The sequence below is a fragment of the Leptonotus elevatus genome, chromosome 2 (assembly GCF_054856555.1).
Source record: "Leptonotus elevatus isolate MCC_2025b chromosome 2, RoL_Lele_1.0, whole genome shotgun sequence".
NCBI lineage: Eukaryota > Metazoa > Chordata > Actinopteri > Syngnathiformes > Syngnathidae > Leptonotus > Leptonotus elevatus.
This window is the reverse complement of record NC_141240.1, coordinates 4,969,648-5,041,736: the sequence shown is the minus strand read 5'-3', so window position 1 is coordinate 5,041,736 and position 72,089 is coordinate 4,969,648. Positions and strand designations below refer to the sequence as shown.

The window sequence follows — 72,089 nt, the reverse complement described above, 5'->3', positions numbered from 1 at the left end:
AAGGTGTGTATAACAGGTGTTTACCAGGGAATGTATGGGCCACTACCTGCGTGTTTTTAACTTCTTGTGGAGGGCCAAAAGAATGGAGTACATACTAACTGACATCTGGAAAGGACAGATGTGTAACGCCAAGCTGCTCAAAACAATGCCAGGTTTGTAAACACAGCAAAACATTTAGAAAAGGGCCCGACCGATTAATCGGCCACCGATTATAAACGGCCAATTATTGGCCTTCAAACATCGGCCAAAACAATCGGACGATTATTTACCCATTAAAACATTAGCGAAGCAACTAGCAAGTGTGTAGCGTATGTTATTGTGGTTATTCTGCTGTCGCTAAGCGTCCTTTAAGATGTTTAATGACATCCCAGTTGGAGTTAACTGTAAAACTAAACACACGACAATAAGAATAACATTCACTGAATATCTAAATACAAAACATGCTTCGTTTTTAAAACATTGCTAGCCTAGCGCTAATGCTAAAAGCGTAAAGGTTCCTATTCAAATGCTAACAGGTAGTTAGCATCGACTTTGGTAGTGTTTTTCCTTCAAATAATGAATATTCACACACATTTTGTGGAAACACATACCCACAGGTAAGATAACACTACGCAAAGGCACAAATTCTTCCCAATGTGTGAAAAACGAGTTATTTTAATAGAATTCAGTTCTAACTTTCTTCTGTACTCACTGTAAGTGTGTACAGCATGGATGCACGGCACCACACTGCTCCCAAGAGGCCTAAACACAGGAACAGTCAGTATTTGTTCTTACTGTTTTTTAAGTTGCTATTATTTTTAGTTTATTCTATTCTTGTTTCACTTTCTTATTGTTTTATTCTGTCCTTTCAAGTTATATTTAAATAATAATTTTATGCATTAAATATATTTTTTTAAATAATCGGCAGGTAATCTGTATTTTTTTTTTTTTCTGCCAAAAATTGGTATCAGTATCGGCCTCAAAAAATGCATATTGGTCGGGCCCTAGTTTTAAAAGCATCTTACTATAACATCCTTTACAAAGTGCTCGCTTCGCTTACAGAGCTGTCCGGCGTGCTGCATCAGTGCCACATCCTGGCGTCCGAGATGGTCCACTTCATCCATCAAATGCAGTACTACATCACCTTTGAGGTCAGGCCATTAGCGAAGCTATTGCAGTCATGTTGTTAATAGGGCCTTTTAAGTCAAGATTAGTCCATCGACTACGGACCCCTGTGGACTGTACTGAGGTGTGAGCGTTATTAATAGGGCAGAGATTTTCCATTTCAATCTTCTTTCATGTCTTTGGTAGGTGTTGGAGTGTTCCTGGGATGAGCTATGGAATAAAGTACAGCAAGCACAGGACCTCGATCACATCATTGCTGCCCATGAAGTATTCCTCGACACCATCATCTCCAGATGCTTGCTGGACAATAACAGCAGGGTAACAAAATAGTACTGTATGTGGAAAGTATGACGTTGCTAAAAGAATTACTGACTGTAATCCCCCCACCTTTTTGAAGTCTCTTTTGAACCAACTGAGGGCCATCTTTGACCAAATTATCGAGTTCCAGAATGCTCAGGACGCCTTATACCGCTCTGCGCTGGAGGAACTGGCCCTCCAGTTGCAGTTTGAGGAGAAGAAGCAGCAGAACGAGGAGGAGGTGAGACGGCCAAGGGAGAGAAAGCAACAAAAAGAACTGAAACCAAGTGTGTGTGTTTGTGTTTCAGGGTCAGTGGGGGGTGACGGCTGAACAGGAAGCCGAGGAGAAGAGGAGGATTCGGGAGTTTCAGGAAACCATACCAAAGATGTGCTCCCAACTCCGCATCCTCACACACTTCTACCAGGTAACCCACATATTGCCCCCACCCGCTTGTCCGTCCCCTCCGTCACGTTCTCGCTGCTCTTCTCAGAGTATCGTCCAGCAGTTCCTGGTGCTGCTGACCACCAGCTCGGATGAGAGTCTTCGTTTCCTCAGCTTCAGACTTGACTTCAATGAACATTACAGGTGAGACGAGTGAGACGGAACAATTGGTCCCACCGAGGAATCAACACGCTGCTCCTCATTTTTTACTCAGGGCCAGAGAACCAAGGCTGCGAGCATCACTAGGAGCCACACGGGGGCGACGGATGTCCAATATCTGACCTCGACTCACTGGAACATTTTGTCGGACGTCACAGACCAGACCACCAGCACGTCATTCCAAGATAATGTCGTGCCTTGGTGGAGTTCTTTTGCGCTCAACAATCTGACATTAGTGGGAGCCAAATGATGACAATTCAGCTGAATCAGCTCCCGGAAACGATCAAACGGCCTTACTGTTGACAGAACGTCATATGCCCCAACACACGTGTATAGCTATATGCATGTATATGACATTTATGCCTTACTGTTGTTATCAAGACAAATTCAGTCCATTTCATTACAGTTGTCATGTTCTACAAAGCGGTTGTCGCTGTGGTGACAAGTAGCAGCGTGAGGGTCATCTTATTCGGCAACACTTGAGTAATCAGGACAGACTGTTATATTTGTCACAATCAGACTGGAGTCACACTAAGACACATATGAAGCATTTTCATTCCGTTTGGCCGTTCGGATTCATTCTAATCGGATGACATTGCTCCATGAAAACATGGCGCTCATCGTGAGTAGCTTGTAACTTGTAAGGACAAAAGGATTGGGTGTATGTTAACTCCATTGTGACCCAAACACATCAGGGACTGAGGTTGTCACATAAGTGGAGTACATGTTTATATCTGCAAAACAAGATTAAAGAATATTGAGATTCTAAAATACATGAAAGTGGCAGAGAGAAAAATATCTCATCATGCAACAAAATACAAAAGACATTCAGGATATGCACAAGACTGAGAAGGAGACAAGTTGCTGAAGGTTCCAAACAAAAAACAAATGTCTTAGTATTTAAATAGATCACGTAATGATCTGAATGACCTGGGAGCATCCAGTTCAAGCACTGATTGATCACAACAGACTCCAAACATCAATGCAATCAATCTGAAACTGTAAATGTGCTCAGATTGAAGGTGAAGACGTGATCTTCTAGTTACATTTTGTATGTACAAAGTATATTGACAAGCTCATGTTTGCCCTTGTGTGAATATTTTAAAAATTAACTTGATTCCACAATGACTGAAAAGACTACCGTGTGTTCTTAATATTAAGTGAAAGTCAGCTAATAATTAACTTGACCTCAGATTTTTAAAAAAAATATCAGCCATAAAGTTTTGCTGGATTAATTATCTTATTTTTTATTTTAATGAGTGAAATAGTTTTTTTCCTGGCATTTGTCATATGAAAACTGATTTGTGCTGCGCGTGTAAATAGGTGATGTGGCACTGAAACTGGTTGTGCTTTGTTCCTGTCCTTTACATTGCACATCCTATAATGTGGCAACTTAAAAGAACTAAAGCAACGCAATGCGCGTTCAATAAAGTCATGTGTTTGTTTTTTGAAGGATTCTTCAGACTATTCATATGTACTGCCACCTTGGTACAAAATTTAACATCAATGTGCTAATGTAATGCTCATTGAGCAACAGTTAGCTGCCCATCATTGCCGCTCTCATAAAACGCCACCAGGGGAAGCTGTTTCTCTGAATCGACTCGACCCCTCACGCGCACGCGAGAACACAAAAACAATAATGACCTGTTAGCCTAATTCTGCCATTCTGCGAGGGACCTGGAAGAACACGCACCTTGTGTGGCAATAATTTATGAAGTGCAATTTTAAAAATAATTCTAGCAGCCTTTTTCTGATATTTCCTTGGTTGGGTGTTTAAGTTGGGTGTTTTTGGCAGGCCGAGAAGCCTTCAGATATTCACTATGAGCTTTGACTAACATATTAAGATGCACCTTAAAATAACTGCCGTCATGTCAAAAGCTGACATTTAATGGCATTTCCTGTAGCAGACTTGTGTCTGAGAATTTGATCAAACGGGAGTATTGCTCTTTGGTTGAGCTGACTCACAGTCGCACAGCAGACTTAAGCAACTGTTTCGTAGAGTGGATTACAAAATGTATACACCCCTGTCTGTGTGATATGGGCTAGGTTTTCATAAAAAAATAAAGTGGCACACACACGCACGTGTTTTTTTGCCCGCAGGTTTGGCTTTATAGAGGACCTCAGGGACAGATGCGCGCACTTTTAATTGGACATTTGCATTTGTGGGCTTTTCAATGAGGGTAATTAGATGTGTAGACTGAACCCAAGGATTCATGAGGCAGAAGTGATAACTGCATCAGCTCCCTACTTGTGAAAAGTGTGATGTCATCATGGCAGTATGGAGTAACGTGGTCATGGATTCAATTCATTTTTGCCTTCATTCCATTCCATTTTGAATGAACAAACAACCGTATGTGTCTGGCTTCATCCTTTCGGCAATGTACTTGCCTATCCTCAAAAAGCTGTATTAGACCTTTTTGGGCAGTTGTGGCTATTAGGCTAGCTGGTAAAGTGTCACTGCTAAACAAGCAATGCACCTCCTACCCACGTATAGAAAAAACGAACAGACCCACAGTTGTCACATAAATAGCTTGAATCGGACCAAAGTAAAAAAAATAAATAAGAAAATTGCACATTGCTTTTGAATTGTGACTCACCAGAATTATTTAAAATTGAAACAAATTCATAAAACAGGCGTGGACAAAAATCCTGTTGATGATTTATTTTCAGGGTTTGGTCGTCTCACATGAAGTCCACTTGGGCTCAAACAACTACGGCTGATATGGTGTGACACTAATGTGACCTTGACCGAGGAGTTCGCCTTTAATTTCTTTGGAAGTTGTGTGACCTGGGCTTGTGTTACCATTCGTGTTATCCGTCTCATCAATTTGCAGCCTCATTCAAGGAAATTGTCTACAATTATGTAATTTTCATTTAAATATGTGCAATTGTATTCACACAAGAACATCAAGCTGCTTATAACTTTTACCTTTAATGGGCTTGTCTATAATTTCCTTTCTAATCTCCCAAGACAACTCTCTCCTTCGCTTCCTCAGGTCCATTTTTAGTATGGTACACACCATGTCATTAAACAGCACAGTAACTGCTTGTCACCCTGGAAATAGAGCGACTGACTGATTACAGGTTTTAACACATGTGATGCTAAATAAAGGACACGTTGGTTTAACATAAGGACTGGGTATCGATTCTAATTTCCTCAATCAATTCAATTTCGATTCACAAGAGTTCCGTTCGATTCCATTTTTTTTCTGCTTTGATTCACTCCGATTCAATCCAATATCGATTACTTTGGGCACATCATTTCTTCTTAAATATCAAGGACATGATAGAAACTCCACAAGCATTCAATTCCAAATAAAATTTTGCGGGAGGAGTAACTGGTTGAATTTCCGTTCCGTTCCGTTCCGTCTTCAATTCCGCTTATCCGGGGTCGGGTCGCGGGGGCAGCAGCTTTAGCAGGGAAGCCCAGACTTCCCTCTCCCTAGCCACTTCAGCCAGCTCCTCCGATGGGATCCCAAGGCGTTCCCAAGCCAGCCGTGAGACGTAGTCTCTCCAGCGTGTCCTGGGTCACGACCCACAGCTCGTGACCATAGGTGAGGGCAGGAACGTAGATCGACCGGTAAATCGAGAGCTTTGCCTTTCGGCTCAGCTCCTTCTTCACCACAACGGACCGATACAGCGTCCGCATCACTGCAGACGCTGCACCGATCCGTCTGTCGATCTCCCACTCTAACCTACCCTCATTCGTGAACAAGACCCCAAGATACTTGAACTCCTCCACTTGGGGCAGGACCTCATCCCCGACCCGCAGAGGGCACTCCACCCTTTTCCCACTGAGGACCATGGTCTCGGATTTGGAGGTGCTGATCCTCATCCCAACCGCTTCACACTCGGCTGCAAACCACATCATCTGCAAAAAGCAGAGATGCAATGTTGAGGCCACCAAACCGGACCCCCTCGACACTCCGGCTGCGCCTAGAAATTCTGTCCATAAAAATTACGAACAGAATCGGTGACAAAGGGCAACCTTGGCGGAGTCCGACCCTCACAGGAAAGAAATTCGACTTACTGCCGGCAATGCGGACCAAACTCTGACATCGGTCGTACAGGGACCGAATAGCCCGTATCAGGGGGCCCGGTACCCCATACTCCCGAAGCACCCCCCACAGGACTCCCCGAGGGACACGGTCAAATGCCTTCTCCAAGTCCACAAAGCACATGTGGACTGGTTGGGCGAACTCCCACGCACCCTCAAGGATCCTGCTGAGGGTGTAGAGCTGGTCCACTGTTCCACGGCCGGGACGAAAACCACACTGCTCCTCCTGAATCCGAGATTCAACTTCCCGACGGATCTTCCTCTGCAGCACCCCCGAATAGACCTTACCTGGGAGGCTGAGGAGTGTGATCCCTCTAAAATTGGAACACACCCTCCGGTCCCCCTTCTTAAAAAGAGGAACCACCACCCCGGTCTGCCAATCCAGAGGCACTGTCCCTGATGTCCACGCGATGTTGTAGAGACGTGTCAACCACGACAGCCCCACTACATCCAGAGCCTTTAGGAACTCCGGGCGAACCTCATCGACCCCCGAGGCCCTGCCACCGAGAAGCTTTCCAACCACTTCAGTGACTTCGACCCCAGAGATAGGGGGGCCCACCTCAGAGTCCCCAGACCCTGCTTCCTCAAAGGAAGGCGTGTTGGTGGAATTGAGGAGGTCTTCGAAGTATTCTCCCCACCGATTCACGACGTCCCAAGTCGAGGTCAATAGCACCCCATCTCCACTATACACAGTGTTAACGGCGCACTGCTTTCCTCTCCTGAGACGCCGGATGGGGGACCAGAATTTCCTCGAAGCCGTCCGGAAGTCGTTCTCCATGGCCTCACCGAACTCCTCCCATGTCCGAGTTTTTGCCTCAGCGACCACCGAAGCCGCATTCCGCTTGGCCAGCCGGTACCTGTCAGCAGCCTCCGGAGTCCCACAGGCCAAAAAGGCCCAATAGGACTCCTTCTTCAGCTTGACGGCATCCCTTACCGCTGATGTCCACCAGCGGGTTCGAGGATTGCCGCCCCGACAGGCACCAACCACCTTACGGCCACAGCTCCGATCGGCCGCCTCAACAATGGAAGCACGGAACATGGTCCATTCGGACTCAACGTCCCCCGCCTCCCCCGGGACAACGGAGAAGCTCTGCCGGAGGTGGGCGTTGAAACTCTTTCTGACAGGGGATTCTGCCAGACGTTCCCAGCAGACCCTCACAATACGTTTGGGCCTGCCTGGTCGGACCAGCATCTTACCCCGCCATCGGAGCCAACACACCACCAGGTGGTGATCAGTTGACAGCTCCGCCCCTCTCTTAACCCGAGTGTCCAACACATACGGCCGCAAATCCGATGACACGACTACAAAGTCGATCATCGAACTGCGGCCTAGGGTGTCCTGGTGCCAAGTGCACATATGGACACCCTTGTGCTTGAACATGGTGTTCGTTATGATCAGTCCGTGACGAACACAGAAGTCCAACAACAAAACACCGCTCGGGTTTCGATTGGGGGGGCCGTTCCTCCCAATCACGCCCCTCCAGGTCTCACTGTCATTACCCACGTGAGCGTTGAAGTCTCGCAGCAGAACGAGGGAGTCCCCGGGGGGAGCGCTCTCCAGCACACCCTCCAAAGACTCCAGAAAGGGTGGGTACTCTGAGCTGTTGTTCGGTGCATAAGCACAAACAACAGTCAGGACCCGTCCCCCCACCCGTAGGCGGAGGGAGGCTACCCTCTCGTTCACCGGGGTAAACCCCAACGCACAGGCGCCCAGCCGGGGGGCAATGCGTATGCCCACACCTGCTCTGCGCCTCTCACCGTGGGCAACTCCAGAGTGGAAGAGGGTCCAGCCCCTCTCGAGAGGATTGGTACCAGAACCCAAGCCGTGTGTGGAGGTGAGTCCGACTATATCTAGTCGGAACTTCTCAGCCTCGCACATCAGCTCGGGCTCCTTCCCTGTCAGAGAGGTGACATTCCATGTCCCCAGAACTAGCTTCAGTAGCCGAGGGTCGGACCGCCAAGGCCCCCGCCTTTGGCTGCCACCCAACTCACTGCGCACCCGACCCCTTTGGCCCCTTCCACCGGTGGTGAGCCCATGGGAAGGGGGACCCACGTTGCCTTTTCGGGCTGTGCCCGGCCGGGCCCCATTAACTGGTTGAATGATTTAGTTTATTAATGAATGTGTTATAATCACGTGTTACACAAACGTCCCCATCAAGTTTCCCTCGTCTGAGTCTTTTCTCCCTCGTCTCCGTCACGCCATCCCTGTCACCGTCCTGTTGTCAAGTCATCTTCAAGTGTTCCCCTCGTCCTGAAAAGTTCTCCACGTCCAGTAATGCTTCCCACATTCTGCTACAGTCAAGCAAACCTTTTCTTGTCTTGTCCCGTCAGGGCTACCAGCCTCCTCTCGCCGAGTCCCCGTCTTCCCCACCAGCCTCCTTATGATATTTCTATGGAAAAAATCTGCATGTGCGAGTACTCAAGACGTCCAGCATTCACCCACAATCTCCAAGTGTCTTGCCAGAACCTGAAGCTGGGATTCAAACCTCCAACCTTGAGGCGGATGAGCAAATCACCCATCCCCTACATCTCTGGGGATAAATTTATTGGTTCCAAATTCCTTCAGCCTCTTGCGTGTGACACGAACATCAATCAAATGTTTGCCTCTACTGCCAGTTACTAAGGTCACCAAGCGCCCCCCCCCCCCCCAAAAAACTTCTTTTTTTGTTAATTTATTTTAGGTCTTGGAACTGCAGTCGACATTGATCTCTTCGTCTCGCTGATTTCCTTTTGTCTATTTCCGCCTACCTTGACTGGGCACGCAGAAATACATCAACCGGTTTTCGAGGGGGGTGTACTCGAAAGAAGTGTCTCTCCTGTTTCTTCATAGCACAGTGGCTTCAAAGACACTTCAAACAGAGTGGGAGGAAACCGCTCGATATGGCATTTTTATGAACCAAACGACATGCTGGGCTGTTCTGTCCTCAGAAATAGAGTATCAGCTCGATGTGCATGTTTACGTCCTTACAATTCATTAACCCGCGAGATGTCCTAAGATGCTTTCACAGCAATAGGCCGAAATATATCACATCATAAACGCTACATCATCCCAACACATTTGAACATTACAGAAGATACTATTTCAAAAGCTCAGCTCAACAAGTGGAACTCATATTAAATGGATTCATTCAACACAAAGGAAATTATTTTCAGAAGGCTAATTTCTATGCAGTTTGTATATCAAAAATTATTTTGATAATTTGTGGGAATGCAGCATTCCCACATAGATATTTTTCTATATTATGCACGGCCCAGGTTTTTTTTCTCATTTGTTGAGTGGTGGATTGTGTGCATGTGTTGGTGCTCCTCCCTGAGCACTAAATACCGCATTGGCTTCAGGTGTGCCAGCTCAATAAAAGCCTTTTGTTGCCTCCAGTCGGGGAGCTGGGTGGCTGTTTGCTTGTTTTTTTTTTGTTGTTCCAGCACCCAGTCCCACGTAGTCCCTATTTGTGTAGTCAGTATTCACTCGGGTGTCAGCTTGACAGTTGTGACTTTGGAAGCAGTGGCTCCATTCCATTTCGTTTGTCGTGAAGTGTAGTGTCTGTGTGTACGTGTTGTCGCGTGTCCTCCCCATGTCCACCCGTACGTGCCCACTTTTCCACCCCTTCCCTCCTCTATGTGTGCTACCCGCGCCACAACATCAATGGACTATATGCCACGGAGGAGGTGGGACTTCCGGGTTTTCACCCATCAACTTTGTTTCAGTTTCCGGTTTGCGACGTGAGGGCCGTGTCCCAGTACTTGCGCTTCCACCTTTGTGCCCCTCGGTTGCGCGTTATCGTCGACGGGTGCGAGGCTGCGAGTGTGTAGTGTCTGTGTCAGTGTCCGAAGCATTTCAGATAGCCGAGACGCCCTCCCGCCGATGAGCGGGGGCGCAGGGGTGGGGGTGCGAGTGTTGGAACGCGGCCAGCAGTGGCCGGAAACGGCGTTGATGTGTAAAACCTGGAAGTCGAAAGTCTGTGGCATCTACCCCATTACGTGCCACCCGGCGAGTAACAATTTCTTTCTTTCTTTTTTTTCACTCAACAAAAAAGAAACAAACAAACAAACTGCCACGAAACATTATTTCGGCTTCATACCCAATAGTCACGACAAATACATACAATGTCACAGCTGCTTGATGACAGCAATAGCCCAGTGGCTAGTGCGGCGGTGCCTTGACCTATAAACACGAGGCGATGGTTTGAATCCCACCTTAGACTGGATGATTTTCAACTTTTCTTATTTATTAATTTATCATCTACAATTGATAAGTTGTCATTTCACACAATTTGTCTTTCTAACCTTTCTGATTTAATATGCAATGACACATTTACTGGCACAGCAAGACATCCTTTCACTACCATTTCACAACACTTCAATGATGACAGCAAGTCCTCTGTGGGTCGTGCTGCCGAGCATTGACCAGTAAACACAAGGCGACAGTTCGAATCCCACCTTAGACAAATTGCAGCTCAAGTTTTCTATTTATTAATTTATCATTCAATTACATTTAGTAATTGGTCATTTTCACATCATTTATCTTTCAATTTACTTCATAAACATTCCGCATGCATTCAAATCTTAGCATTCAGCATTCCCATGCAATTTCTCCAGAAATTGCACTTAGTCTAGTTTCTCTACAGGTTTTGTTTAGTTATAAGCAGTAATCAACATATGATAAATAAAACATCTTTCTCTTTGTGTAATGACTGCAGTATGAGCTCCATATTTTTCAGTTTAACATTTCTGTAATACATTTTGCAGCGTTCTACTTTATTGAGATGTGTATAATATGATGTATGAGTGCCAATGCAAAACATTTTCTCATAAGCTTTGCAATGCAATGGGCATATTCACTTGTTGTGTGTAACATTGTATTTTAATTATCTGTGCCCCCCCCCAAAGGCAATTCCAGAGATCATAATTTTCAGCTTGTTGTAGGTTGATCATTCCAGATCAGAGCTATTTCTCCGTCTAAGTAAGAGGAACATGCGCCAATCCATCCTCAGCAAGACTTGGCTGATGCTTTTACGGTTGCCATGGTACCAAACAAGCATCTACGGTGCTGGGCAGAAGCAGGCCCTGATTGGTTAATCAGTATTCAAACTGTGTGTTTGCTGGGTGGCACACAGCTTAACCAGTATGTGTGTGTGTGTGTGCGTGTGTGTGTGTGTGTGTGTGGGGGGGGGGTGCGTGGGGGTATGTGTGTGTGTGTGTGCGCACATGCACCAAATGTCACTTATCACCTGAGAGATAAATGATTGCTTTCTCACCTCGCATCTCCACATTTCTCTTTCTTCATCAGTCTTCCAGTGTGAAGGGGAGGAGAGGTGATAGATGGAGGCGAGGGAGGGTGACTGGTGGAGGAAGATAGAAAGAGGCAATGGACAGGTAAAAGGGGGAACATGGGCCGTCACGGAAAGAGCGCCTTAGTCAGTACAAAGCAGGACTTTTGTATGGAGACATTTTTTGCCAATCTGTTCCCTAAATGGATTAATTTAAATTAATTAAATTCTGACAATTGTTAGTGGTGAGTCTGTTTAGCTTCCACAAGCTCTTCGTCTGCCAGGACAATCCTACACAGGCTATCTGGAGAGATCCAAAGTGCTTCATGGGTCGCGTACACTACACGTTAGCATGAGCAGCTAGCTTCATTGTGTGAGCAATCAACGCTAAGAACTGTCAACAGTTTCACAGTTTTGTGCAATAGGAGCTGCCGGTGAATGGCGTTGCAATGTCACAGCTATAACGGCCAGTCAAAAATTTCCTTTTGTACCATATTTGAGCTTTCACAACCAAAATATACATTTCCAATAAGTGAGACTTCTAGCCGGTCTGCCACCTTTGCCAAGTCATACCAATAAAGTTCATATTGTTGCTGTCCTGTGAAAAACATTTATGTCAATTTATTTATATATTTATTCATACGTTTTTGTGATGTCTGCATTGCCCTCTTGTTTCCGTTTTACGATCAGGAACTAGAAATTAAAATGAGAAAAATGCCACAAATGTATGCTATTTTAAGGCAAAAAACCCCAACAACTGCTATATTATGATGTATCGGTCTTTCTTTAAAATCTGTCAATAGTTTTTTTTTTGTGGAATTTTTTTGTACTAAAAGTACTAATGGTATCAGTGCTTGGTATTGGTGTCAGTAACTACTTGAGTTGAGTACTGGTATTGGTCTGGGAAAAAAAAGGTGATATCAAATTTCCCTAATATATGGTATATTGTAATTTCCAATCCTACTAACCTATATTTCTAATTGTATATGCACCTTTGGATTAAATCGAGAAGATAGGATAGTCTGTGTTGTCTAAATGCACCAGAACTTTCACAACAAAAAATATAAAATGGCACCCAGGGCTGCCGCTTAAGTTAACTGTATCAATACACTAATACTTAACTAGAATTTTTATATGTACCTGTGGATGACAATTCAAAGCATGGAGTCTCATTTGTGGAATTGCAGAGTACAGTGAATAAATAGAACCATCAGCCTCTAAAATATTCACACTCGTTTTATTTTTCACCCATTTTCCTGTCTTTGTATTATAATATAGCTTCAGCCGACAGATCAATTGTTTTTCCTTTACAATCACGGCATCTTTGTAGTTCAATGATTAATAATAATAATAATAATAATACAAAAAAAATACAGCAATATTTGTCAAACCACAAAACATTGTTTTCCAATAAGACCAGTGAGTGTTGCAATGTGGAGATTTACATGTGTGAGGGCTTTAAACAATCCTCTTGCTGCGCGGAAACCTTATTTTCCACAATCAGGCTTGTATGTATAGATCTGACGAGTTCCTGAGGTGACAAACGTCCCCCCAATATTGGTCAAAGTCACCACTAGAAGACACAGTTGGATATCTTCCGTATATGTTACCACATGGCAACAGCCCAAAGGGACGTAACAGACAGGATAGTGAAAGGGCATGCCAGTGTGTGTGTGTGTATACGAGCACATGGAAGTGTGTGTGTTTTCTTTGATGATAATGAAGCAGACAGACGCCCCAAGCTCGCAACGCCACCTGAAACTCTGAAAATGTGCGTGGTGGATGAAGAACAACCTGATTGAATAAAATAAACCACAAAAATGGCAAAGTGAAATATGTTGCCCTATATGTGCTCATTGTGACAAGTGTTTAGGAACAAAATGTAAATGATGTAATATCTCATCTGTGACAATTCCAGTGAGAAGCAGGAGTGTAGCAACGCAGTCCAGATAAAGAGTCTCTCTAGTTTTAGGAAGTGTAATGGAAAAAAACCCTAAAAACTTACAATTAAAATTAAAAACTGTACTTTGATTATGGAAAATTACCGTTTTTTAACAGATTTTTTTTTTACAGTGTATCTCTCATTAGATGTCTTTTCAAAATAAATGTTAATATAATAAATGCTACCATCTATAGTAAATTACAGAAATTGTAGTTATTTTCACTTTAAAAAATGCGTCAATTCACAAAGAAATTATGGTAACATTTTTACTGTTAATTTCTCGGTAAATATATATTTTCTCCCATTTTTTTTAGGGTTTTAAAGTTGAAGTGTACATTTTATTCCATTAAATAACAAATATTTGCGAAATTACAATACATTTGTGAACGTATTTTAACAATCAATATATGTATTTCTAAAGGACTTTTTGGGGTAAAAGAACAGAAAAAAGCTGTAAAAGAAAAAGAAAAATTCTGTTACATTACAGTTTTTACACTACATCTTTCTTCGTTGTGCTTTGCTAAAACTAATTACTCGATGACGTAATTGACAGGTGAGCATGATTCAGTAGCCATGTGTGTTTAAAGTCATGCATCATGATTGGCTGCTCGTTAGCCTATCTGAACGTGTGCAAATGTGTAATGTATTTTTTGTGTGTGTGATTTGTTAAATGGACACATTAGTGTATTGACAGGAAACACAAAAATAACTTCAAGCAAGTCACGCTTTCTTTCTTTCTATAAATCTTTTATTTCATATTGTTCTGATCTGAGTGTATACAATAAGTTGGACACAAACTGTACAATATTTGCATATTATGGATGTTAGAGAAACTGAAAGACAGTCAGCACTCATCACATTTTGCTACCAACTTACTGTAACAGTACAAGATTAACACTGGTGAGATGCTGGACATCAGCTTGCTTTAATTACTGCTCGTTCAATTTTACCTAACCCTAAAACAAAAACACATTAAAGACAACAAATAGATACAAAAAAAAGAGACTCCATCCAACAGACTGTAAAGCATCTCGACCGGTGCAAATCAGTAGCAGAAACGGACTTTGTCAGGGGTGGGCAAATTGATGTGCTCAGGGGTCACATTTAATGTTTTTTTTTTTTTAATGGATGACATTTTTACAAGTTAAAGTGTATGTAAAATAATTCATTAGAATAATAAAATAATAATCATGTTTTCAATTGTTTATTTATCCAACCATTTCCTACACAACTCATCCTCATGAGGGTCACCGGTGACCTGGAGCCATGAAAACCAATTAAAAAATAAATAAATTACGAGATGTGAATTGAAAAGTAAAACAAATATGAATAAATACTATTTTAATGCGGGGGAAATCATCTGATTTAATGCAACAAATGTGACAAGGCTTTTGATGATGTAAATGCTTAGTAGGCTGGATTAAAAAAAAATTGACTTTACCCACCCCTTGGCTATATGCTGCTTTATATTCATGACATATTTCTTACATGAACACATGCATTAGCCCCCCCGCCCACCTTTTGTACAACACGTGCAACAAGTGGAAAGAGTCCAAGCAGTAAGCAACGGAGTGAACCAAAGGATGCTTGTATGTATGTAGTAAGGCGTTCTTCTGTTCCAAGAACAGAGTGAACCTGAAGGAGACAGGCTACATCACGAGCACAGTTCGAACCGTCACATGCCCCTGTGTCACTAAAACGTGCCCACACTGCTGACTAGCTACGGCTGCACGTCCACGCTACAACAACGGCATAAGTGAATGAAAATGAAAAGATATCCAGGTTTGTCATGATTGCCCCCTGCCCAATCAAGCTTAGGGCTCATAATTGTAGCTTTGGTGCTATAGGCAGGTTGACTATGGAGATGCTCACCTTAATTGGGATGTGTGATTAGCAACCTGGAAGACCCTGTTATGTCTGCTTCTTTGGTCGGCGGCCCGGGGAATTATTCTTCAACATGTGTGAGAGATCTTCAAAAGCAGCATTCCCCCAGGTGGTAACCCAACAAGCTGATGATTGATTATTCAGTGCTGAAGTGCACAGTGAAGAACGTTCCTTCCCAATATAAAGCAAGTACTGCATGATGACCACAATGCATCACACCAGGCTTACTCCAATACGTATATGTGTACCATGAATCAGGGTTTGGGTTCCAATGATAGTCAGCTCGAACTTTGTAAAAAAAAATAAAGAGAAAAAAAGTCACAACTGGAAGAAAGGGACACTTTTTTTTTTTAAGAGCTCATCTATCATAAACTGTGTGTGATCTCTGTGGTGGTTCTTCCCCAAACTCTCCCAGTGGGATCAAATGACGACAGACATGATTGTCAGGGCTTGTTTTCTGATCGTTTCCTAGCAACCTTTATAGCGCGACACGAGTGCTACAATACACGCAAAAGATCCACATTTCATCTACAAAAGACAAGCACAACACTGGCCAAAAGACTCATCAGGGACAGCCCTCACAGTGGAAAATTACAGGACCCAAGAAGCATGTGAACATTTGGTCGACAGTGGAACCTCTAACATTTAGCAATAATTGTGAAGGCTAGTCTACACACACAGCTCATTTGTTTACCATGAACTTTGATGGCAGATGATCTTTATAAACTAACCGATTTATAAAATGCGAGACAGGGTTTAGAGGCCTGGCGGTCTTTTCCTCCCCACAAACAGATGTCTGACATAGTACAAATACTGACTCGTGAGAGGCAGCATGGTGTCACAGGGTGATGAAAAATAAAATGAAGAAAAGCTCAGCAGACATTAGGACTCGCAATTCTAAATATTGAACAGAGGTGGCAAATCCAGGTCTAGAAAGTAAAAACCCTGCCACAGTTTGGCTTTAGCCCCTGGTGCGACACTCAACACTTCCGATAACACAGGCTAACCATCACAAATAATCTTTTATAGACATCCAATTTATTTTTTATTTAGTCCATAATTTCTAGTGGACCTTTTCTTCACTTCTTGTGTTCTCCTGGAAACCTCATGTTGACGCTGCTGCTGCTTATGTTTGCGTAAGCCGCCCCCCCAACAAAAACAATTATTCCTTTGATGCTCTCTTGATTGCGGTTTAATGTGCAAACGCAAATAGTACAACCGTAAGGGTGTTCGACTATAGAGGTTCCATTGTACAAACCAAATGGTATCGGATTAGCAAATCTACAACTTCCCATTGAGACGACAGCAGAAATACACTTGACACGTTGCAAGTTGACACTTTTGTGATAATAATACTAAGCTCGCAGTAATTTAGCCATTGTAGGTGCAGAGCAGACGCATCATTGGAGAGCAAACCATTCAAGCACCGCATTGTCCGCTCAGTTGTTTCTGCCACTGTGAAGTAAATAAAGGCGTACGACGCCCTGTTGCTGAAGCGATACAGCTCACCTGAAGACACAGCCTGGTTTCTGTCTCTGTGGCTACCTTCACTGGGTGCTCATCAGAGGTGGCAAATCCAGGTCCAGAGAGTAAAAACCCTCCCACAGTTTGGCTTTGGCTCCCTAGCAGGTAAATGAGCACCATAGCTAGCTAGCACCTGGGGCTAAAGCCAAACTGTGGCAGCGTTTTTACTTTCTGGACCTGGATTTGCCACCTCTGGTACTCGTTCCAGTCTGGAGAGAAGAACCTCCTGGAATGTGAGCCTGTATCACACAGGTGGGCCAACTTTGGTACTCAAGGGTCACATTTGATGTTTAAAATGGACAGAATGGCCAGGTAATTTTTTGATGATCTTAAAATGGCCACCTATGCGCTCTGTCTTGCTGCAACTGACCTTTAGTCCTTGTCTCTCTAGTCTAGTGCATCCCTCGAGCAGAAGTGCGAAATCCAGGTCCAGAAAGTAATACCCCCTGCCACAGTTTGGCTTTAGCCTCAAGTGCTAGTTAACTAGCTCCCTAGCTAGCTCCCATGGTGCTCGTTTAGCTGCTAGGGAGCTAGCTAGCACTAGGGGCTAAAGCCAAACTTACTTTCTGGACCTGGATTTGCCACCTCTGCCCTCCAGCTCTCTTGGTGCTTTTACACTCGCTCCCTACTCTCACCACAAATCACGATGTCATCTGCAAACATCATAGTCGACGGAGTCTGGCCTCATCAGTCAATCTATCATCACCATAACAAACAAGAAGAGAAACAGAGCTGATCTTAATGAAGTTTCACTTCCACCTTCACGTCTTCTGTCACTCCAGCAGCACATCACCACTGTCTCGCTGTTCTCACACATGTCCTGGACTGTTTTGGAATTCACCATGTAAGGCTGCTTCGAACCACAATGACTAAGACGGAGACATTTTTATGCGTGCTGATATGATCGACATGCCCATTCTACTCCATGATTGGTGAGACTGGTGTGCCACTGCCCACCCCTTCTTTCCTAACTCTTTCACTTGATCAAACAAGACAAGTGAGATCACAGTATTCTGACCTTCGAAGGGATTGTTTATAAGCAACTGTCTACCAGTTTTGTTTACTGGCGTCTGAAGAAAAAGCCAAGGCTTCATGTGCTGAACAGATTGGAGCCATGTTGATGGTCACAGTGAGGAATCTATTTGGTTTGCTTTCATTGAGCGGAGGGTTACCCACGCAAGCTGATCATGCAATATGCTGATTGAGGCTAAAATCTCAGCGCTATATTTACGGTCAAATCTTTGCCGGCTATTATCTAAAACCACGTGTTCAAAAGCGTTATCACTACAATACCTTTATGTCACATATCAATGACGTATTGTGTCTTTAACACGATTTACCCTGTTCACTTTTACCCTCCTACCTTTCAATTCAAGTTAATGGGAAGGCAGCAAGTTATGATACACTGTCAAAAATGGGAGTTCATTTCTGTCCGTCAAGGTACAATCACTGTGTGCCGTGTACAAGACTTTTATGGATGCCATGTTTTTACCATTTTTGAGGTCCAAGCAGTCAAAGTACAGCATCAAGGGTGCAAGCCATTGTACACCATTATTGTACTACTATGTCCCTTTTTCTCTGATAGTGTCGCTTTGCGCTTTTCCCTTCAGCTACATTCTAGGTGTCCTCTGCTATTCCATGTAAACAAACAATCATTTCACCCGCAGCTCCGCCTTCATTTGCTTAACATGTGAAATCTCTTCGGTTCTTGCTCCATGCCAATGTGAGCAAAGTCCTTGCCAAAATTCTTGAATGGCTACATAAGGAAGAGGTGGTAGCATTCTTTAGGTGCTTGGCAGGGAAGTAGCAACTAAAATATGTTCTGTATCTGCACAACCATGCAGCTTTGTGTTCATCAGTGTCGTTAAACCAGAACCAACAAGGAAACAAGAAAAAGAAAAAGAAACATGCTCGACTGTCAACTATAACCGAACTAGTGAGGCGAGATACAGAACATTGTGTGCCAGATTGGATATATCTTCAGCACACCGTCATATTTCTTTCTCTGGATACTTTCAAATCCATCGCAAGGAGCGTGTGTGTCTAAGACAAGCATACCAGGCAACCCAACACGATCAGAGGACGACAAGCAGGCCTCTTCGTAACAGGAGATGCCGGTGGAGATGACACATTTGTATCATTGTTTGTTTCATTTGAAGAATACCCGTTCATTTTCTTCCTGTTTGGCCCTTGCCCGCCTCCAACATCAGTTCTATCCTATTGTGAGCAGTGGGGTGCCAGGTGCAAACTCGCGGTTGACCAGTCTCAACTTGACTTTTCTGTCGCATTTGTTGCAGAATCGCTGACTTGCTGGCCTCTGGTTGCTTGTGAATGGAAAGGGGAGGTGGGGATGAGGAGGGGGTAGGCTATGTCTCCTCCTTGTCGGGTTTGCTGACAGGCTTTCCACCGTTCATGACCACTGGTTCGCTGGTTGTGCTTTTGGAAGGCGGGCCCCCGGCGATCTTAGGCGCCGCCTCCCCTACGTCGTGCAGTGAAGGCTCTCGGTACATTGCAACTTGAGGGGTGGGTGCGGAGTTGGAGAGGATGGATGACATTTACAAGGTAAATGACAAGGGAAAATGTAAGAATAAGGAGGAATGATGAAGAAAAGAAAAAAGGAAACATTTAAGCATTATAGTTCTTAGGGGTTCTTAGGGGTGTCAAAATTAATGCATTATTTTTTAGTTAATTTAAAGATCCTTTAACACCACAATTTTTTTCAATGCGCAATTAATGACCGCCCCCTACTTGGAAAGTCACATCCACGTCAAAATTTTGCAGTGGAGACTGCTCAAGTTGTATTTTACAATTTAAAAAATGTGTAGAATTTCACAAGTTACTTCATGTTAAAGATTAGATAGCTCTTAATATGAAAAGAAAAATGCACTGAGCTGTCACCAACGTCTTACAAATGCAATTATGCCATCTGGTGGCACAAAAATCCATATCATACTCGTTTTTGTTAAAGGACAGTACATCTGTTTAATTTTAATTCAATTTGATCAATTATTATGAAATTATTGTATCAATGACTAAACGATGCAGCCATATTTCTATTAGTTAAATATTGTTTTCCACTATTATGTTAACCAGAGTATGAAACGTAGAAACAAAATATTTTATTGTACATTTAAAACAGATATAAAATTTGCGATTAATCGTGAGTTAACTATTGAAATCATGCGATTAATTACAATTACAAATTTTAATCACCTGACACCCTAATTAAAATTGACTACTACTAAAATCAGGGATTCTACTTCCTTAGACATTTTTTTAAAGATAGTCAAAACATCTGACTTCTGTTAACACTCGTTAATAAAAGATACGTTTTTTTACTTTGTCACTCACTGTTGCCATGGCGATGTTCCATTTACAGAGAAAAATTATGCTGTTTTTAAGGGTCTAAACCCAGGCAAAAACTCAGGAATCTTTGGACTTTATATTTTATAGGGTTATTGCCCAACATGTAAGTACCCCAACGTGGCCAGGGTTGCGAGGGCCCTATAGCTGTATTATTATTTAGGGACGGACGAGTAACAATACCAGGTATCTTTATCGGTGCCGATACCAGCCTTATTTTAAAAGGATAGTTCGGGTTTTTGGTCATGAATCTGTATGGCATCCTCACCTAAAGTGGTGTGCAATCATCACTGACTTATCGCTGACAGCTTCCTGTGACCCGAGACCCGGTCCGGTTTTGGTCGAGACGTAAGTAGTCCGGCAAGTTGGCTGGGAACACGGAAATAAAGCGTTTTTCTTCTAAACACAATTTGCGTTCAAAAGAGTAATACATTTGCATTACAAAACTGCGCATAAAAAAAAAACTGACTCCATTACCGCCGGGCACTATTTTTCTGTTCGTATCACTGCGCTGCGCGCTGCATATCCAGCTGACAGACGCGCGCTTTCCACCGTAATTATAACTTTGAAAACTCACGATAACATGTCTGACTACAATGACTGAGCCAAGGGGGTATCTTTATGAACCTGAATATACTGCTGCCGATATTCGTCAGATGAAATTAGAACGGGCAGAAGGAGAAAGCGAGAGCAAGGAGGGATAGAGAAGTGGTACAACTTGATCAGCTGTAGCTCCGAGAGAGCGGGTGACTGTCACTGACAAACTTATTTGAAGTGCTCGGAAAGCGGTGAAAAGTGTGCGGAGATTCAGGGAAATTTGTATTGGTAATTACGCGTTCGCACCATTTTTACATATAGAACAATATAATATAGTGTGACGTGTCACAAGAACGCTGCCAGCAGACGTGGTTGGTAATATCACCTTTTTATTTGTCTTCACACAACCGGCTACTTTTGGCCGCAGCCAACGGCGAACACAAGAAACTTTACTCGCAAGCCGAATTAGCACACGTTACCGACAATGTATGGATGAGTCCCTTTCCACCGCGAGACACGCGATGCGTTCACAAACACTCGGACACGAGAACACAAAACAGAATGTGCAACACAGAAACACACAACACGCCTTAGTTACACAAGTTTCTAAAGTTTATACAATCGCAACGTTATATATGTTTGTGCACGTCTGTCAGCTGGATGCAGTGCACCGCGCAGTGATACGAACAGAAAAATAGAGTACGGCGGTAATGGAGTCTGACTTTTTTCTATTATGTAGTTTTGTGATGCAAATTTATCACTCTTTTGAACACAAATTGTTTTTAGAAGAAAAACACTTTATTCTGTGAACCCAGCCAATTTGCCGGACTACTTTCGTCTCGCCCAAAACCGGACCGGATCTCGTGTCACAGGACGCTGTCAGCGGTCAGTGCTGATTGCACATTACTTTATGTGAGGATGCCATATAGATTCATGTCCAAAAACCCGAACTATCCCTTTAAGGTATTGGTACTAGGCACGGGGCCGCCCTATAGTGGCTGTTTTACAATCAGGAACTTGACATGAGAAATTAAAGGAATAGAAAATTGCCATTAATTTCGTGCAGTTTTAAGGAAAAATACAGAATTGGGATTTATAGGTCTTTTTTTTTTAATTATCTGTCTTTTTTGGGGGGGGTATCAGTATCTGGTATCGGTGACTACTCAAGAGTTGAGAATTGGCATTGTATCGTTCTGAAAAAGTATCGAACACCCCTATGATTATGATTATTCCACACCCATTTGTTTTTGTTTTTTTAATTTCAAAGCATTAAGGCGATTGGGCGTTACCTTCTATAGGTTTAGGCAGGAAATGTGCAGCTGGTTTGGTCTTCTTGACTCTGTTGCCCTTCATGGCCTGCCCTTCCTTGTTGAGGCCCAGGAACCAGGCCCGGCCAGACTCCTTTTGCCTGTACAGCATGGAGCTGTAGATCACGTAGTAGTTCTCGAACACAGACTCCTTAAATTTGCACTCCGGGGTGAACATTTCCTGAGGATACAGGCATGAAAAGACTTTTAACATCATATTAATGAAGCGCTGTAGTACCTATTCCATAATCCCATGAATCCTACGAAGAAATGTCACAGTTCCAAAGATGAACAAACAGGTGCTTCACAAAGAACACTTCTCATGAACACATTCATCTGTTGCCTGTTTTGATTAGCTATTTAATCAGCCAGTCAATAAAGTGTACAAGGTGACATATTCACATTGATTCATTTGTCCCGAACACAAAGAAGTAATCAGGCTGCCGCGAAGAGAACACATTATTGAATATGTGGTGGACCAATGTTCCTTCTCTATACTTCAGATGCAGAGGTGTCAAATCCAAGTCCAGAAAGTAAAAACCCTGCCACAGTTTGGCTTTAGCCCCAGCCGGTGCTAGCTAGCGAGCTCCCTAGCTAACTCCTCGGGTGCACATTTACTTGCTAGGGAGCTAGCTAGATAGCATAGGAGGCTAAAGCCAAACTTTGGCAGGGTTTTTACTTTCTGGACCTGGATTTGTCACCTCTGTTTGGGTGGCAAAGTGGCTAAATTGGCAACAGCGTCGTTGTATGCCTCTCCTCGCTCCACAGCTAGCAACCTATGAGCTAGCAGCTCCTAGCTTCGCAACATGCTAACGAAATCTGCACTTGTCCCTTGCCTGAGACAGAACAGATGTGCTGAATTTCCTCATACTTTGTGTATTTTGATGCAAAAATGTCCATGACCTTTTATTAAGACACAAGGGAAATGTTTAATCGAACTCTTTTAATCAAATTTCAAATATAATGGAGTCCACTGTGGTCCACTTCTCACATCACAAAGTTTTCAGCAAGTCATTGAAGTACTTAGTACTGCTCACAAACAACTAAGAAACGGCAATGAGAACAATGTGTGGAGAGGTAATATAATTGTCACCTCTTCCAGCCATGAGTGAAGTGTCTGTGCAGATGAACTAATGTCCAAGGAGGCCCAAATGAAGACCCCGTTGGTTCTGTTTGTCTGGGCATCCTCTTATTGGCTGTTGTGGGCCTCTTGCCAGAGGCACAGACACATTGTCATTCAGCTCAGGTCTGCCGGTCCGAGTCTCATAGCAACATGAGGAAGAGAGGCGACAATGTAGCCGTGGCAACCAACCAGCGCTGAGAGGGAGGGGTCAGTGTGTGTGTGTGTGTATGTATGTGGGGAGCGGTTGGTGGGCTGCAAGCGTGAGACATAAAGAAATGTACACGACGACCAGTCAGTAATTGAACATATTACAACGCTCTTCCACACAAGATTGTTCTTACAGAACACAACCGTGGAAAGTCGTTACAGTAAGCAGCTGTGTGTACATCATAGTGCACGCACGCACGCACGTACACACACACACACACACACACACACACACACTTGTGGCTCTAGGGGATGAATGGAGGGAGATTCAGGAGCATTTGCTCAGCTATGAAATGCGACTAAATAATTGGTTGGTGACAGAACGAGGCAGGTGATGAAGATTGAATGCTGTCTTTATGATTATGACACTAGCATACCGCCACCAATCACTTGCGTGGGTGACTTGCTCTGATTCCAAACAGTCACAGGATCTTTGGGGGATTGAATTGCTTGTAATACATATTTAGTCTCGACCTTGGGCAAAGATTCATTATTTATTTGTGAACGAAGACGATCTTTTGTGACGCGCGCAGTGGCCGGCTCATGTTTGCGCCGGTCAGGGAGGCCATGCATCATTCAAAGCTGCTTTTAGAATAAGAGCTGTTTGACGCTCAAGCTGAAGCCAGGTGAGTCATTTTCGCGGTGCGCTGCCGTGTGGTCCTGTCATCATTTCGAAATAGAAGAAAGGCAGAAGAATGAATGAAAGAGCACAGAGCAGAGTGAAACTGGGACATGAAGAAAAAAGGAGAGAATAAATCACAAAGGCGGCACCACCACGACAACAGCCTCCTGCTTGGAAAAACAGCGGGAGATTCTCTCTCATTTTCTTTTTATCTTGCATTTGCTATCTTGCACTTTTTCCCCATCATCCTTTTTTTGTCACACAGTGCTGTCTGGTATCTTTTGACTTAGACATGAACTGTGCATGTGAGGCTGAGTCCTAGCTTTTCCATACGTGACTGATTAAACACAAAAAGGGCCACAAATATGTTGAGCATCATCGGGCCCGTCGGCATGGGCGGGCATTGGGAGTCCGTGCCCGCCCTGGCAGTCAGCAGTGCCTGCACTAAACGTTTTAAGAGGCCTCGCCAACTATATATTCTTCCTATCAGTCACGTAAACTTGCGCCACTGCGCCTTGTTTAAAGTAAAGCATGGCGTGCCAACCACATACCCCCTTTCAAGTTTGGCTTTGACTGACAGCTAAAGCTAGCTAATGACAATCGGGATCGGGGTGGGGGCTTGGGGGATCTGGGGAGACGCGCGCGCAACAAAACAAATCTAATTCTGGGCTAACGAGCAGCGTGTGCGTTCGCTGTTCCAATGACCGAGCAGTGAGCACGTCATGCCGCTGTCTTTTTGTGGATTAAAACCAGTGATGCAAAGCAACGTATTGTAATGGGAGCCACCAAACGCCAAACCTCGATCCAGGCTGACACAACATCGCTGGGAATCTTGAGTCCATTGGTTACAACGTTCACATGTGAGTGGCAAAATTATTTTAATCAGTCAAGCCACACAACACTTGCATGGACAAATTGTATAATAATGTGGTTAACAGACCCACGCAGGCACACAAACACAACAACAACTTATATTGGAGCATAAAATGATTTATCACTAAGCAGAGTTGCAGTACATGTGAGTTGAATTATGTTTATTTTTTATTGCCAAGTTTGTTAAGATTGATAACTGTCATTAAGTTCTAATGTAAAAAAAAAAAAAGCACTTCATACATCCTTTTGAATTGATATTTTGCTTAGTTTTCACTGACCCCGTGTATAGTTATTGTATATTATCGCCATATCTCAACTCAACTGTATTTGTAAAGCACTTTAAAAACATCCATTGCTGCATACAAAGTGCTGTATGTGGAATAGAAATCAGTCTTGCAGTAGAGACAAGTGAAAGGAAATAACACAAAATAAAATTAATTATAATAAATATCATTAGCAGGTAAGTATACAAGGCAAATAAGATTAATATGAACAAACTAATAACAAGACATAGGGAAGTGAATAAGTATATAAAATAAGTATCAATAAAATAACACATTTATACAGAACGCACCATAAAACACTGAAACTATGCGAAGTCTCTTGCTGAGTCAAAGGCCAAATAATAGAAATGTCTGGCAAAAATATTGAGCTATGAAATTGTGTCCATATCGTAAATCCCTAAATCTAAAATGCAGATGAAGGCAACTGCTAGCCAATCCCAAATAGAAGGGGCTGGGTAATTCATTCGGACATAGTTGTTTACAGAAATGGCAAGCAGTTTTGTTGCAAATGAACTTTTGAGTTGAATAAATGCAAACAGAACTACACATTTTTTTCCATTTGTCTTTTAGACTTTAGAATAAACTGCCGCGTTTAAGTGAAAGAAAATATTTTTGAGCACTTTTGCAGTTGTCACAACGGCACTATTCAGCCAGAAGAAAATTAGATTTCGGTTGAAGATTGTGTGACCCCCCACACACACTTCTTCTTTTTTTTTAATGTAATGTAATTTCTTTTTGCAGATGGGTCTGAGCGTCTTGCTCCCTTGTTGTACCAAGCTGCCCCCTTATCTAACAATTGTTTGACCTTTTTGGTTCAACAGATACAGTATATTTAAAAACCAAACAAATAAATCTGGTCAGGAATATTTCGATTTCAATCAGAACTCTCCAGAATAGTCAAATCTTTCGTTCTTAGAGAGAGTGGGGTAAGTAGTGCTAATTTTTACTAGTGTCTTTTACGCAAAGGGGATTACAGGAATGCCTCCAACTAACATATGTTCATATAGTTTAGGATGTATATCCCTGGGAGCAATCACTTTGGATCTTCAATAAACTGTTTGAGAAATATAGCTTTTGAAAAAAAAAAGTGGTTTTGTGGCACTTTCCCCCAGTGCAGAGTAAGTTGCGCCATTAGTCAGAATTCAGTGGGGTAAATTGTGCTATTGATAGCTGAAGTAAAAAAAGATGATTTTAATCTCACAAACGACAATGCTATCTAAAAGGAAGACAAATTCAATATAAATTTGATTTACAGGTTTTAGAGGCCTTTTCTTCTTTCATTCTTTTGCTTTTCCGGTTGAGCCTTCTTATCTTCTCTTTCTCTGTGAGCCTTTTCCAACTCCATCTTCTCAGGTGTGTCAGTCACAATTCTTGTTTTCACTTTCTTTTTTACAATTCTGTTCTTCCTTTTTGTGGCTTTTCGCAAGATAAAAATAACTTCTGAAGACACATAACCCAAGTGAACAGAACAACCAGATTTGTACTTGTTGAGTGCTCGGGAGGGTAAGCTTGAGCCTAGAGGAGTCGAAACCATGTCTGTCTGTCCTTTTGTATCTAGTGGCATAATGAATTTTGGTCAAAAATTGAATAAAGTGATGGAAAGTAAATAATCATAATTTAGGGGGAACCCTGTGCTTTGACACAAATTACCCCAAGCCCACAATTTTTGAAAAAAAAAAAGCATCCCCAGCTGTTTTGAGCCAGCATCATGCTAACCATATAGACTCATGATGTAGCTTACTAAGGCACTAAAACATGTGTGAACTGTTTTCAAAGTTGTCTGTAATTGTTCAAAACACAGCCATCAAAAAACTTAATCATAGAAATGTTACTTTCGAGGGCAAAAATGTTTTTTTTTTTTACTTATATGTGCTTACCTCTCAAGCCATGCATCTCCCTTTTTTATCAGATGAGCAAAATAGATGTCTCTTCAAAGATATGTGTCAGTGGTCACATGACCAACTTATTCTATGGTTTTCTAAATAACGGGCGGAACTACTTGCCCCTTGGCACAAATTACCCCACTCTCCCCTAATCACGATGAGCATTTTTTTTTGCTGTCTGTCTTGGGTCTTTATCATGTTGGAGGATGGTTGGAGGACCTGACTGGGACTAAGCTTTCTGGCACTGGGCATCACAGTTTTCAATAGAATGCCCTCATTTCATTCCATTACGCACAGATTCAAGACACTGTTCCAGATGCAACAAGGCATTCCCAGAACATAAACAAGCTTGCTTAATTTTTTGCATCTGCAAACATAAAGCTGATGTGACTTGTCCAGAGGTGGCAAATCCAGGTCCAGAAAGTAAAAACCCTGCTACAGTTTGGCTTTAGCCCTAGGTGCTAGCTAGCGAGCTTCCTAGCTAGCTCCCCAGGTGCTCGTTTACCTGCTAGTTAGGGGCTAAAGCCAAACTATGGCAGGGTTTTTACTTTCTGGACCTGGATTTGCCACCTCTGGACTTGGCTTGGTGTATATCTTTGCAAGGACTATGAAAATATTTCATAGGGAAAGATGCACTAATCACTGACACAGGCCCTTATCCCACCCTTACAAAACATTTTGTGTAAATTAATTTAGAGCTATTTGTTCTGTGAACACCAAGTGACAAGCTGTGCTGAAAAGTAGCCTGAAGTGGTGTTTGTGGTTTGCAGCAAGGATGAATGGGAATGAAAACCAAACTGTTAAAAAGCAGCAAGCTGACGTACGTGGCGACGTCAACCCAAGCAGTCATTGAATGACAGAAAGGTCACAAGTCGTCCTATTCCTGAGAGATGTGACTGTGAGGGCCGACAGCCTGAAGACTGTGGCCAGATTCAAACTAGTGACGTGTAGCGGGAGTCCCCAACCACCGGGCTGCAAAGTCGGCTGGGAAAAAAACCCGTTTTGAGCGGAGCATGAGACGCGACTCCAGAAACCCGATGCCAGGGACTGCCCCGGTGGATCACAAATGAGACAATCGAGAAGGGATAAACGGTTTTGAAAATTAATATTGCTATTGAGATTTAATATGCGATTTTATTTTTCCAAAGTCCTTTTCACATGTATTTTTTTTTAAACTTCATTTAGAGTTGTTAATGTATTTATTTTTTTTGTTTAAATTGCAGCCCCTGTAATTTGCTTGCCACTAATTACAACTATAATGGGACAGTACAATTCCAAACAACACTCATTTGTGTATTTAATCATTTTGATTCATATGATATTTTATATGTTTCATTTCTGCATTGTCTGACTCTTGACTTAAGTGAAACCGCCAGTCTGTGGTGCAAAAAAGGTTGGGGACCTCTGATATAGGATGTCTTTATAAGGCAGTAATTATGACAAATTCAAACTTACATATATTGAAGTGTCATCATATTATACTGACTAATGATTTTATGAACACATTACAATTCAGACCCTCTTGTTTAAAAATGTGGCTGGCACTCTTTCAGGTCATGGAAGTTTGTTTTGTTTGTTTGTTTTTCACTCTGATGTGTGGGCAAACTGTGTATGTGCGCGCGCTGCTCAGTTTGTGGGTGTGTTTGTTTCCAGTTATTATCACAGCACTAATTACCCAGGGGGATTGTGGGTAAACAAATTGTTCCACAGAAAAAAAGAGCCAGCTAGTGTGGCGAGGAGTGTGGAGGAGGCAAGACAAAAGGAGTGAAGAGCGCCGTTTTTGTGTCATTCTGCTGACAAATAAACTGTCTAAAAGCATTACCTCCTTGGCGGAGGTAAAAACAAAACCACACCTGTAGGAAATTGACTGAATTGCCAATTGCTAAAAGTGAGACTACAAGCTGGTTCAAGATTGTGATTTCGTATGATGACATCACAATTTGGATTTCAAAACCCGCAGAAAATTCACGTTCTCATCTTGCTGAAATCCAGTGAATCTTGCTGCTAGATACTAAAATCACAGCAGCCGCCCTTTCCAGTGCTGCAATGACAGTGCTTAAAATGGAAGCACTTGCCCACATGCACTGATTTGTACACAAACCTGAAGAAAATATTCCTTGGCTCAGCAGGAAGAGCAGAAAAATAAGGTCAAAATCACAATTACAGTGTCTGGTGAATTGAACACATGAGAGCAATAGCACCTTTACAATATCGGGTTCGAAAAGTGTGTTTTAAATATGGTGACTTGTGCTTAGTATTTCTTTCTTTCCTTTTTTGTTCCCTATTCATTACGGTACAATTTATGAATTGTTGAGATAATATGACATTTACAAAAAAAATCAGCACTCTTTTGCTCATGTATTTGAAATTAAAATATCCATCCATCCTCTATACCAGGGATAGGCATACTCGGGTCCTCGAGGGCCGGAGCCTTGCAGGTTTTGGATGTTACCCTTCACCAACACAGCTGATATATGACCAGCCCATCAGCAAGCTCTGCAATAAACCTGATAACGATCCTGTTGATTGGAATCAGCTGCGTTGGAGCAGGGAAACATCCAAAACCTGCAGGGCTCCGGCCCTCGAGGACCGAGTTTGCCCACTACTGCTCTATACCATTTATCCTCAGCCTATCCCAGCTGTCGTTAGTTGAGAGGCCCTGAACAGGTTGCCAACTAATCGCATGGCACAAATGGATAAATAACACACATTCACATAGAGACAACTGAATCTACAAAGAAGCTACCATGTATTTAGAATATGGAAGGGAAAACCTGTACACAGGTGCAGGACATTACTGAGATAAAAAGCATCAGGATTAGCGCCAAGGTGGAAAGGATGGATTTAAGTCAGGCATAAAAAGATGGCGTTTGGCCTCTGTCGGAATCACTCAGGCTGGCATGACGGAATGCACTTTCTCATCTCAGATACAGTCTGATTAAAAACAAAAACACAATGTGCATGTGGGACGCCAACACGTTGTTGACACTCATAAATAGAGGGCACACTCCTTTGTACTCCTTGTCTTACTCACGAGCCAAATTCAGCCGTACTTTGCAACACGGTCCATAATTATCAGGCAGCAGCTCATTGCACACGAAGCCATCTGTTGGTCACACACGCGCGCGCGCACGCACGCACACACACACACACACGCACAGATGCTTGGTATCTGGGATATATGGGACAGTGCTGCCATGTATAACTAAGTTTGCAGCACATCATTAACAAATTGCAAAAAGAGGTTAAAGAATCTCGTGAAGCAACAACAAATGGCAAATAAAATATCAAAGAGTGACTCCAGTGCAATATGGAATGCAATCTTATTCTAACTATAGATTATACTTAATATATAATACTTAATTAAAATTGGACGGATAAAAGTTCTCATATTTTAAATATTTATAACTCATATACTTCTAACCTAATTTAGCTCCCCCCCCACCCATGTCTTTCGTCATATCCGGTCTTTAGTGGCTGTCTATGTTATTCTGTAATATTTTTACTCTAGTTATTGATTAAGTTGCTGGGTTTTTCGCAGTTAAAAGTTAGTCACTCTCCCTTGTGATGCGGTTCCAACCAGACCTGTGTGACAAGTGCACTGTACCGCTCAAACACATATTTGGGAGTTCTGCAACGGCATTTCAATAGCTTAGCAATTTAGCATTACTTTCCCTTTTTCTGGCCATCTTTGTCGTAACGCAGAGCATTTTCACGATGATTAGTGACTATAGACACCGGATGCACAGCAAACTTTAACAGCCGCAGCTTGAGGTGATGCAGGCGTACAGTTTGGGCATTTTTGTCAGAATGAGCACAGAAGGTGATACAAAGACGTAATCAACTATCGCGATATGACGGGCAAATCCATACCTTATATTGAATATACCATGTCTACCGCACACCCCTAGCTGCAGGCATTTAATATTTTTGGAAGTGAATAGCTAAAAAGTTGTGGTTTCCACGTGATTCTCGAATGTAACAACGTGCAACATGAGAGTTCATTATTCAGAGGCAATTTTATATGGACACAGCAAAATCACCAGTGTTAGATTAACACTGAGAGTGCTAAATCTAACACTAGAAACATGTTTATATGTGTCCACACCAATGAGTGTAAATCTTACACTTTTCAAAGTGTTACTTTTTTCACACTTAACCAGTGTTACGCTAACACTGTATCGTGTTAAAAATATACACTAGTAACCACTGAGTAGTGTTGAAAGTACTACACTAATGTCAGTGTTAAAAATGTTACTCATTCAAACCACACTTAACTGACAAATGGCACTTCATTTAAAAATATATATATTTTCATTTTTTTTTCTAGAGAGAGCTCAGTATTGTTCATTCGGTAATCTTACCGATTCAACATGTCATCATCATTGCTCTCGCTCTCTTTTTTTCCCCTTTTTCTTTCTTTTTTTTTATGTGCGTGAGTATGTGACCTCAAGAGACCAAAGGAAAGACTGAGGAAAGGAAGGAAGGATAGATAAAGCAGAGTGAGATCCACAGACATCAGCCTCCACCGATTCAACAACCAGAGGAAGAAGCAGATTGTGTTTGAATTTCGGTAGATGCTGGTGTGGTGGATCTGGCATGCATGAAAACCTCCACCAAAGAGGGGAGCCGTCGACCCCAGCCGGCCAGGACAGAACAAGCACAACCCCCCGGGGCCCCCCAGGCCGCGGCAGCGCCAAGGCACAACCCCTGAGCCCCGCAGTGGCCACCGGCCGGAGAGCAAACCCAGGAGTCAGGGGCGCCCACCCACAGCACCCCCCCAACCCAGCCACCCGTACCATCCCCCTCCAGCCGCGTGGTGGGGCGGAACACTGGGGGCGGAAGGGGAGATGGGAGCACTGGTAGACGGGTGGCACCCTCGAATCCCAGGCCCAGCGAGGAAAGGTCCCGGTCGTCACGGCAGCGTACCTAGTGAAAGCTAACCCTGTTACTGAGTTCGCCAACTCGCCGACTGGCAAACTCTACCCTTACACCGTGGATGTGACCCCACCCAGTGTATATACATGTGTATGTATGTGTGGTGCATTAAAATTGGGAGCAGGTGACATGGAGCAGAGGGAAATTATATCCCCCCGCTCCGATTCACCTGCTTCCCAGACGTGTCGGTGAGTGTATGTTGTGCATTTAAAAAAATGGGGGGCGTGGTAGCGAGGCGGGAATACAGATGGGGGACCGCAGCACTGCTTAATACTGCGGTCTGCCCCAATCGATGGCTCCCCACCCTGACACACTCACCCCTTCTACTTGTGGGGTGCATTAAAATTGGAGGGGAGTTGTAGGGCGAAGACGGTGTCTACACCCCCCCCCCCCCCCCCAAAGTGTGTGTTATGTGCCCTATGTGTCTATTAACAAAGTGTGTTGTGCAAAACTAGTGCAGTGAGTTAAGAGGAGCGACCACCGGGGCCTCTGCCAACCCGTCGGGGGCAGGAGACTCAACCACCACACCCCCACCCAACCCCCCAGCGGGATCCCGGCGGGCATATGAAATGGCACTTCATTTATATAGCGCTTTTCCACCTTACGGTCCTCAAAGCGCTTTACAATTTCTCTTTGGGATGGGAGTGACAGAGTGAAACTGGTTGGTTGAGGGATGGCGGACCAAAATGCAAGCGAATAAGGCGGCAAAACAGGACTCAAGTGCTGCACAGGGAGTTAACGGAAAGCGTAGAAGAAGAATCAGCGAAGAAGACAAACCTTTTATTTTTCTAACTTTATTGCAATCTACAGAACACAGGAGAAGTAACAATGGCGGGTGATTCAAGTACAACACCGCTTCTTAAACCTGGGAATAAAGAAGCAAAAATATTTTGCGCAAAACTACTACGACACGGCTATCCGCCATTGTTGTTGCCAAACTGACAGTTTGCGCGCAGTCACACGAGAATTGGCGCATACGTCATCAATCTGCGACAATGCATCATCATCGAGCTGCGACCATTACGTCATCACTGGAGGAGTATCCTGCATATGGTGTCCAGATGGACACGTACGGTGCGCATTTTGAAATCTTTCCACTCTGGAGGCCGCTTTCAAAAGTGATCGGTTTCAAGCTCCGAAACCGCTCCATCGTGTGGACGAACGGCCTGAACGGTAAGAAACTTGTGAGGATAGATTGAAACTGGTTTTCGTGTATACGGGGCCTAAATACACCAACACTAATGAGACACACCTGGGGAGGGGAAGAGTTGAAGACACACAGGTGGACGTGATTACAAATAACAAGACGAGGGTAAAGACACGGAACATAAAATAAAACACTGAACACTCAGACAACAAAGAACATGAACACCCATAATCAAGCAAAAACCCAAACCCACAGAACCGAAACATGACAGGGAGAAGATCACTCTACCACTGAGCCACTCCGCCCCGACAACAACTTGATTCATCGCTATTAAAATGTCGACAGCGCGCTGGAAAATTGGAAGGTTTCCCCTTCCCCGGAAATGAGGGTGTGGTCAATTTAACACTCAAGGTAGTGCTATTCATGTTACACCCAACATCCACCCCAACACTAAAAGAAATTTACTCTGACAGTGTAACATTTATATATATATATATATATATATATATATATATATATTCGTGCTGTCAAAGTTAAAGCATTAAATGATTAATTAATCACAAAAAATCGCATGAATCATAAATTAACGCAAATAATAATTTTGAACATAGATTATCCTTTAGCGTGACAGTGGATGGCCACGTTTAAGGTAGCACGGGTTGTGTTTTAGCAATAAACATTATTACATGCGTTAAAGTAAAGCATTTAATAAATGTTTGCGTATCACATTTAGAATATTTGTTCATGTCAAAATATTGGGGTCATTTTTTTCTATTTTAAATTATGCAAGTAATTCACAGATTAGAAAAAGAGGAAGATGAGCGTGTGCAGTGGATCAAAAAGTGTTGAAGACGTCCTCATAACCAGTGCGTTTCAGATTTGGCGAGGAAAAAATGTTGATAAAAAAGAATTTTTTTATTAAGCAAAATTCTAAGATGTGATTAATCTTATTTAAAAATGTAATCGTTTGACAGCTCTAATATATATACTGTATTTAATAGAGCCCGGGAATCGAGCTAACCATCGCCCCCTGACAGTGTAACTTTTTATCCTAACAGTGTTAAAATAACACTGCTTACTGCATATTTGATTTAACACTGGGAATTTAACACTGACCAATTTTCTGTGTAAAGTCGGTCATTTGTATAAATTTTCCAACTGAATATCCTTGTATGCAGGTATTGAAAAGCTGTTCAAATGAAATTATTATTATTATTATTATTATTATTATTATTATTATTATTATTATTATTATTATTATTATTATTATTATTATTATTATCATTAGCTTGAGTGCTGCCTGTATACCACTGAGGGAATGTTAATTTCATGTCAGGGCTCATCAGGTGGCATCCAAGGACGCAGCGTTTCCTAAACATTCTCTAAACAGTTTTAAGGGTTTTCTTGTTGCAAAGAAATTTTGAACTTCTTCAAAATTTGTATGCGAGCATAAAAACAGTTTGCGTGCTAGATGGCTTTCAAGGGTCTGCCGAATGTCTTTGCAACATTTTGCAGCCAACACTCCCTACCTGCCCCAACCCTCACAAGCCTGCGCCGCTCAGTGAGATACGGGCTTTAGAGAACATTTATCGAACGTTTAGGATACGTTGAAACCTTGAACGAACTCTGACGTGAAATCAACATTTGTTAGCATCCCAAGCTTCACCCCTCAGTGGGACACAGGCTTTCACGAACCTTGAACAAACCCTGACAAACGCTGACGTGAGGGCACATTCGCTACCTTCACAAACACTCAAACATCCTTCCCTCAGTGGGATGCAGGCTTTAGTGTTTGGTGCTCAGGTACTAAGTGCTTCAATATGAAACAATGGAGTACCACAACATTCAACAATCTCTTGCGAACAAAGGACTGAGTGAGCAGCACATTTGTATTTATTCATAGCACATTGCAGGAAGTTTTGATTTAAAGCATATTATTATTTTGACCTGGTTTTGAGAAAGGTAATTTTTGGGCTCTCATGTCACACATACTTTTGTGAGAAGCAAGAAGGAGTTGCAAGAAGACCTCTACTTGCAGATAATGTAGTCAGTCACGCATGTGACGAGAGCAGTTGGAGACCGCCTTTCACCCCCCATGTGACAATCGAACATCGCCAAAGAAACTAATGCGGTCTACCAAATTCACACACATGCTAAACAAGACTTGCCACAAGACTTGCCCCGGCACGAAAATGAAGATGTGCCCGTTTTTATGCCGAGCACAGTCTACTTTCTGTCACCAAATTGTCGCCAGCACCATTTGAACACCCAGCAAGGCACATATTCGGTCTGTTAAATTCCCAAGCATTGTTCAGTAAGGTAGCCTTGCCCTGGCATGAAAATGAAGATGTGTCCATTTTTGCGCTGCATGATATAAAAATAGGGCCCTCAGTCCCCAGAAGGCTCCAAATAACAAAACAAAATGTAGATGATTTATTTTTTGCACATCACTTCACAAATAAAATCCCCAAAAGAATCAGAAAAGTAGCTAGAGAAAATATAGCAAGGTAGTCAATAGGTTGGATTACTTTATACCCTAGCTCCAGCCCTATCTTTACGGTAACGAAACCCAAACTCTGTATTTGCACGAAACACAGCTTTATTTTAACAGAATGTAACACACCTTCAATTAAGGCACCTGGGAAATGTTCTAAATTATACACTTAAGTTTAGCTGCCTATGTAACAGCATAGTTAGTCAATCCAAAGGAAGGCTGCCAAAAAGTCGTATGGTACAGTTATACTTACAAGAGGATTAGGGCCATAAGAGAAAAAAAAGGTTGGCAGGATTCTCACTTTATTCTCAGAATTCTGACTTTAAAGTGACTTTAATCTCATAATTCTGACTTTAAAACGTGAATTCTGAAGTCAGCATTCTCACTTTAAGGTCAGAATTCTGACTTAAAAGTGAGAATTCTGAGATAAAAGTAAGGATACTGCCAACCCTTTTCCCCCCGTCTTCACTGGCCCTAATCCTCTTCTGTATATACTGGCCCCCTTCGATTTTATGGGGTAACTTCACGTGCGCAGTTTGCGCACCACCGCCGCAAACTCAATCAGACTGACCCGCTTTTGCAGATGGAGACCTTCTGATGTTTAACAAGCATCTATTCAGCCGTGCATGGCAAGCTGCCAACTTGCAGCAACCAATTAAATGTCAAACAACACTGACATCATGAATAAGAGGCTGGATTTCGGTGGGTGTCTGCCTGCACACGCACACACAACTTTGACGGGGTTCTAAAATTCAATGTGTATATGTGGAAAGAAAGGGGGACTCCACTTCAGTTATTTAGAGAAAGCCCTGATGAGAGTGAGAGAGCGAGAGATGGTGTGAGGGTGCTGAACAGTCAAAAAAAATTTATACATTTGTGTTCAGCTCAAGCATTGACAACTTGTCATTTGTGCTTATAGTGATTTGATACGTGCACATATGTAATTACTCTGTCTTTACTATTGTTTAGAAATTAGCTGTACAGATAACTAACAGCTTCTCCAATAAAGACCAGGAAGCCTCTTGCTGTTTTGGCAATTTACTGGATAATACTGTAAAATACAAAACATAGTGGGACATTACAATCATGTTATTTAAAGTTTGAAACAATATAGATTTGAATAATTTACTACAATTAGATGCAAACCCTAAAAAACAGGATTGTTTTTAGCCGTTAGCATAACGCTAATTTACATGGGCGCTACCATTGAAATGCTACGCTAACAGGTGTCTAGTAACTTATGACACATTGGAACTTAAAACTAAATGTAAACATCCGATTCAATAACCTAATGCAAGCCATTACTCCTCAAAATAATATACTTACAGACATATTTCTGGAGCCAAAATGACACTGGGTTTTGTTGAATTATTAACATTGTTTTTCAGTTTCAATTTATATTTTAGCCGTTTTGGATTTAGTTATAGCTGTGTAGCTCAATGAATAGCTGTGTAGCTCAATGAATTGTCTATTGTATTCTTATCTGTCTCTTTCGCCTGAGAAGAAAAGGGCAACGGAAGGGAGTGTAGTCTAGTGCCGGTCTCAGTCGGTTGAAGAATCCAAGGACAGGCTGATGTATTATTGTTTTTCTCTAATCTGATTTATACCTATGGGAACTTGCTGAACTTGCTGATGGGAGGAGACTTTTCGTATTCACCCACTTTTCAATAAATAATGATGTGCAGGAGGAGGAGGGGCACACTTTTGAACAGAACACTGTTTGGGTGACTTCAATTGTGTGATCAGAAGCTTCTGTTATAATGATACCTTTGCAAAGGGACTTCTTCACCAGAATCTCACCATTCAGTTAATTGAACACGCAAAGAGTACAATACAAATATATTGTCTACTCTAACAGTTTCAACACTCTGGATTAGCTGTGTAGCCATGCAGGAGAATTGCTTGGAGTACAATGCGCTCAAAGGTAAAAAAACAAAAAAAACAAAGGCGGTAAGTGGGCAGTACAGTAATGTTCGTATGTCTATACACATGTAGGTGTGCTTACCGAGGAGTAGAGGTGACCCTCTCCGTTCATGGCGATGTAGAGACCAGTTTTTACTGATTGGATGGCCACAACTCGAAGTCCCACTGGAATTAAGTTAAACAGAGCTGCAGAAAAAGATAAGACAAAGTGTTTGAAGGGTTAGTTTGCACAAGTAACAAGACAATATTCCTTCAAGGAGTCAATTCGTGAATCTTGCTTGGAAATGTCCTGTTTCTAACTTTGTGGAAAGTTATTTTATGTTCCAGCATGGAGTTTGGTGTGGAAGAAACTGAGAGCCCTGACCTCAACCCCATCAAACATCCTTGAAGTAGAGCAGCCAACATAAGTGACCTCGCAATTGTTTTGCTTGGTGAGTACACTTTCAAATCTTGTCAAGAGCAGAAGCTGCTGTAGCTACAAGGGAACTCCATTTTCTTCCATGTTCGCGAGCCATTAGTCTTAATACTTTACTCGACATAGTGTATCTTTCATGGAAGTAGCTCTCTATTATGCTGCAAAGATACGTGTGCATTTGATCACAATAACAACCTATGATGAAAGGCTTGACAGCAGACATGACTTTTTTTTTTTTTTGCAGTGCGTCTTCCCTCCAATCAAGGCTTGATTACGCAAGGGAAGGCAGAGTCCTCATTAATCAAGGCTGCTTCCAAGTGCTTTTTAAACCACTTTCAAAAGCAACACACACAACATTGAGCGTTGAGCACAAGAAATGTGCAAAGGTGATCATCCATGGCAAAAATGCTTCCAGCTGATTAGAAGAGAAAATTAAAGCTGCCTTTGCAGCCCTTTTGATGACGAAGCCTCAATATGATCATCACATTTTGACATCATGCTACACCCAAATTAGATAGTGGAGGACAAAAATGGGCTTGGTAATTTAGCCAGGCCCATGGGTGCCTGCTTCTGAGTGGGACTTATGTGGACCAATTGCTGGAATTTGTCCAAATGGCGGCTTCAAACCAAAATAGCCGAAATCCAATTGAATTTTGTGCATGGTGTGGGGGGCTGAAACCTTTTCTTAATTTCCAGAGGTGACGCAACTAAGACAGTTTTAGATGGTCGTACTGCAGGACCCCTAAAACACATACTACACATTACATTCTGTAAAGTAAATTTGACTCTGTTAAGAGTGGGACCAAATAGACTCAGTTTCAGAGTAAAATTTACACTCGGAAGAGAGTAAAATAAGGAATTGAAAAAATAAAAAAAAAATTCACTCGAGGGTTAAGGAATGAACTCATGACCTTCAGCTTGGGAGACTGCCACACTACCACCTGAGCTATGCCCCTCCTACTCTTTGCTTATCTCCAAGAGGAGACCAAAAACATATTTTTTGGTCTCTTGGATTTAGGAAGATTCCAGCTGACACGACCAATATACTACTACATAGCAGGAACTGCGTGGCTCGGGGAGTAGATCAAGCTCTCTCAAGCTGAAGGTCGTGAGTTCGTTCCTCACCCCTTGAGTGACTTTTATTCATTATTTTCTAATTCTTTTTTTTTACTCTCTTCCGAGTGTAAATATGACTCTAAAAAGGAGGACTGCAGTAGATGGACATTTGATGCAAGGAAATCATTTACAGAGCTGCACCGGAAGGTTACCACTGCAAAACCCAGCACATTTAAAACAAAAATTCTGGAACCAGGTATGTCAGGTTTGTTGCTATGTCAGGTCCAATCATGTGTGATCAACAATTGTTGCGTCGGTGCATGTGCATAAGTTTTTTTTCTGCTCACAGGAGTTGGTGCTGTCGTCTTTGGTCCCATCCAGACTTCCATCTTGGCCCATCTGGAGATAGAAGCCTTGCCTGCAGAACAACCTGGTCACTATGCCCTTCAGCTGTGGTTCTAGGGGAAACAACAAGGAGGCCGGTTGGAAAAAAGTAAATGCTGGGGATGATCACACCTGTGTGTAGAGCTGTATCAAAAAGTACGTCTTTGGAAAAAGGCTCAGTTTTGATGGACACTTGCACAATTTTAAATATGTATTTATTATTGTGTTAGTTTGACAGGTGCACTGGATCCTATCCTTGTCAAGAGGTGGTCTGTATCATAAAGATGCAAAATATGTCAGCATCCTGTAAGGTGCAGCGCCACCTATGTGATACAAAGATATTGCATGTTTGTTGTGGCTCAGATAGCTCAGTGCAGGCATTTGTCACTTAAGGCATTTCTCTGGGCCAGGGGTCATTTAAAATGGAGTGTGGCAAAGTGGAAACCTGTTTTGTGGTCAGACGAATCACGATTCGAAGTTCTTTGTGGAAAACTGGGGCGCTATATCATACTGACTAAAGAGGACAATGACAACCCAAGTTGTTATCAGCCCTCACTTTATAAGCCTGCATCTGTGATGGTATAGGGTTGCATGAGTGCGTGTGGCATGGGCAGCTTCCACATCTGGAAAGGCATCATCAATTCAGAAAGGTATATTCCGATTCGAGAACAACATATGCTCCCATCCAGGCATCATCACTTTCAGAGAAGATCTTGCATTTCGCAACACGATAATGCCAGACCACATTCAGCACCAATTACAACATCATGGCTGCGTAGGAAAAGGATCCGGGTATTGAAATGGCCAACCTGCACTCCACTTCTTTCACTTATAGAGCACATTTGGCGCATCAAGGGGAAGGTGCAAGAAAGAAAGCCCAAGACAGTTGAACAGTTAGAGAGACGCGTGTTAGACAAGAATGGGACAGCATTCCTATTTCTAAACTTGAGAAAATTGTCTCCTCGATCCCCAGACGTTTGCAGACTGTTGTAAGAAGAAGATGGGATTGCCTCATAGTGGTGAAAATGGCCTTGTCCCAACTTTTTTTAGACACCATGGAATTTAAAATCAACATCGTTTTCCCTTAAAATTATACATTTTCTCAGTTTGAACTTTTGACCTGTTCTATTCTGAATAAAATATTAAAAATTGGCACTTCCACATAATTGCATTCGGTTTTTATTCACAATTTGTATAGTGTCCCAACTTTTTGGGAATTGGGTTTGTATATATATATATATATATATAAATTAGGGGTGTTAGAAAAAAATCGATTCGGCAATATATCGCGATACTACAGCGCGCAATTCTCAAATCGATTCGATATGCGGCTGAATCGATTTTTAAACATAATTTTTTTATGGGAATATTCAACGAAACGTCTTACTTAGTAGGATTCACACATTAAGCATGGACGAATGTTATATTAATGGAACATTAAGCCTTAATATTTTATTTCAATGCTGTTCAAACATGAAACAGACTGCAACCTGTTTGCTAAATGCAGTGGCTCAGTTATAAGCCTGAATTTTCAGATCAATAAATACATTTTCATACAAATCTTACAGTGTACATGTACAAGTTTACTGATTAGTATTTTCTAAATTTGAGTTTTAAAAAATCGCAATAATCAATTTATAGATTTGTATCGGGATTAATCAGTATCGAATCGAATCGTGATATTTAATCTCTTATTATTGTTTTGATCTTAAATGCAAGAAAGACATTAAAAAAATTATAACGAAAATTTATAAAAAATGTAACTAAAATACAGCATTTCAGAAAAATAAATAGAACTAATAAAGACTAACAAGCCCGCTCTGAACAATAATTAAAACCAACTAAATAAAATAAAATAAAACTCAAATACAAAGTGACTATAATGATAATTGAAATTTCAAAACTAATTTATTATAACCCAGCCCCAAACCTACCTCAGAAGCATAAGCGGGGGGCTTATGCTTCTGAGGGGGTCCCACCCATTGTTTACATGAGGAGCAAATATTACACCTGTGAGCATTAGTTGGAATTTTTGATACAATATTAGATGTCATGAGATTGGAAAGCTGTAATAGTATTAATGAAATACTTTAGATACTATTTATGTCCAGTTTCAACTATTTATTGAAGGTTCATTTGAGATTCAGCATGAACGGTCCATCCTGAGGGACTTCCTGCAGAGGACCAGTCATGCACATCAAATCCATCACAGGATTCTTGTACTAATCCTTTCCTTACCGGTCATTGTTCCACTTGAAAAATTTTGATAAGGTTTTTGGGTCAGCGGAAGGCAATGTTTTATGTCACAGACTTATAAAACGCATACGACCACACCCACTGTTCCAAAACATGCTGGGAATCCCCTTTAAGAGTGTGTCAGAGAGGCAGAGCGTAAAGGTATAGTCAAGGTGATGTACAGTGACAAAACCCAGACTGACCCAGTTAGGGAGAGGGGGCAGGGGGGTTCCATTTTTGTGACGGCTCCATTTTGTGGCAAGAAGGAGGGAAGACGAGTTGTGAAGCCTTACAACAAAGCGTGCTCGTGTTGTGGCACATTATCAGCACGGCAGATGCGTACACTGAAACTATATAGTAGACGCAATCTTATTTTTCTGCTTCGAATATAACACGACAGTATCTACAACGTTTTTTCGAGTCACTAGATTTTCTGTAATCCTGTGATGAAAACATAACAATCACAGCACACAAAAGTGTAAATGAGCAAGATAAAGGAAAAAATTGGGACAGTTCATCTGATCTAATTAAAATGGCTTTCAAACTGGAGGAGGATATATAACGTAACATTGAATGCTGTCAAGGTCATGCTTTGGGCAAATTGACTTTTTGTTGTTTTATTGGACATGCTCATGTCTGACTGGCAGGCTCAAACAAGCCCTCCTCAGGCCGCAGTCCAGACTTGTGTCATCATTTCAGACGAGTTTGAGGTAAACTGGCTAGTCATAAACTCCGTTTACATTTGAATCACAATTACAGTTTGGTGATGCTTGTTGTATAATTGATGAAAAAGAGTCAATGATGGTTCACAAGGGAGTGGCCCCTAATCATCTTTCGTCCTTTCAGCTGTCAAACATGCACTTATGCTGCTTTTTCCACAGTCGCCAAGGTAATATTCCCTTCCCATCCCAGCATCTACATAGCCTGTCTGTTACTAGGGAAATTCCCATATTTGCGTTTCCATGACAACAGTCTCGTGATTCCACAGTGTTCCAGTAGAGGGGTATTCCCCCATCCACACACACATCCATACACACCACACACACTCACACACACACACACACACACACACACACACACACACACACACACACACACACACACACACACACACACACACACACACACACACACACACACACACACACACACACACACACACACAATCCGTTGAGCTCTTGTGATTGTTGGACACGTCACACTGTCATTGTTCATTTGAGCTTAGATTCAGGCTTTACACACACACACACAAGCACACACATGTTGGATGTGACACATGACAATCAAACCACTCGAGCGTGATTCCAGCATCTCAAATGAGAGCCCTCTTGCTGAAACAAATGCAGGAAGATCACCTCCAATATGGCAGCAGTGACGCACTCTGTGACTGTGAAATGCCGACAACCATCTTTTGACTCTGAGACTCTCGCATGCACACTTCAAATAACGCAACGCCGTGGAAAGGGCTTCAGTCTGCCATTGATTTTCTATACCTACATGTTATTACGCATTGATTTCGAGCCAGGGAAACAGTGCACATGAGAGCCTGTCCATAGGGAGGACATTTATAAGTAAAGGTGATGGAGCTGGCCTGCACTAAATAATATCACAATATAAATTTTCAAATTGTGCCTTATTTTGAATGCTCGAAGTAAACATGAGCTACAGTAAGAGAAGTCGAGAAAACCACTAACATTTAAATAATCTAAAAATAATTAATATTAAGACACATTAGACTCGCCCTTGTAATAAGAAGCCAATATGAGTCCATGTCTGCTTGAATGTCTCCTTGACAAAACCCCTGGAAGACTGTAGGGGATGTTGGCAAGTTGCACACAAACATTGCCAAGCTTTGTGTGTGTGCGTGCGTGCGTGCGTGCGTGCGTGCGTGCGTGCGTGCGTGCGTGCGCTGGGGGTGTTGGCTGGAGGGAGCGATGGAGAGATCTGAGGCAAAGAGGGAGGATTAGTGTGATACCAAATGGAGGCAGGAGGTGGGAATGTAAAGATGTAAGGATGAGTAGGGAAGTTTGAATTAAATGCATGTGAAATCACTGAGTGAATTATAATGTTAATAATATGCAGCAAGAGCGGAACCAGAAAAAAAAAATCTGAAGCTGTGTCTAGGACTTAAAGAGCTGAGGGAGTACAGATCCCTTATGAGATCTTAATTGTTGCTTCTCAAGAGTCCAACCTGGCCCTTATTAACATGACACCTCACCTTCCTACCCTCTTTAAATCTTACTTGGTCACCTGCTGACTTCCCGCACAATTGAGCCCAGTACAGCACACACTTAACGTCTGTATTCAATCTTTGACCTCTGCGTGAACAAAAACTAACAAGAAACAGTACAAAAGGGATCATTTCCAAATAAAACAGGTCGTCTTTTAATTAGCACATGCAAGGAATGAGTCAGACATTGAAAGAGAGAGGCGAGACAGACCAATCTGTGGCTTCAATAATGGATGTATTCGGGAACTGGTGAACCATAGGGCGATACAAGACATGACAGTGCGTGTGCGCGCGTTTGTGTGTTCACGACGAATCTGTCAGTCTGGCTTCATGCAAAAAAAAAAAACTAAAACAAAACAAAAAAACTAGGGTGTGCGCGCTTTTGTGTCGGGATGTGTGTGCATATGTCCGTCAAAGCGCGTAAACGTACATTTGCGCGCGTCTGTCTGTCTGCCGAGCCGTGCGTGCGTACGTGTTCGTGTGCATATATGTGTGTCCACGAGCACCTTGTCTCCGTAGCCTCCTCTTCTTCAAGCCAAATATCCGGACTTTGGAGAAGATGTCAACCAGGTTGCCGTTGCACAGCCCCGGCTTCTTGCCGGGGCTCTTGCGTCGCCGGTGAGTGGTCGGTCGGTGGGCATGTTGCTCCCTCGCCTGCCGCTTCTGGCGGATCAAACCGCTGGCGATGGCCGCTGCCATGTCCCCGCCGAGACAGCCGACACAAAAGCAGAGCCGTCTCCACCCGCGTCTCCGATCTCGTTACTCGCCTGCTCCGGATCGGGGGCTCGGATCGCAGACGATACCGCACCCCGCAGTCGCGGCTCTGCCGGCTACAACGGCCCCATCACTTCAGAGTCCGAGCTATTCACGCCGCTGCGCGTCACGGCCACGGGCCATTGGTTTCAAACGCACAGCGGTTTACCTGTCCGTCACGTCCCGCTGCCCCGCCTGTCAGCAGCGCTCTATGAATGACACCTGCATGCGCTTCATCCAAGTGCTGTGCGGGTGCTCCTTTCCATGGCCGACACCCGAGGCGAACGCGACCCTCTGAAGGACACAATCAGAAGACCGCGCACCTTCACTACAAAACGTCCGTTTGTGTCTGCTGCCAGGGGCGCGAGGCGCGCGTGCAGGCGCGAGCCGCTCCAGGTGTGTAAAACGAACGTGAGTCACATACTGCCTCGCCGGAAATCGAGCGCTTTGGACTTTCAAAGTTAAACAAATATCCGCTTGGCAAGTGGATGATGTAGCGCCTCCACTTAAACGCACTTAAACGTCACATTGGTCCTTTTGTACAGTCTCCGGTACCTGTTGCTACTATACTAACTAGGGGTGTGAATTGCCTCGCACCTGGCGATTCAATTCGTATCACGATTCATAGGTCACAATTCGATTCTATACTGATTAATCCCGATACAAATCTATAAATTGATTACTGCGATTATTTTAACTCAAATTTAGAAAATACTAATCAGTAAACTTGTACATGTACACTGTAAAATTTGTATGAAAATGTATTTGTTTATCTGAAAATTCAGTCTTATAACTGAGCCACTGCATTTAACAAACAGGTTGCAGTCTGTTTCATGTTTGAACAGCACTGAAATAAAATATTAAGGCTTAATGTTCCATTAATATAACATTCTTCCATGCTTAATGTGTGAATCCCAGCCCTAAGTAAGACGTTTTGTTGAATATTTCCATAAAAAAATTATGTTTAAAAATCTATTCGGCCGCATATTGAATAGATTCGAGAATTGTGCGCTGTAATATCGCGATATATTGCCGAATCGATTTTTTCTAACACCCCTAATACTAACCAAATGATTAATTGGCCTGATGGTGTTAAAACGTACACAGCAGCACGAACAACGTGGTTAGTAGCTACATCCACCTCACAGTTCTGCGGTTGGAGGTTCAAATCCATGCAGGCTCTTGCCTTCCTGTGTGGAGATTGCATGATCTGTCTATGCTTGTGTGGGTAAGTAGGCTACTTCGGCATCCTCCCTTAGCCTATTCCAAAAAAACATGCTTCTTGGTCAATTGAAGACTCTAAATTGTCCTTAACTGTGAATGATTGATTGTCTATTTGTGCCCTGTGATTGGCTGTTGTCCAGTAAAAAGTGAACGCTGTCTCTTACCCAAAATCAGCTGGGAAAAGGTTCAACTATAAACTCAACTCTAAATAAAATGGATAACTTTACACAAGCGCAGCATGCATTTACTATGAACACACCTTGTAAATTCCAAACGGAGAAGCTGCCAACAGTTTTATTTTGAAAGCAACGAAACGGATGCTATAGTGATTGTCTAGCGACTGGTTGGAGACTGCTTGGCGCTTTGTGGTGTCACACTGTTGCTGAAGCCACGCGCCCAGCAAGGATGAAAACAGCTCGTCATCGTGAGTAAAGTCACCAGAAAACAAAATCCAACTGTATCATTTAAAATATATGCTATTCTTCTTTTCATTTTCTTTTTAACCACTGATATTTTAATGCATTTGCACAATAATCATGGTGTTTATTTGAAAGTTGTCTTGTTAGTTCCTTTTCCTACTAATTAAGATAAATTATATTATACAATTAAAACAATACATTTATTAATTAGAGCTTCTGATCAAAGTAAAAAAACAAACAGAATATTGGATGTTTTTAATAGATCATACCGACAGATTTCACTGTGGAGTTAATCTGCTAGGAAACTGGTTGAGGCCAACAACCATAAATGTTAACAAGACATTGTTAGAATTTTTTGCCATCTTGCAGTGAACTAAGGGACAATTCCGGACATCCAGGGCATTTCTGATATTTCCACAATGCAAATGCTTCCTCTATACGACGAAAACAAATGGCAATAGTATTGCTTTTGCCTGCGACTATCATACACACCAGGCAGATTGTTATAGTAGTCAATTGACATTTCATAACATTTTGAAATCAAAATAATCCTCACAAATCAAATTACAACCGGATCCAAAATCCAATGCCGTTCATTGAGCGGAGAGTATCATTTTACCGAGTTGACCGCCATTTTGACACTTGACATAAGCTCGGAATTGTCAATGGATTGCAGTGAGACACAACGATGCCACAGACAGACCACACTTCGCAAGTTTATCACCAACGACTACATTCGCTAAATCCTTCTCCTTCGGGTAGGCTTATCCATAGCAGAAAAATGGCAGCACAACCTATGTAATCTATAGTGATTAGGCCTACTAGACCTACGATTATATATATATATATATATATTGAAATGTACGTTGATGTGATAGAACAGGTATTCTTTTTTTGGTGTAATTCATTGAAATGAATAGTGTTTTTTTTAAATTAATGAACACTGCAAAATCGAACATTTCTACACACTGTACCTTTGAACCTGTTTAATAGGCTATATACGATTGCCAATCAGACTGTGACATCAAACTAAAAAATGGCCAATCGGGAAGTAAGCTAATGCTTCCACTGTTACACAAATAGAGGAACAATTATTCGTGATGAGTGTTTGTATTTGTATACTGTGTCTCACAAAATGACAAAGAGAAGAGTTTGACACTGCAGTGTCATAAGCTAACAGTTAGGCTAGCTTTTTCCTCATTCTTCTTCTGGTGCCATGAGGTACCATGCTGCCTTCCACCGGTCAGTCTTGGTACTACGACAGACGTCTGGTTTAGAGAAGATTTTTGAATGTGGGTGTACAGTATAATGTGTTGTTTTGGTCATTGCTAGTATAGGGAGCCTCACACTTTAAAATGTGGCTAAGGTGTTAAAAATCACTTGTATAATACCATGCTTAAAATATATATATATATTAAATGGAATTCCGAAATTATACTTAAAATGTTTCATTTTATTGTAACTAGAAATACATGATCGTAGATGACCACAATCTATACCACCAGACATCCTCTAATTGTTTGACACTGTACATATACGCATAAAGGTAGTTAAAATGCCCAAAACAATCATAATTATGACCACGTCTTAAATTAAACTGCTGTAATTTGAAAGGTATCTCTCAATGTGCACGTTTGCTCATATTTTTTCAACTTCGCTATAATGTACCCAAATAAGTATTCTCCACTTGGCTGTCATCAAATGCGGCTGGTGACAGTCGCCTGGAAGAAGTTTTAAAATGCAGACGAAGAGCTGCCTTTATACCCCTTCAAACAGCCTAAGCTTGTACAGGACGCAACTGGACTCAGCTCATATTTCTTCACATGTGACAGTTATGGTTAGGTCATAACTTTCTCCCAATAATAATGGCAACAGGTCAAACTTCTACCTGTTTTCTTGCTGGCTGGCTGGTCGCGTGGCGAAAACGCTTCAGCACCATGGACAGCCAGCAACACAAAAATCACAATTACTTTGAAGGCCACTTGAGAGCGCCAGAGTACACGCAAGCGCGGTGGCCTGGCAACAGGAGTTGACGGCTGGACTGCAAACCGGTGTTCTGTATTGCTTTCATAACTCATCAAGTCACATTAACATTTTGACTGGAAATGTTACATTGATATATGCTGAATTCCCTGATGACATTAAGGTTCATTGGATAACAACAATGCAATGGCATCTCCTCATTTTGTTTTTCCACTTTCCCAACGTAGCCTTCTCATATTCTATTTGATCGGTTTAATGAAGCAACATGTGAACCTTTGCTTATAATATGCAAATATATACTGCAATGTATGTGTGCACTTCATTTATGTAACACACCAAGTCAAATAGTAAAATAAAGCAAGGCTTACATACATTAAAAATCCTACCTTCTGCTGCTTTTTATAGCCCAGCAGTTAACACCAAAATAAAATTCTGCTCACTGATTCCTCTTTCATGATCCATGCCTCATGCAATAAACACTTGCACAAATAAAACATTATAAAACACATACACACACTCATTCATTATGAACAACAATGCTCCAATTTTCCATTCAAATTGCAGAGGACAAATCCATTCACACACTAGTCTTCTCATCATCCTCTCCGGCTACACAGGTAAAGTGGCGCCCCCTATCGACCACCATTCAGAATGCTGCACTTTTTTCTAGGTCTATAAAGATCAGATAGGTTTACACTTACTCGTTTTATTTCATCTTGGTCATGACTCAAAGTGTCATTTTGCAAGAATATTGCTGTACAATCTAATAATATTTGGTTTGTGCTATTACCTGTCAAATGTGGCATGCCCATTGTTAAAGCTGACACCACTGACCACTGTAGCAAGGCCTGTGCTCACCTGGAGATACCAGAGGCCCAAAAATAAGAGTAATTGAAACCGCAAAATAAGATGTTTGCAAAAAGTAGCGTTGATTTGACAAATTTTAATTTACAGTACATTGAAAAGGACAAAAGTCAGAACATTTAATTGAGATTAATAGATTACAATAAAAATATTGCAAACTTTTAGATGAGTGGGATAAATAGCCTATAGCTAACAATGGATAAAATCAATTTACTTATCACTTGACATCTCATATGATAAGGTAGCTTGCGGTGTAGGTTGCATAGAACAACAGTGACAAACTCTTGTTAAAAGTTTAACATGCGCAGTCAGTTGTTGTAAAATTCAAAAGATTTTGGTAGGGCATTGAATTCTAGCGCCTATGACCCATTTGACAATTCCGAACGGCCGGCATTTCTGATATTTGATATATATATAAATGCGACAAATGGCGGATTGTATTGCTTTGCTTTTATTATTATTATTATCTTTGAGGACATTGAAATGCCTAGCCTCATTCCTCCAAAATATTTATACCTGTATTTGTGGCAAGACAAAAACATGTTCAAATGCAAAAAGCTGGGATTTTACATGTGTAAAGTTAGATTACAAAGCCAGAAACTGATACCGGGCAAAAACACACGTTATGAATTGTTTGGATCCATATGAAACTCCAAATACAGAGTGGAACAGGCAACTGCCTCATTTGTGTGACTATCCTGCTTTATTAAATCTATTACAATCATCTGTCAGTTTAAGTTATCCTACCAATATTTACCACCAAACATATTGTGTACCATCATTAAGGTATCAATTTTAGAAAATGCTCCTATTTTCTGAGCTAGCAAAAGTCCTTAAACCCATCTAGGGGATTATTATCTAACAAGTGAAGTGTCTCAACACTTTTACTGTAATTGGCAATAACATTCAACATTTAATACAGTTTATTTTTCCAACCAGTTGTATACTCACATATTATGATGAAAATTGCCACTCATGTGACTCCCCACTTCATCATAGTTTTGATGTTATAAAAAACAAACAAATATTGAATCAAAAAGATAACAACAATTATGATTATTACGAATTTCCCATTAAGTTACATTGATTTCTGGACAAGATAATTTAGGACGATTCATGACATACTGTAAACTTAAAAAAAATCCTCAATTCTTAACCAATTCCACAAACTCAGGGTCATTTTGTTCATATCATAATTTCAATTCAATGACATGCTTTATTTGGCTATACAGTATAGGTGGTCAGATTTTTTTCTTGTAACACACTGTACCTATACACACAAGTTACATCAATTGTTATGATCTCAGGTTTTGAACAGGTGTAATATAAGTTTGGCCACCAAATGCAGGACCGATGGTCCAAGGAAAGCTTAGTTTGTGTGAATACTCAAAAACTTGGAAAATTAAAACACATGATCGCGATGACGTACGTAGCCTGTTTGTAAACAGCCACCCTCGTTCATTTGAATGTGAGTTTGTTGACGTAATGGGCAAGAAAAATGTCTTCTATCGGCAAATGTTGTGCTAATACTGATCTGCTTAATTTCATGTCCTTCCTTGGCGGGGTGGTGTCACCTAAATGTAAAGGGCTACGCACAACAAAATGTAACAAAAAGTTGGCTGGATATTTACCTTCTAGGTTAGGGACCGTCCACAAATTAAATTTCCAGAGTGACCAATGTAAAATAGTAACCTGAGTCCTACATAAGTCGCTCTAGAATATGTAATTTGTGGACGGTCCCTAACTTCTACTCGCTATATTGGGGCGGGTGATATTGGCCATATCGGCCACAGTTTCATCTTCTCTTTTGTCTGTTCCGCTGTGGCTGTACTGCTTTTGAAGAAGTGCTTCTTTGGTTTCGCGCGTAATTCCCACTTTTATGTCCGGTGTGAGACGCAATAATTCCTCGTGAGTGTCTTTGTTGCCATTCGAATCCATGTGATATGCAGCACGCAATAAATCACAATGATCACGAGACTTTCTAAAATTACTATACCTATGCAAAAATGTCCCTAAAAAGTACTTTAGAATCATAATCGCTCAACAAAAATAGAGTTTAAATTAACCATTCCACAGAATCGCTTCTTAGCTATTAAAAAATTATGTAATGTGTTAATATAAATTAGAAATTAATTGGTGTGGAGAAATGCTTTTCCACACAAACCAGCATGTCTGCCAAATTCCCAAATATGCTAAACAAAACTCACACTGGCATGAAAATCAAAACAAAATAGAGCCCCAAGTTGTCAAAATGGTTAATGTCTATATATAATTGAGTAAAAATTGTTTTTACTTGAGTATATTTCAGTCTGTAGGCCTATGTTTTTTTTTTGTTGGAGTTGGTTGAATCTGTCTTTTTTTTTGTACCTTAGTCTTTTTTCTTATCTTTATTTATTTATTTATTTATTTATTTATTTATTTATTTACAAAAGTATCGGTACTTCTACATAAATGTATAGTGCGAGTACCTTTCCACCTCTGGTAGCGTACATACTGCAGTGTACAATATTGTTTATAGCAAGGACGACTTTCTCACACTGTCTTATTGATTTTTAAATCAATGTGGCATTCTATTCTTTGCATGGCCAGTCACAGACTACAAACTGTGGTTATCAAAGTAGAACTGCATGAAACAAAAGGAAAAAATAATCTGAGCCAAGCAACTCAGCCAGAGAGGGCGTGATGCTGAAATCAAGCGGGGAGGGGTGGGGGTATGGGGGGAGGCAGACAGGGAGGAGACAGCTGTGCATGGGTGTTCCCCACACGGAGTGTGAGGATAGCCACTGTGAAGTGAGCAGGATGAGTCATAATTCACACTCAGACACCCGCCCACACGCGCAGCTTCACAGGAGGCACGGGGGAAGTCCACTGTTACCAGGGTATCCAGTGATCAGTGACGCAGGTGGCTCTCTGAGTAGGGAAGATAGCGCTTGCTGAATGCTGAGAAGATGAACGCACACGCCAAACTAATGCGTCGCACACCACATAAACTCATTGAATAGTCTGTTTTCTCCCCCGCACGTCTCCTCTCGGATGTCTTTCACCGCCCTTGTTTCCTTTCCTTCTGCCCTGGCTTCATCTCCTTTCCCTGTTTTGCATCCTGCTCCATTGCCTCCTCTCACCTCACAACATCATCAGCCCAGTAGAGGAGAGTAGAAAGGAAACAGACAGACTCAATTATTAATCCCATCGTTTTTTCTTCTGTTTGTTCTTGGCAGTTTCCTTGTCTCCTCCCTTCATTCTTTTTGCTTTTTTAGATGCATGCGTTTCTCACAAAGTCCGGATAAAAACTCTACTACCAAGCAGAAATGGGATTAAATCACACATGTGAAAGTCTCAAACAAATCCCAAGTCATTCCATCTTGGCAAGTCAAGTCACTGGTTATTATAAAGTCAAGTCCTGTGATAAATCAAATTAAGTCCCAATTCAAGCTACCATAATAAGTATTATCATTGTCACAAGTCTTATTGGCAGTATTTCGTTCATACAGTCATGAAAAGCCTGGAAAAATTCTGTAAATTAAAAATACATTTTCCAGGTCTTCAAGTGTGGCTTCATTTTGTCAGCTCCGTACAACACTTCCCATAAGATTATATCATGCCAAGGAGTCTGCAGGACTATAGCTATATTATATTATAATGCTGCATTCGAGCAAAGTTCCAGGAAGTGTGCGCCCCTTGAACTCGGAGAGCCAAGTTGTGATATTGAAAAAAGAAAAGAAAAAATAACCAACTTCACCGACCGGCTTCAATCTGACGTCACTCGACAATGGTGACCCACATTGAGAGACAGACCGAAAATGGCAAAACATAATTTACAAGATTTTAAGCAGATATTTATGTATCATTATATCAATAGAGTAACACAACATGATTTATTGTTATTGTTATTATTTATATGTTAACCGGAACAATTTATCAGAATCAACCATCCTTGTTTACATTTGCCTCGAACACTTTGTGGTCAGAATTGGGACAATCTGAGTGAGAAAAATCTGACTTCCCAAGACTTTGAATGGAACATAACATAATTTAACACCTCTGGACTCATTGTGTAGACGAGACAAAGACCTGCAGCCCAGTATTGCACTGGTCAGAATCAGGTGATTCAAATGAAAAAGTACATCTTAAGACAACATTCGGGTAGCTATCAAGTTAAACTGCAACTATAACGCTGAATCCACTAAAATGCAAATAAGCAGTTAACATTAGCAATATGTATACCAGGTGAGTGTGTGTGCAATAGACACTCTATGTCCACCATGCTCACATACACTGCTTGATATGAATTAATACTGGGTAAAATTAGCCCTGAGATAAAGTCATAGTAAAGTGCATCTGTAAGTAAAACGTTTATGGTATTTAAGGAAAAGTTCAGACTAGAGGTGAAATTATGAATTAATTGACAACTAATGAGTTAGGTAGCTCAGCCTGCCAATGTAACATGACCAAACTTAGAAAAGATGTTTGCCGTGATTGGTCATTACCTGAGCCCTAACTCTGAGCAACTCTGACGTCATTTTCAGTCAACAGTTAGTGGCAAAATGGCCGCCCTTCTGCAGTGTTCAAAACTTTGCTGCTTAATTCATATTCCACAAACACAATATTAATCACAATGCCATATTTAGACTAGTGGGGGCACATAGAATATATTGTTGTAAAGAACATTGTTGACTTGACTTCCTGTTTAAACTCACAAGAGAATATTCTCATAAATGTTTTTTATATACAGCCACCATGTTCTATTTAGTTTCTTGTTCATTTTAATGTCTGGTGCCACTAAAAGTGAATAACTGACACAAAAGAAAACCTAAAAGCACTGTTTTTGGCATTACAACACCATAGAAATGTATGTAAGTTATTTTGGTTATTATCAAGACAACCTTTGGAAAATGTCTCAGTAAGATCTTTAATTAAATTCTTATGAGCTGCTTGTTGTCATGAAACAAACAAATACCTTTAGTTGCACTTTTGCTAAGCATTTAAAATGAATAGGAAACTGAAGAAACAAGTGTGGTCCTTATTTTTCCCCAAGGCTGTATACACTACTGTATATTTTAATTAAAAAAAACAGCTAGGAAACAAAAGCAGCATGTTAATGATTTTTCAGGATTTCCAGCGGCCACGAACAGATCCCCCCCCCCCCCCCCCCCCTACACTGAGCAGCAGCAGAATCACATCCCCACATTTCCAACTATAAAAAGAGCATTCATTACTAAACTGACCTTGATGTCATATCTTAGGGAAGGACGTGCAATTGGTTGAAAATAAGTGAGAGATGAGAACAAATACTTATTTTGCCTGAAAGTAATTTGAATGAACATTTATGCCAAATAAACTAGGGATGCACGATAATGCTATTTTTAACCGATATCGATAAACCAATAATTTAGACAGTGTCGAATCCGATGTCGATAACCGGTAAGTAAGTTGGTAATTGTTTGCAAAATTAACTTGAACAGTACAAATATACTTTTGAGTCCTACTATAAGTCTAACATGTACAAATACATTGAAACATTGTGTAAAGCACCAAGAAGCTGAATTTTATTGATATCTCTGCGTCAAAGACAACCAGTAACTCATTTTGAGTTGGCCAAAACAAAACAGTGATGTTTTAAAAACGCAACAAAAAACTGCGAAGGTAAGATTTTGGGGAGACACAAAAAAGCCGACACTGGCGACTGTCATGTCGCAATGAGGCATCTTCTGTGAACACGAGGTTACGCACATTATGATGTCACAAATATGCAACACTACCATAAGCAGGTCTGGACTGGCCATCTGGCATACAGGACAGATGCCCGGTGGGCCGGCGTTTTTGGGGGCTGATGCAGTGCTTTTTAATTTATTATTTTCCTCCATTTTAGCCCAAGAGACTGGCCCACAATTTGGAGGGACTAGCCCATTAATCTATTTTGAACATAGACAACAAACTGAGTCAACATCAGTCAATATCAGTGGCAGAACAATGAGTTAGACAGGTATAGTCAGGAGTCGGGCTGGGCCAGGCCGTTGGGCACAAGTCAAAATGCCAGGGCCGATTTTTTTGTGCCAGTCCAGCCCTGACCATAGGAGAGGGGAGGGGTTAAGGAGTTAGGCACAACTTGAGCCACAACCACAACAGATGGACCAACATGGCATGTCTATTATTATCGGCGGATTTCTTTATTATCTGGTTTATTAGTATGACCTCAAATTGGTCGATAGTGATTGGCCACCGATATTATCGTGCAGCCCTAAAATAAACAATTTGAAATAGCCACTCATTTGGAAAATTGCTATCTATCTGCCAAACTCAACACTGCACATTCAAGAAGGGCAGGATACATACAAATATGAGAAATAAATAGTCAACATTGCTGTTGGAAATAAATGAAAACTGCAAAAAGTAAAATATGTCAATATACTGCGAGTGCCGCAACAAAGTATGCATAAAAAAACAAGTTTTTGTTATGTTGAGGGTTAAGTACAAAAAGTCAACAATTAACACCTCAAAACAGAGCTCATGATACAATTCAGCAACAATTAAAGAGAAGGTAAGAAAAGAACAGGACCCTCCTGAAATCAGGTAAAAGGGTTAAAACTGGAAAAGTCACGGCTTACAGTTCAAACTTGCTATGCTACATTGAAAATGGTGTACAAACTTATTTTGGGAAAGCACAATGAGTTCTAATGAGAAACATGCAGAATAAGTGCTCCAGATTTTTCTCAGAAAAATTTATCAGCGAGGGAGACGGTGAGAGTGGATCAGATCACTCGACACCGCACTGCTACATGCACAGAGCAAACTGGTCCGTCCCTTCATGCCGTGTCAGAGGGAAGAGGCACTCGAAAGCATTCAAAGCCCCAAGTTGGATGTCCTTTTCAACAGCAATCTTTTTTTTTTTTTGTGCAATAGCCCATTAACCGCAAAAACTATCCAGCAATTCAGTCACTGACTAAACCACTTATCCTATCATAGTCAGGATCAGGCTTGGGGAGCAACGGAATACATGTACTGCCGTTACGTAATCAGATTGCAAAAAAAATTATAACTGTATTCCATTACAGTTACAGGAAAAAACATGTAATCAGATTACAGGTACATTTATTAAAAATGGGGATTACTTCGAGGGATTACAATTTCTACGATGAGAATGCGAAAGAGAGCAAGAGAGAGAGAGAGAGAGAGAGAGAGAGAGAGAGAGAGAGAGAAAGAGCGAGAAGGACAGAGCGAGAGAGAGAGAAGGACAGAGCAAGAGAGTGCGCGTGCACGCCCGCGCGAATGGGACCGCTGCTACATGTCGGGGAGGTGGGAGCTAATAAACTGACTAGTCGTGTCCTCCACACGCGGGCAGTTTGAAAAAGCTTCACAAACGGGAGGAGGAAATGGCGACCGGTATTCACTGGAATTTCTTCGGAGCGAAAGTTTGAGCTGAGAGTCCAGTAGCATGCTACGCGCTGTAGCTTCTTGCTAGCTAGCCCGCTAGCCTACAACCATAATGTGAGTTACACCTTCCAAATAAATCTTCCTCCCACCAATTCACTATTCAAACATCATACACAACATAAACACGGCTAAACTTACCTGGCTCCGTTTGATTTAAAGCAGCTCGTATGCGCCTCTCTGCAACTTTTAAAATGAACTCAAAGTCCATGGCCAACACAAACACAGCGACTGACCACAGCATGCTTTTAAAGGGTCTTCAAGTCCCTATCAAGGCCTCACACAAACATGCAATGATGTCACACAGGGCTGTCATCAGGCAAATGGTGAACAAAGCCCGAGTTCAAGTGAGAGTGAGTGACACTCCGGACAAACAAAGCCGCCTGCCCACACCTCAATAAAACACTTTTCTCTCAGCAAAAGTGTTTAATAATCAATATTAATACAGTGTGTTTTATTTCATTGCAAAAAGCTCCCCATGGTGGTGAGGTATGCAGAGGAGCCAGTGATCTGAATGGAGAAGGCGGAGGATCTAAAAAGTGTGGGCATGTTTCCCAGGTTCTTATCACTACGTCAGTGAAAACACCTCCTTGTGGAGCCTTTGATGGCCCGCCGCTCTTTAAGTGCCCTTGGAAAAATAACACTCAGCAGTCTCTCCTGCTCGGACAGAAACCTGTCACACACACGTATGCGGACTCCCTTGAAACTCATAGCATCATCTTGTTCTAATGTTGTGAATAGAGTGGCCAGACGTCCGGATTTAGGCCGGACAGTCCTACTTTTCAGTGACGTGTCCTGTGTCCTGCGCAAAACCTAAGCCGGACGCTGGTTTGTCCACCTTTTAAAGAAAATGAGCCGTGGTTGATTTTATGTGACCCAACATCAGCCCCACCCCCGTCACAACTGGTCTGTATTGGCCAAGAGTGGCTTCAGTTAAAAATCTCACATATCATTGGTTCAATAAACGTAAACAAATCTCCACGTGAGGCTATCTGACTGTACGTCATTTCCTTACCGCCTTCATTGACAGCAGCGAAAAGGCAGTCCTAGGAAAAATGCCAAAACGCCGGACTTTTAATAACGGATGGACGAAAGAGCACAATTTCCTGGCCAAAAGCAGTCGAGACTGGTTTCACAGTTTCTGCATGCTTTGCTGGTGTGATGTCGATGTGAGCAGTCAGGGCAACGCAGTCAGAACGTTACGTGGGGACGGAAAAGCTTAAAGCAAGAGGCAAGCAGCAGGTGCGTCATGATTGAAGACATTTTTACTTGTTATTTGTTTTTCAAAATAAGTTATGGTTTGTAGCAATATTAAAAATAATTGATATATCCGCTCCCGAAGCAGATAGAAACATAATTCCAAAAACATTTCAGAGCTTACACCTGTGGTGTTCACACAAACATAAGTTTATTATTAAAAACCTTCCATATATATATTTTTTAATTAACAAACAAATGTTGCATCTGCAGGTACATAACTTCAACACTGGAGCGCAGTTGTAATAACCTCGGGGGGTCGATTTGTCGTCTATTTCGTTACAAGGCCGTCAAAATTTTCATCCTCATTGTCTACAAGCATATCTTAACAGTATGTCACTGTTACAGTGATTCGAATTCCTCCCGTGCCGTCGTCAATCGCGTCATTTATTTCATAACTCCCGTGAATCTGCGTCAACCATAAATGCTTGAATAAAATTCCAGGACATGCTACGAGGCCCACGTCACCCTCTCGTGCATATTCTGATGGATTTAATCGGCTAAAAATTGGTCAAAACCAAACCAAATGACTTATCCGCTCTCGTGGCTTTAAGGGGAGAAGAGCGCTGCGTGGAGCGCTCATGCGGTCATGCGCTCCTGGCCTTAATGGGTTAAAAACATGGTACTGTAAACGAAATAAATTGTCAAAAAGAAGTTTGACTTTTTATTGATATTTTTTACCATTTAATGCACAAACATAATCTATAAACCATGTAAAACTTTATTGTTGATGAAAATAAACCGCGATATACAGTGTTACCTCGTTTTCCGGTTCCAAAAAATACTTGCAATAAATGAAATCCGCAAAGTAGTTATAGCTTTGTTTGACATTTATTATAAATGTTTTAAGGCTCTAAAACTCCTTACCACACCCTTTATACATTTTTCTCATAGTAGCATTTACATTTTCTCACATTTTTCTTGTTTAAACATTGTCATTGTTCAAACCTTCATAAATTTTCTCAAATAGGCACATTACTGTAAAAAATTATTGCACAAAAAGAAAATCTGCGAAACAGCGAGGCCGTGAAAAGTGAACCGCGTTATAGCGAGAGAATACTTATTAATTTTTTTAAATATGTCTTCCTTTTTGACCTTATGGAAGTGACCACCCTAGTTGTGAAAGCCTTGCTAGTTAGGGAGCTAGGTTATCCAAACAGCTAAACTTTCATAAACAAACTCCAGTGTGTAGTGAAGTTGTCTATATTGTGAAATTGCAACAAGAATTAGAAACAAATTAATACCAACAAAATTAGCTTTTGCTAACAATTAGCGATCACGATTAGCATTGGCGCCAAACATTTTAAGTCAACAAAACGTCATCTATCCACCTTATTCCTGAGGGCTCTCATGGAGAAATGATACTGTGTACCTCCGGCCTGGCATTTGGAAACTCTGCATCCTCCTGCCAATATACTGACTATCTCTCCTCTGGACATGTCAACCATCTCAGTCTGGCCTCTCTGGCTTTATCTCCAAAGCCTCTATCATGTGATGTCCCTCTGATGTACTCATTCCTGATTCTATCCATCCTGGTCACTCCCAAAGAGAACGTCAGTATCTTCATCTCTGCCACCTCCACCTCTGCCTCCTGACTTTTCCTCAGTGGCACTGTCTCCAGACTAAACAACATCACTGGTCTCACCACAGTTTTATAAACCTTTCCTTTCATTTTAGCTGAAACTCTTTTATCACACATCACACCTGACACTTTTCTCCACCCGTTCCAGCCTGCCTGTACATGCTTCTTCACTTATTTTCCATTGCTCTGGACTGTTGACCCTAAATACTTAAACTCCTCCACCTTCTTGGTCTCTTCTCCCTGTAACCCCACTCTTCCACTTGAGTCCCTCCCATTCACACACAGATACTCCGTCTTGCTACGGCTAACCTTCATTCCCCTCCTTTGCAGGGCAAACCTCCACGCCTATAGCTTCTCTACCTGTTCCCTGCTCTCACTACAGATCACAATGTCATCAGCAAACATCACAGTCCATGGAGATTCCTTTCTAACCTTGTCTGCCATCCTGTCCATTACCATAGCAAAAAAGAAGGGGCTCAGAGCTGATCCCTGATGTAGTCCCACTTCCACTTTGAACTCCTCTGTCACACCAACAGCACACCTCACCACTGTCTTACAGTCGTCATGCATGTCCTGCACCACTTGAACATACTTCTCTGCCACTCCAGACTTTTTAATACAAAACCACAGTTCCTCTCTGGGCACCCTGTCATAAGCTTTCTCCAGATCTACAAAGACACAATGCAGCTCCTTGTGACCTTCTCTGTACTTCTCTATCAACATCCTCAAAGCAAATACTGAATCTGTGGTACCTTTTTTTTTTTTTTTGCATTAAACCATACTGCTGCTTACAAATGTTCACCGCTGCCCTCAGTCTAGCTTCAACGCTTTATTCCTCTGTAGTTGCCACAACTCTGCACGTCTCCCTTGTTCTTAAAAATGGGAACCAGCACACTCCTCCTCCATTCCTCAGGCATCTTCACACTATCTAAGATCCGGTTGAACAACCCAGTCAGAAATTCTACTGCTACCTCTCCTAGACACTTCCATACCTCCACAGGTTTATCATCAGGACCGAGTGCCTTTCCACTCTTCATCCTCTTCAATTTCCTTCTCACTTCATTCTTACTAATCTTTGCTACTTCCTGGTGTGCAATAGTCACATCTTCTACTCTTCGTTCTCTCTCATTTTCCTCATTCATCAACTTTTCAAAGTACTCTTTCCATCTTCGCATCACACTACTGGCATCTGTCTACACACTTCCATCCCTATAATTTATTACCCTAACCTGTTCCACGTCCTTCCCATCTCTGTCTCTTTGCCTTGCCAACCTGTATAGATCAGTCTCTCCCTCCTTACTGTCCAACCTAGCCCCTTGTTTGGCCTTTGGCACTTCTACTTTCACCCTACACTGCATTTCCCTGTACTCCTGTCTACTTTCTTCAGTCCTCTGTGTCTTACTTCTTCTTAGCTAACCTCTTTCTCTGATCCACTTCTGCACCTCCTCATTCCACCACCAAGTTTCCTTATCTCTTTTCCTTCCAGATGACACATCAAGGACTGTCCTACCCGTCTCCCTGATCACATTTGCTGTAGTTGTCCAGTCATTTGGAAGTACCTCCTGACCATGCAGAGCCTGTCTCAACTCTTTCCTGAAAATCATAGAACACTCTTCCTTTTTCAGCTTCCACCAGTTCATCCTCTGCTCTGCCTTGCCGTCTTTGTCTTCCTCACCACCAGAGTCATCCTACACACTACCAACCTATGCTGTCCGGCTACACTCTCACCTACCAATACTTTGCAGTCGCTGATCTCCTTCAGATTACACCGTCTACACAAGATGTAGTCTACCTGTGTAAAATTTAACAGTGTGATTAATCTGCATTAATACATGATTAATGCGATATTTTTTTGGGGGGGGGGGGGGGATTAATCAATGAGTTAACACTTTAACTTTGACAGCACTACTTTAAACTAAAGATTACTTTGAACAAAACATGACCAACTCTATTATTGTGTAGGTACTGATATGCCTCAGAACATTGGACATTGCACATCACCTCATGTCTGAAGTAACAGAGTTCGGAAAGTAAACATGTGACTGTACGTTGTCACTAGACTCTTTTTTTGTCATCCTTCTACCCTGCTACATTAACAGGAAGCACGATTGAAATGTTTTCTCTTATTGATAGTTCCCACGAAGTCAGCTGATGGGCGTGTCCAGCTTCCTTCCACTATATTGCTTGAAGTGTCGCGGCTCGAAGCCTAGGTAATAGTATAAACGACGCTTATTAAAACGGCTAAATAGATGGCAATGCGCACGCAAAAGTCCATGTTGTACCGGGAAAGCTTACAGGCTAAGGAACGCCAGCGGTACGTTACAAAAATTGGACTGATCATCGAGATTTCCATACATTGAAGATGACGCCAGCCACCGTTCACGTACATGGACACCGTGAACTACCTTATAAATGCTAAGAGTGCATATACCTTTGAACAACTAAAGGCCTATAAATCAATGGAGGATGGGTGCAATGCATGACCGTGAACTCCAATGTGTGCTAAAGCTACGTTGTAGCTAGCTTAGCTTATATGCACTTATGGAAACTACAGTTGTGCTCATTAAAGCGATACAAGACTTAAAACTCATTTTCCAGTAATAGATTAGGCATTGTGTATGAAGAATAGAAGTGCAAATATCTCTTATTTTCTGAATTTTCTTTAAAACTGATTAAGTATCAAAATAAGAACATACCGTTGTGAACGGCATTATCCTGGTCACGTGATCTTGATGACATATCCCGTGCATAAACGAAAGCCGCCTTCGTTCATTTCAATGGGAGTTTGCTGACGTAATGAGCAAGAAAAAGGCCATCTTCCATCCCAATTACTGCGCCAATTCTGATCAGAGTAAAATTCTCAGCACGTCAGGTTTCATGTCATTCCGTGTGAAGGTGGTGGTGGTGGGGGGTGGCCTCTCCTAATGTGGGCTAAAAAGCATGCTTAGCACACAATATGTAGCTTGGCCTAGCAGAGTAAAAGTCACCCGGATGTTTACCGACCAGGTTAGGGACTGTCCATAAATTATATTTCCAGAGTGACCAGTGTCAATGGTGACTTGACTGGTAATTTGAGCCTCTGTAACACACAACTTGTAGATGGTCCCTAACTTCAACTCGCTATGAGCCGGCCGGCTGAACGTGTCGGCCAGTTTCATCAGGCTTTTGGCTGGTCACAAATCTTTGGTGAGTCCTCCGTGGCTGTACTGCTTTTGAAGAAGTGCTTCTTTCCTATAGGGCGTAATTCCACCTTTGATGTCCGCTGTGGGACGCAATAATTCCTCGTGAGTCTCTTTGTTGTCACTAGCAGGCATGTCATTCAATGTATATTTTACGCACGCGATACGTCACGATGATCACGTGCCTGTCCAAAATGGCCAATACTGTACTTAATTTAAAAATATTCATAAAAAGTGCTATAAAATCATAATCGCTCAACATAAATTGGCAATTTTTTTTCAGGGAAAAGTTTAAATGAACTATTTCACAGAATAGCTGGTTAGTTTTTCATAAGTCTTTTATTCCTTTTAAGTACGCTGGCATAATGTTTTTGCATGTATGCACGGTATTTTACAGAGGATATGTATGATAACAGAAATGCCCTTTTTTCACTCGTGCTAAGTGTTTGTGAGATGTCATTTATTGTAAGGGGGCACAGGGTTACTGTTTGTTTACTACTGAGGGATGTAGCATGCAGGCGCTAGACTGGACAGGAACGGACAATGTGCACAATGTAAACATGCTTAGTAGAAGAAGAAACGTTTAATGGAAAACTAATTAACCTGTGATGAAGTGATCTGAGCAGATCTTGGAGTATTTCGTGGGTTCATCTTTTCTGTTGACACTGGCTAACCACAGTCTGCGACGTGATTCCTGATTTAGTGAAATCACCTTCATGTGCTCGGATCTTTGGAATGGAATAGAATCCCAATGTACAAGTTCCGTCAGCTTTCTTAGTACAACCATGTACCCAACACGGAGCAACCATGTTGGTTATGAAAAGGAAAACGTGTCAACTGCTAGGAAAACCAAAAAATATGGTAGACGCACGACGTGGTGACGTCACACGGGAACTATCTATAAGTTGCAATAACTGGTATTCCCACGTTTAAATTTTGTAACTGTCATTGAAAGTGGGCTTACGCAAAGTTTCCATCTAAAGTGGATAGTTCGGCTCACACATATATGTTGCATGTTTATGACACAAAGTCTCACAGATTACTGACAGACGATACTTGAACAAGAATGAACCTCAAGAAAATGTTAGAAGTGGAGTCGTCAACTGCATGTGACGGCGAGCCGGAAACGCACAACTCCTGGTGCTCTTTCCCGTCATCGTCCTTCCATGTCGTCCATTTTGTTTATTCTACGACAAGCGCCATGTAGGTCACATTAGCGCATTTGATCCACAATTGACCTTTACTAAGTAACAAAGCCTCACGTTGGTGGCGTAGCATTTGAATTTTGGGTAACAAGCTAAGAGCAGCATAGCATTGTTTCATAGTACATGAAACAGGTATAGGTGCACCTTTATTTATTTTTTTTGTGACTGAAGTTTTACTTGAGGCCGATCGTATAGCTTTATCCAGAGCCTAGAACTATTGAACTGCTGTAATTGGCCAGTCTGTGTTTACAGGGGTGTGGCTTAATGAAAAGTCAATTAAAAAAACATGTATGACCTCAGAGATGTTTATAAAAAGCCCAATAACATTTCACCAATGCTCACAATATTTACTCATCATTTGTATAAATTTTCATAAATGTAATATTTATTTAAAAAAAAATACATTCTATTTTTGAAGGGAAACTAGCTAGAAACAAAAAAGTAGGCCAGTGTCAAAGGATCCCTTCACATGCTTGCGTCAATATTCTCATTTTCGAGGAAGTTCACATGCCTTGTGTCCCAGGGTCAGTGAATACAACAGAATCTTAAGTGCATCAAACCTAATCACGTTTGAACAATCATGACTGACAAAAAAAAAATGTATTTATTTTTTTAAACTGATTGTAAGTTGTTGTTGTTTTTTTAGGTTGTGCTGTACTTTTGTTGTAATTGGTTCAATACATTTGGGAAGTGGAGTTGTCTTCTCATTTCTGCGATCATATATTATATTATATTATATTATATTATATTATATTTAGGGATGCACCGAAATGAAAATTTTTGGCCAAAACCGAAACGCCGAATTTTTTGTGTGCCAATTTTTACTATCATTGCATTTATTTTAATTAATTAAAATTATAATATTATTATAAAATATGTATTTAGCATTGGCATTTTAGCAACGTACAATATAAATTGAAATGTACCCACACCGCAGACATGTTTGCTAATGGTAGATTAAACACCAAATGAGGGTTGAGCATTTTCTGGCGATGCGATTGCACTTTATAGTCAATGTAGTTCGCACAGGCGGGCATGGATGCGGGCGGCGGGACAAGGTGCGACACACTTGAAATCCGCACATTCACATATTCACCAAAGATTAAAAATAAATAAATACATTTGTTCGGCTAATCGGCTTCAGGAACGGACTGCAAAGCCACACACAGCGTTCTGTACAGGTCTGTCGCCACCCGGGGATAGCGGTAAGTGTTTCCAAATTTAAAACTGTTGATAGCAATGGTGCTAGCATGAGCTAAAGTATTTAACACGGCCGGTGAAAAAGTGGAAGCATTCGGAAAAACAAAAAGGGAAGGCGCTGCAGGAGAAAGAGTGGCTCACCTGTAGTTGACCTGGCAGTTCTGTCTTTTTTTGACCAACTTAAATGTTGTACACCAAGCGACGCCCCTCTCCTCCGGTGTGCGCAATGACCCCGAAAAATGCTCAGGCGCAAACTCGCACGGTAAAAAGCCAGCGAGAAGCGAGGGGACACTCACCCCCGCGTTCGCTGTTTAATTCAAACAGAGGCTTGCTTGCAGCGTTTTTTTTTGCTTGAGTCACCACAACATCCTATTTTGGCCATATTCTTTCAGCTTTAATTTCATTTCGGCTGAAATTCTTTCGTTGGCCGAATATTCGGTGCATCACTAATTATATTATATTATATTATATTATATTATATTATATTATATTATATTATATTATATTGCCTGGACTCTGAGAGCGTAAATGTGCGTTTGTGTATGATGTGCAGCGCAAATACACCGCTCATGCTGTTTTTTTCTGCAGAGTCAGACTGCTTGGACAAAGAGGCCACAAACTAATGAGCTCACTGACACAGACACACACTGACACTCGCACATGCACACGCACACACACACACACCAATCTCTTTGGGTTTAGCATAGAGGACAACATCATCTCTGTCAGCTCATATCATACCGCAGCAGCAGCAGCAGCAGCAACAGCAGCTCAAGCAAAGTTTGCAAAGCTGCAGGAAAACTTTGTGATGTAATCTGATATTTGTCAGCGTGCAAAGCAAACACGGAGAAAGCGGACTTTGTGTGCGAGCAGCTTTTTGGCTGCAACAGTCAGAGCTGGCACGAACCCCATTGCTAAACACGCATTTGAATAAAATATGAAGCACGTCGCCTTGATGGCAACTCTCCAGAGAAGGCAAGCTTGCATGTCCACATATACAAGTCGACCATGGGCTATAAAAGGGCTCGTCTCCAATCTAGGTCACACCACGTGGGATGCATGACACCGACTTCGACAGGATCTTTCACAATGAATGGCGCCATTGCTGCTTGGCCAGGGTGACACTGCCAGGGCAACGTCACCAAATGGGAGACTATTTGTCATTTGTCGCTGGGGGAAGGGAGTGCACACGACGGCCAGCAACATGCGGCGATCAATATTTATTGACGGGGGGCAATGAGGGGGTGCAACTAGGTGCATCAGCGGTCCGTCGCTGTTTATATCGCTAACATCATACCATTTTCCACTGTGCAAAGCGACGGCTATGAGGAGATGATAAACACAATACACCATTCCGTCACGCCCACACTTAAACCTGGTGGTGATGCCCCAACTCTACATGCAAGTCAAAGCTGATGTTGTTGAGGTGCTTGCCGTATGAAAGATTTTGGCCTCATATTAAGTTTTAAGTATGCAGAGGACGTTGGGAAACTTTTAAAACAGGGGTCAGCAACCTTTCCTGTCAAAAGAGCCATTTAAGGTCAAATAAATAACCCAAAAACTATCTGGAGCCGCAAGCAAGGAAGGAAACAGTGTGTTAGCGTTAGTCTAATGTACTGAGGGCCCAAGAGCTAATTAGAGCTGCATCATAACAGAAAAATATGCAGTATCCAATACTTTGAGATTCATTTTCTTGTCTTCCATTTTTTAATATATTTTTTAATAAATAATTGTTCATACTTTTTTACTTTTCTGCCTTTCTGTCAAATTTCTGACATGGCTGACAATTTTATGGATATGTGACATTTTTCTGCCTCTCTTCTTCCTTTTTTTTTTTACTTTTTTGCTATCAATTTTCTGAAAGTTTTGGCAATTTTGTGGACATTTTATAGTAATTGTCTGCTTTTCCTCTTCCATTTATGGTCACTTTTTGGACAGGAGAGGGACTAAAGAGCCACAGGTTGTAGACCCCGTTCTGAAACCTTCAAAAATTGCCACCACTATGCTCAGTGATGAACTCAGTTCTACTATATGCCCATCATGCCCCTAAATTACATGATTGAGCAAAGCATGGAACATAATGAAGATGACTCAGCCACAGTGACTGCTATGAAGCAAGCTATCAGACAGATATGCAAGGGAATACAACCACCTGCTGGAGTGTAATGAAGTTGACCACAGATTTTGCACCCTGTACCCAAATAGCATAGCCACAACCCCCTAACCCCCAAGAAGACAGCCTTATATCTATAGGTTCCATATGCCTGATAATAGTAATTAATGGTTTATATATACACAGTTTATGCCAACATTAACACAACGCTGGAGTTCTACCACCGCAGTAAACCTTGTAGGTCAACACGTTCTGTCTTATCAGTTCAGGTTGTCATCTGTGAGTGTTTGAAAGTCACACGGTGCTTTGGAATCACTGTAAAAGTGTAGATTTAGCATTCGGACGCAGGCAGAGATGTCTCAAAAAATTAGTATAGATGTCATCAAATGTGCCACATGACTCTCTCTCCAAAGTAGTGGCAACACCAAAGGCTGTTGCACAAGCGCTTCATAAATGCAAGCTCATCAAAATGATGGTGGGATCAACTTTGCCTTTTCTGACAACGTTCTTGCCAACTGACTGCTGAGGTGTTTTCTGGTTTTAAAGAGGTATTGTACATCGCTGGCATTGGGCGCAATCATCACATGTCCAAAACCATCACTTTTCACGATACCAAAACGACAACATTAACATTGCATCGTCCAAGACAGAAAGCCATCCTCAACACTTGAATTAGTGGTGCCTGAAATGGGGGAAATGAACCCAAAACACAACCCCCACAATCCAAACTGTGAGGTGAATGCCGGGACCCATTTATTATTGTCCGTTTAAATTGTGTTTTATGTTTTATTTGTATTTATGCAAAGCACTTTCTTTCAACTGTGGTATTTTTTAAGTGCTCTATAAATTAAGTGAAGTCAAGCTGAGGTGTTTTTATGTTCATTTTTATTTATGCATAGCACTTTGTTTTAATTGTGTTGTTTTTCAAAGTGCTCTATAAAGAAAGCTGAGCTAAGCTGAGGTGAACAACTTTAAACCTCAATTGTAAGGCTTCAACTTAAGCTTAACGTCAAACATCCCAATGCCAATCTCTGACCTGCCATCTCTTCAAACTATTTATTTTGTAAACATCAACTTTGAGTTGACTTTAGCTTGAGTAACTCATCGCTTGCCCCTAACCCAAGTGGCATCGGTCATCAGTCTACGCTAAGGAGGCGGAATTGGTGCATGGCCAAATGAAAAAGTTGACAGCAACACTGTTTGCTTGCTTCTGTGAAGTCAGCAGGCTGACAAGCTCTGATGAGCGCAGCTTCTCACTGGGCCTTGTGTCTCCCGGGGGCGGAGAGATGTTTGTGGTCGCACACCAGACACAAGCACAAACACTCTGTCTCCCAGTGAGAGTGAAAATAAAGCAACGTGCCCCTCATTTTGGCAGCTTAGTGGAGTCTGAATGAGCAAATCCTGCATTAGACTTGATTTTCTGCAGCATCACTGCCACACGCACTTTTTGTGCACCCACTGCCACTGTATTAGGTTATCAGCCACCCAGACCCCACCCCCACACACCGTCCTCCCTCCTTTGCACTTGCTGCACAACTGCAGAGAAAACAGCAGCAACCAGTAGAACAGTCGTGCAAGCAACTGAAAGTCTCTCTAATTGGCTCCACATGCACACACTCCAACTCACCAGTTGGGTTCTTGGTTTTCTTGAGGCTCCTGCCACAAAGACACTGCAGCATATGCGATCCTTTGCTAAAAATGTTCTTCCAAATAAACCGCATGGATTTGGCCGACAAGGGGGAGGAGTAGGAGTAGGAAGGAGAACAGGAGGTGGGAGACGAGAGGCGCACCGGATGCGGCAGCCTAAATTTCTGCCACCGCATGGGGGCCGACCCGCCCCCCTGTTTGCATGCCAGCGGAAACAGCCAGCTGTTGGGCTCAGTTCCACTGTGCTTGGCTCCGCCAATCTGCACCATAGAAAGAAAGAGCAGAAGCCAGCCCTGGCCGTCTCCCGGCTTCTCGCCCGCTTCAACGTATTTCTCCTTGTCGTCGTCCCCGCGCGCCAGGAAAAGAACGACCTCCGCCTCGGGCTGCTGCTGGAGAGGCCGGTGGTGCTCAGCAGCGGAGGAGGAGGATGAGGAGGTGGGGAAGAAGGAGGAGCGGTCGCTGCTGCTGCCGCGCTCCCGCCGCGGCGTCAAGAGCCCCCGAGCGCTCCTCTTCAAATTGCGTCGTCGTGTGCCGCGCGGCGCGGGGAGAGGAGCGGCAGCGACGGACAGGCATGCGGCGGCGCTAGTGGGAAGTCGGCGGTACGCGGCAGCTGTCGGCTTCTGCACAAAAAAACATTGCATATTAGTGATGGAGGGATGGCAGGGCTCGGTGCGTCCGGGGGGTGGGGGTAAGTGGGCGGGATGCAGATCCCGGGTGTCCGTCAGCAAGTCGTTGGCATCTTTGTATCAGTCGAGCGGGCAACAACTGCAGCAGGGGGCTGCTTTCCAAAGGCACACGCACGCGCGCACCCACACACGCTAGACGCAGAATCCTCCAGCAGCTGCAGCCGCGCTGGTCCTCCTCCTCTGCTCACCGAGAGGAATCACTGCAGGGAATATCTGCACTGTCCCGCTCGGCGCTCCATTCCGTCGCAAAAGTCCCAATGAATATTTGATCTGTCTTTGGGCCTCGACTTCTCAATAATCCATAAACTCCGAAGCGCCAAGATGCCGCTGCTTCTGGCGCTGCCGCCTGCTCTCTTCCTCGCGCAGGCTGCACGTTGCGGGAGCTGTTGCGATAAAGTGGCGGCGGGTAGGGAGCTCGTGGGCGCCCTCAGCTGCTGTTCTCCAGACAAGCGAAGGATATGGAGGTAAATTTGGTGCAAAACTAACTTGTGCAAAAAATGTGTACCTGTAGAAAAAAGTCTAAATTTGTATCTGTAAAAGTCGTGATTTGTATCTGTAAAAAAAATGTGTGCCTGTAAAAAAAAAATTTGTGTCTGTAAAAGAAATGTGTACCTGTAAAAAAAAAATTTGTGTCTGTAAAATAAATTTGTACCTGTAAAAAAAAAATTTGTGTCTGTAAAATAAATTTGTACCTGTAAAAAAAAAAATGTGTATGTGTAAAACAAATTTGTATCTGTAAAAACAAATTTGTACCTGTAAAAGTCATGATTTGTATCTGTACAAAAAAAAATTTGTACCTGTACAAAAACTATAAATTTGTATCTGTAAAAGTTGTGATTTGTACCTGTAGAAATGACAACTTGTAGTCAAAGAAGTCGCCACTAGGAGTCACAAGTGGGTTTTCTGCTGCTGTACTGTGACGTGAGTTTTGCCCCAATTGTTGCGCTACAAATGTAGCAAAACTAATTTGTACTTGTAGAGCGCCTGATTTGTACTTGTAAAGAAGGGGGCGGGCTCTGGTGCAATGAAGGGTTGTTTTGACCAATCAAGTGAGAAGGATTTGAGCGGATTGGAGCGCAACCTCATTGGTTTAGCGAACGACGGTGGCGGGACTCGCGGAAGGATACAAGCAGGACACATCGTCGCCAACCAACATACATATTAAGAATACTTCTTAATATGTATGTTGAGGAAGAATACTTCAGTATTCTTAATATGTATGTTGAGGAAGAATACTTCAGTCGACTGAAGTATTCTTAATATGTATGTTGGTTGGCGACGATGTGTCCTGCTTGTATCCTTCCGCGAGTCCCGCCACCGTCGTTCGCTAAACCAATGAGGTTGCGCTCCAATCCGCTCAAATCCTTCTCACTTGATTGGTCAAAACAACCCTTCATTGCACCAGAGCCCGCCCCCTTCTTTACAAGTACAAATCAGGCGCTCTACAAGTACAAATTAGTTTTGCTACATTTGTAGCGCAACAATTGGGGCAAAACTCACGTCACAGTACAGCAGCAGAAAACCCACTTGTGACTCCTAGTGGCGACTTCTTTGACTACAAGTTGTCATTTCTACAGGTACAAATCACAACTTTTACAGATACAAATTTATAGTTTTTGTACAGGTACAAATTTTTTTTTGTACAGATACAAATCATGACTTTTACAGGTACAAATTTGTTTTTACAGATACAAATTTGTTTTACACATACACATTTTTTTTTTTACAGGTACAAATTTATTTTACAGACACAAATTTTTTTTTTACAGGTACAAATTTATTTTACAGACACAATTTTTTTTTTTACAGGTACACATTTCTTTTACAGACACAATTTTTTTTTTTACAGGCACACATTTTTTTTACAGATACAAATCACGACTTTTACAGATACAAATTTAGACTTTTTTCTACAGGTACACATTTTTTGCACAAGTTAGTTTTGCACCAAATTTACCTCCATAGAAGGAGAGTTGCACCGAGTCTCTTTAAAGCAACCTGTGACTGAGCAGGAGCGAGCAACTACTAGGTGATATCCGGTGCGCAACCTTCACAATAAAAGTATTCCACAACGTGGTTCTCAACCACGGTCCTCGAGTACCCCTATCCAGCCTGTTTTCCATGTCTCCCACAACCTACACAGGTGTTTCAAACGATCAGCTAATCAGCAAGCTCTGCATGAAGCTGATAACAATCCTCAGCTGTGTTGGCTGAGGGAGACATGGAAAACAGACTGGATAGGGGTGCTTGAGGACCACGGTTGAGAACCACTACTCCACAGGGTGTGAGGGTGTGTAGCACCCTAAAATGCAATAATTTCCTGAAAATGCAATAATGCCTGAAAATGTAAGACAATTTCACTTATCTCAATCAAAGATAGAAAACTGAATAATGTAACAATTTCACCAATAATGTAATTTAAAAAAGCTGACTATATTGGAAGAACATTTTTACCGATAATGTCATAGCGTACTTTATTACATTATTGGGGAGTGGGGACTTACTACATTTTCAGGTGGGTCTTTTTATTCTCTCTCAAAGCTGATAATGGGGAGACCGGGGCTGGTTGTATCACTTTTTATACTTTTATATATTTCTTGGAATCAATACATCATACATAAACAAAATCTATACCAGATGAAAGACCAAAGTCTTGGGTATATTTTTTGTATTCATGTCATTTTCATACTTTGTGTCAGTGCAGAGTTATAAGCCATCAAATAGAGGGAGTGAACATGTGACATGTTGCCCCACCAATGGGTAAGTTGTCACACAGTCACACCGTGGTGAGGTTGTCTTGTCATTTCCTGTTTTATTTTGAAAATTCTGACTCCTTTCGTTTCAGGTCACTT

The 72,089-nt window shown here is 42.0% G+C and overlaps 2 protein-coding genes across 4 annotated transcripts in view; one reads left to right on the top strand and one right to left on the bottom strand.

Moving 5' to 3' along the window:
• Positions 1 to 3,457, top strand: part of tubgcp3 (tubulin gamma complex component 3) — a 12,556-nt gene extending 9,099 nt beyond the window's left edge. The window contains exons 16-22 of the mRNA XM_086069896.1: positions 17 to 152; positions 1,042 to 1,130; positions 1,291 to 1,422; positions 1,502 to 1,642; positions 1,710 to 1,826; positions 1,893 to 1,987; positions 2,058 to 3,457. Coding sequence (XP_085926022.1) covers positions 17 to 152; positions 1,042 to 1,130; positions 1,291 to 1,422; positions 1,502 to 1,642; positions 1,710 to 1,826; positions 1,893 to 1,987; positions 2,058 to 2,124 — 777 coding nt within the window. The 3' untranslated portion in view covers positions 2,125 to 3,457. The remainder of the gene's footprint in view (positions 1 to 16; positions 153 to 1,041; positions 1,131 to 1,290; positions 1,423 to 1,501; positions 1,643 to 1,709; positions 1,827 to 1,892; positions 1,988 to 2,057) is intronic.
• A 10,547-nt stretch (positions 3,458 to 14,004) lies between these two features.
• Positions 14,005 to 69,675, bottom strand: LOC147178244 (fibroblast growth factor 14-like). Of its 3 annotated transcripts, none has more exons than XM_086068246.1 (6): positions 56,510 to 56,610; positions 44,204 to 44,744; positions 39,196 to 39,306; positions 37,460 to 37,563; positions 21,866 to 22,064; positions 14,005 to 19,191 (listed from the first exon to the last, which is right to left on the bottom strand). In XM_086068246.1, exons 2-6 carry the CDS (start codon positions 44,394 to 44,396, stop codon positions 19,043 to 19,045), a joined length of 756 nt encoding a protein of 251 aa, XP_085924372.1. In that variant the 5' UTR covers positions 44,397 to 44,744; positions 56,510 to 56,610; the 3' UTR covers positions 14,005 to 19,042. The 3 variants fall into 3 exon arrangements, with proteins under 3 accessions (XP_085924372.1, XP_085924373.1, XP_085924371.1); XM_086068247.1 differs by lacking the exon at positions 56,510 to 56,610 and having other exon boundaries at positions 44,204 to 44,527; positions 44,620 to 44,809; XM_086068245.1 differs by lacking the exons at positions 44,204 to 44,744; positions 56,510 to 56,610 and adding an exon at positions 68,532 to 69,675.
• Positions 69,676 to 72,089: the final 2,414 nt, after the last annotated feature.

Bases quoted from the DNA above. Each gene is read 5' to 3' on its own strand.
- LOC147178244 (XM_086068245.1), bottom strand. From the start codon at position 69,192: ATGCAATGTTTTTTTGTGCAGAAGCCGACAGCTGCCGCGTACCGCCGA. The intron at 37,564-39,195 runs GTGAGCAGAAAA...CTTTTTCTGCAG, and splicing joins AGACGACAGCACCAACTCCT to CTCTGTTTAACTTAATTCCA. The intron at 22,065-37,459 runs GTAAGCACACCT...CTGTATCCTCAG, and splicing joins AGGGTCACCTCTACTCCTCG to GAAATGTTCACCCCGGAGTG.